This window comes from Sapajus apella, unplaced genomic scaffold, assembly GCF_009761245.1.
Source record: "Sapajus apella isolate SASKATOON/1434 unplaced genomic scaffold, GSC_monkey_1.0 scaffold7, whole genome shotgun sequence".
NCBI lineage: Eukaryota > Metazoa > Chordata > Mammalia > Primates > Cebidae > Sapajus > Sapajus apella.
In genome coordinates, this window is record NW_022436947.1 from 45,263,397 (window position 1) to 45,335,485 (window position 72,089).

The 72,089-nt window shown below is 34.7% G+C and overlaps 1 long non-coding RNA gene across 1 annotated transcript; it reads left to right on the forward strand.

Moving 5' to 3' along the window:
* The first annotated feature begins 3,504 nt into the window (after nucleotides 1-3,504).
* Nucleotides 3,505-50,818, forward strand: LOC116550030. Its single transcript, XR_004268210.1, has 4 exons — nucleotides 3,505-3,636; nucleotides 18,571-18,677; nucleotides 37,556-37,683; nucleotides 50,655-50,818. It is a non-coding gene; the product is annotated as an uncharacterized LOC116550030 (long non-coding RNA).
* The last annotated feature ends 21,271 nt before the right edge of the window (nucleotides 50,819-72,089 follow it).

Consider the following 72,089-nt stretch of genomic DNA (forward strand, 5'->3'; position numbering starts at 1 on the left):
GGGCAAGCATCTTATTCTTAAATATAAAGTATGAATTAAAGAAATGAGCAAAAGATATATGTGAGCCAGATAGATACAACTTTCATTTTATTTTATCCTTGTACCTGTATAAAATATTGTTCTAGTTCAAGGCACTGGTGTGACTATTCAAGTCCTACTCAAGCCACCCCAGAATGTTAAGATTAATAATGCATGTCAAATAAGAAAAGCAAACATTATGGATCCAGGTGTAAGTGTTGTTTGTCATATTTCTAGCTTTGCTGAATATTTTTTTTTCCTCTGTCAATTTTTTTTACAGGAAGTAATCTTTTATTCCATTGGTGAGATGTGTTTCTAATCTTTTACTCCATGCAGAATAGCACCATTAAGGAAACTTAATTGTATTTATTTTCTGTCTTCTCTTTTTTTGAGATATAGATTTTTTTTTTACAGACACAGGTTTAATGGGCTGCTCTTGACCTGAGATGAAAATCTTGGATTTGTCTTCAGAGGAGGGATTTTGTTCTGCCCCATAGTGTTTATGACCAAAGCATATATTTGCTTCCTTCGTCACTGCTGTGGGGTTATCATGTGCAACTGGGTTAAACAAATGGAAAATACATTCCTATCACACACCCACCTCTGAGTCCAGATAAAAACAAAAGAATGAGACCATAAATGTCATCATTAGCTTGATTTCGTATGTATGCACTCATAATAAATGTGTGTTTGGCACGTACATATTTGACAATGAGTCAAAAATATTCTACTATCATCTTTAATAACTCTTATTTAAGCAAAATATGGCATGAAGTGATGTGATCCAGAACTCTGAGTAATCCCAGCCACAGTTTACTGAGATTTTCAGTAGTTATTGAATCCTATGAATGTGTGTAGCTTTTCTTTAAGTCCTTCTGAAAACAGGTCCGTCCTTGAGGTGTCAGATTAACACTCCACTCAGAAGACAAATTGTTCATGGGCACACTGGACATATGAGAGCCATTAGAGAGTGTGCTCTGCATTCTTGGAAAATGAAAAATTCTAGGCAACATTACATTTTATAAATGCAAGATGTTTATTATTACAGTACCAGCAATAAATGTTTAGAAACTAGAGAGGGTTCACAATGGTTCTGACTAGGAACATATGCCTATCGAGTTCATTGGAAGCGGAGCCATTGATTTTTGGCATTAAGCAAAGGGTCTGGAAGCTATTATGCATTTAAGCTTCTATGAGTATTTAATTGTATCAATAGGAGAACACAATTTCTGTTGTGTGTATAGTGCTGAATGTCTCCATTTATTCATGTTACTGTGCCTGATAGATGAGTTTAAACCAGATGCTGTAACTTTCTTACTATTTGGCCAAATTATTTAAATAATATTCTTTGAAAATGTAGAAAATACTCTATTGAACATCATTAAGTAAGCTTCACCCATGGAATCTGTTTACAGACTTTTCTAAGGACGACATAGAAATTCACACACACACACACACACACACACACACACACGAACTGTGTATAAACATTTCCACGCTTTGATGTAAACTAATAAATACTATTCTATTGCACTTAGAGGTCTGTCATATGTCTACCTTTCAATGATGCTTGCTTGAATATGTGATTACTACTGTTTACTTTATATTTGCCACTGCACACTCAGATGTTATCCAATAATGCAATCCAAAGCTTTTTGTCTGGCAGCTTTCTTTTCATGTGACTGCAGTTAAGATTTGGGCTCTGGCCCTCTTCCACTGTTTTTGACAAAGGTGATTTTACATTTAGAGCAAAACATCTTTTGAAGAAACCCATTCCTATTTTGAATAAAGCAAATACATTTTATATGTAAACTAACAGCCCAGCACCTAGAACAATCAATAACTTACACAAAGTAAGGACACAAAAAATATGTATCAAATGAACAATTGAATGAATGAGCTTATGAAAGGCTCCAAACAAAAGAAAAAACAATAAACATACAACTATTTCCTAAGTAGTCTTTTTCTACCATAAACTACTTCTTTTATTTTTTTAACTGACAGATACAGTTTTATGCATTTACCATATGCAACATGATGTTTTCATGTATAAATCCATAGGAGGTAATGCATTTGTTAATTAGCTATATTGAATCATTTGTTAATTAGCTATATTGAACCATTTCTTTGTAGTTCTGATTTAAGTAAGATATTTGTTCTTGAATTGTTCTGTTGGCCTGTTGGCTTGGCAGGAACCATTGTTGGGATTTGGAATTCATAATTCCATTTAAGTTTATACTTTATTCAAACTTCTGGATCATTACTACCCAATAGGTAATGCTGGTCATTATTCTTTAGGTATTGTGCTATGACCACATATTTCTTATTTATTTACTTTTTTTTTTTTTGTGGCTTCATATACATGATCTATTTGTTCCATTGCGGCTCCTTATTACTCCACGACAGACTCCATGACAGGGAGTACCTTGGGAGATTGAAAGCAACAGGCTCTAAAGTCAGATTTAGCAATGGCAACAAGTTGCCTCATTTCTAAAATAAGAATAATTGTATTACTTAGAAAATTACTTTGAAAAATAAATAATGAATATAAAGCAGCTAGCAATATGAGTGTTATAAATTAGACCCCCTCATTAGGTAAGCTACCAGTAAAATATCTCCTAGAAAACAATCATCACATCTTTGGGGTCTGAATGGGTATAATTTTGTCATGGTGCACACAATATTATTTATCACTGGTAACCTGGTTAAAAAAACAAAGTGAGTCCAAATAATTTTAAATAGCAAAATAGTTACTAAAACTGAAATGCAATAATAAGTAAATGCAAAAAGGTATATCAATATAAAAAAATCATATTTGGTGTTTTCATTCTTGTTTTTTCCTCTTCCAATGTCTTAGGTTAAAGTTAAAATTCTGTATCTAGTATAACAGCATCAATGACTAACTTAAATGTGCAAGCCAGAGGCAGTTGAGGGAGCCAAACAAGTTAAATAAGACCAACAAAAAAGGAAATCTTAAAAAAATTAAATGGTAAGACATTGCACTTACTGTCAAGACATGGCAAATATCAGTTTTCAAATTCAGGAAAATTTTCCACATGGGTGGCATGAAACCCAAGAGAAGGTAATTTGCCAGTGTTATAAGCATAAGCCCATGTGCAGAAAAAAATGAATAAAACAGAAGAATGAGGGAAAGTAACAAAGTTACAATACATTACTATTGGGTTGAGAACCAGATGAAGAATAATCCAAATGCAACATAATTGTGCATTTAAACTATGAAATGGTTAAATTCCTTTATGATTTTTATATCTATTTTTTTTTCCTCTTTCTACATGTTTCCTGCCCTGAATGGGAGTGCTAGGAACTAGATGGAAGAGGAGGGGCAGTTGGGAGGGGTGGGGAATCAAAATCTAAAAAAAAAAAATCCTTTTGTTATTTACTAATCCCTCCTCCTGTGGTATTCTAGGAATTCAGATAACTCATTAACAGTTATCTTTTACTTACAGTGACTCAAGCAAGAGGAGTACTTTCTTTTTAAATGTTTATGGTAAAAGAACATCATGTATAGTTGCCAACAGGCTTGTTAATATTACTGGATGTGCCTGTGCCTCCAAAGCACGGATTTGATAGCTCCATTATTGTAATCTAAATGTCCTGGTAAGAATTTTGTTATTTTACTACTTGTTTATGGTAAAATGAAGTCTTGGTACTTTTTAATAGCTCTGACACCTTATTTCTGATAAGACAAATATGCTTTAATTTCTTGGCTTGTCTTAATTTGGAGTTTGCAACTAATTCCATGATTTAAACATGCGTGATTAATACTAAACACCATGAGAACATCAGATAATATTTGTGATAGTAGTATGAGTGGGGGCAGGAGTAGTAACAGCATTCACGACTAACATTACTTGTTTTCAAAGTCCAGATTTTGTTCTATCTACTCCATTACGCATCATCTAATCCTGAGTAAATCCTCATTTTAAAGATGAACTAACAGATGTTTCACTATGTAACTTGCCCAATGTCATCTAGCAAATAAGTGGTAAAGTCAGATTGGATATTAATAATTTTAAACATTAAGATGTATAAACTTTTTTCCTCTTATTAAGCTTATAATTTAGTTAAGATAATTATTTGCTCTATTGAAAAAAAAAACAGTCTCTTGAAAACTATTTTTGAATATTTACTTGTTATTCCTATAAATATATGATTCATAGGTCCTGGCCCTTATTAGATCATGATTATGAAACAAAATCATCCTTTATTTTTTTGCCTATGATAATTTTGTAGTACTACACAAGAGGGGAGTTTAACTCTGCCTTCCTGTCATCCAAAATATCGACTTTTACTCCTTTTGCCACTTCCTAATGGAGCTGGAACTCAGCCGGGCTCCCTTGATAATGGAGAATTCTACAATGAATGCATCACCTGCTGCCTGTCCCCAGAGTGGGCTGCCTTGCATAGTGCTATGCTAACATGCTGCTTCTACTGCAGAATATTGTGCTGTTGGTGACTACTTTGTCAGGTCCATGGAGAAAGATCACACCATCATGCATGGGAGTAAGATTTTTCTTGGGAAGTCATTAATTATAGCCAGGAATATGTTAAGTATCTGACTTGAGGTGAGGAAGAATACCCTATCTGAATTCACCAGGACGCTAAGCCCACACTCTGAGGTATGGAGCATTCTGGATCTCTTCCAGTAATGGAATGAGCCAGCATAACTCGCAAGAAACAAATAGACCAGCAGCAGCAATAGGAGTAGTAATACCAAGATTCAATATTTAATTGGAGGTGGCAATACAATAAATCAATTCTGCTGGAGACTACTTTCCAAAGAGGTTACTGAGTGTCCTTTCCATGAAGTGTGGTGTGTTGCTTAATTGGCCAATATTTGGGCTATTGAAAAATAGCCCAAACTCTCAACTTCAATATATAACACTCTCCACCTTTAGCCAGGTAGTTTCAGGTAATAGATGATAATGGGATAGACAGAAGTAAAGTTTCAAAAAATTCTGGATCAAAGGTTTATGTTCACAACAGAACATAGAAATATGGATTCATTTTTGAATGCAGAGTAAGAAGTTGTGGTTGAAGTTTATCAACTAGAGGGTCCATAAAAACATAAATGTTATAAAAGTAGACTTTCATCCAAGAAAGAGAAATATATACATCACATCATTTCCTGAACATTAGGAATTCATTTTTGAAAATTCAGAGGTTCTGCATGAAAATACTAACTGGGGGCTTATATTAGTTTCATGTGTCTGCTATAAAAAATTACCTCAAACTGGGTGGCTGAAAACAACAGAAATTTATTCTCCCACAGTTCTGCAGGCCAGAAATCACTGTGCCTAAAACAAGGTGTTAGCATGGTTGCACTTTCTCCAGAGGCTCTACAAGATAATCCATTTCTGGTCTTTTCCAGTTTCTGGTTGCTATCAGCATTCCTTGGCTTATGACCATATAATCCATCCTCTATCTCCCAATACATAGCCTTCTCCTATCTATGCATGTCTGATTAACCTCTTCACTTTTATAAAGATACACGTAATTGCCTTTGGGGTCCACTCAGATAATTCAGAATAATCTCCTCATCTCCAGACCATTAACTTCATCATATCTACCAAGACCTTTTTTTTCCCCAAACATTTACAATTTACAGAAATTAGGATTTATTACAATATCTAGAGAATGTTATTCAGCCTACTACAGAATGTATTTGCTATTATTTTAAACTGGAAAAATGATAATAGGCTACATGTTAAACTAAGACTATTAGGCAATATCTTATAACTAAAACATGGTAAAACACCATGTAAATATACACAATACATACCTAAAATGCTACTTCCTCACCATACAGCTGGGCTAAGGCATTTCTTAAGAATACAACTTAGGCACAAGGCCACACTGCAAGTAGATATATGGTTTCTTTAGGATATCAAATTCTAAGGAGGGTCAATATTGAGTCTGCTGAAATTGTTTCAGGGACTCACTGGTACATCCAAATATGGGTTTCAGGATCCAGTGCGGTGACTCACGCCTATAATCACAGCACTTTGGGAGGCCAAGGCAGACAGATCGGAGGTCAGGAGATCGAGATCATCCTGGTCAACCTGATGAAACCCTGTCTCTACTAAAAATACAAAAATTAGCTGGGTGTGGTGGTGCATACCTGTAATCCCAGCTATTCGGGAGGCTGAGGCAGGAGAATTGCTTAAACTCAGGAGGCGGAGATTGCAGTGAGCCGAGATCGTGCCACTGCACTCCAGCTTGGCAACAGAGTGAGACTCGGTCTCAAAAATAAATAAAAAAAATAAAATAAATAGTTTTCAGGATGCCCAAATATTCATCTTTTAGTTTTGGAGTCTGTATGTGAGACCTAGGATGTATCAGGAGGGTGTTATGACAATCCTTTTGTGTTTACTTAAGTATGCAATGTAAACAACAAACAAATCATTTTCTGGGTTGCCATGACATTTAATGAGTGTGGGAGAAGTACTGCACAGACACTGCTAAATCCTTGCTGTGCCCTTCATAAATACCTTTGCCTTTCCTGGTACAGAAGACATGCTCCAGTGTTCTCCCTACTCCTTGTCTGGTCCATTTGTGTTGCTGTAACAGAATATCATGGACTAGACATCTTATAAACAACAGAAATACATTTCTCACTTTTCTGAGGCTGGGAAGTCTAAGATCAAAGAGCCCCCAGGTCTGGTGTCTGGTGAGGGTTTTTTTCCTGGCTTATTGATGGTGCCTTCTTACTTAATCCTCACATAAAGTCAGCTTGCAAACAAGCTGAGGGCTTTTATCACATTTACGAGGGCTCTGTACTCATGAACCAATTACTTCCCAAAGGCCACACCTACCATTATCATCTCCTTAGTGGATAGGATTTTAACATAAAACTTTGGTGGTAACACAAACATTCAGAGCATAGCACTCCTTAAAGATCTGGACTTCGGGTAAACTAGATGGAAATTGCCGTCATGTTTAACAAAAATTGCAAAAACGGTACAGTGCCTGCTACAATTTACATAGTCTTTGAATATTGTTGTTGGCATTAATAGTGAATTTTCGTAAATAAAAATAAATGGATTTATTGGTTGGAGGTTGATGAGACCAAACAGAAGAGTCAGTAAATTCCATTTGATAAAGGAACTCATACAGGAAATTTTAAAACAAGCAAAACAAAATATTAGCAAAAAAAAACAACCCGCAGTTAAAAACAAATTATAAGTGACATTTATTTTTTTCTGTATGTCATGCCAGAAACAAACGTTAGTGACACACATTCTTTTAAGTTGTCCAGGATGTTAAAGTCACCTTGTCCTTTTTGTTCTAAGTAACAATTAGGTTCAAACTCCATTTCACATCCCAGCTCCAGTCAGCCCATCCCTTGGGTTTAGTAAGGGGCTTGAACTTTGTGCCTAATCATATGTGGTCCCTATTTATTGCTTCTCAGTAAACTCTTCATCTCCCTCAAGTCTTTCTGCATATGGCTGTTTCTGTCTTTCCTCTCTTGTCACCCAAATCAGTCCCTCTTCCACCCAGCCATTGGAGTAGGAGACTTCTACTGAAGATTGAGGAGTAACAGAAACACAGTTGGTGTACAAGGAATAGCGCTGCATCACTGAGCAGCACGTAATTTAAATTGGCACATTTTACAGGCTTCTTTAATTAAAAAGCGAGGTCAGATCCACAACTGAAAAAGTATTCTTTTCATTTCTGGGGCCATCTCTGAATTCACAATATCTCAGACACCTCTCTTTACATTTTCATTTTCAGCCAGCTTCTGTAGTCTAGGCACTTACATAAGAACTGCTTTTTTCACAAATTACGGACCCATCAAGGTAACTAGTCCTCCATCAGTTCTAAAAATTATACTTTTTCTGCCCTCTCTTTAAGATTTGTAATTATTTAATATATTTGATAGTGGATCTTGTAAGAGCTGTAATGCTACCTGTGTCTTCATAATATAAACCAAGGGTGTTTTTTCCCCCATTATCCTAAATTAGTAGGAAAAAGGATTAGGTACGAATTTAGTAACATGTTAACATCCTAATTAACATTTAAAACCTACAGGCCTTGTTTATACATGGGCAGAAAACAAGGCAGATAAACAGAGCCCAGTGTGACTACTCTGGGGGAGTTTCTTCCTTCCCATTGAGATGAGACACAGGAAAACTCTACAGTAACTGGAATCAAGAGCCAAACTGGGCAGTGAGTAAGTTGAATCGATAAATGTCCACTGCAAGCCAAGCCATTTTTAAAGAGCATACATTCCTTATGAAAATATCTGGGTGGTACAGAGAGGTGAATCCTAGCCTGGAAGACTTAAGAATACAAATATTAGATGAGTAAGGCCCTTAAAAAATATGGGAATCTATAGAGTGTCTTTCCAGGTAAAGGAAACCCTACCCTTAAATACATTTCTTTTTCTGTCCTTGAGTTTCTCAATGGTAGAGCTACTCAATCCTCCATGCCTTATATTTCACATGTTCGTCTATTGACCTCAGCCGGGAATATTAGGGAGGTTAGATACAAGTTGGGTAAAAGACATATATCAGCAAATAGACCAATTTTGTGGTTCTCTGGGTTTTAAATTTCACTTAGTACATTTCAAAAATAAATATTAATTCATTATAGCTACTAAGTTTTGTAATTTGCTAATTGAAAAGTTAAAAATAACAACAAAATGACCACTACATATAATAATTTCACAAAAGTAAGGGCATTTTAACATCAGAAAAAGTAGAAAAGCTTCTTAGACAAAGAATTAAAATGTCCTTAAATAAATTTAGCTTTGTGAAAACTTTTTAAATATTATGTTCTAGTTTTCATTTGGCCCAGACCCAAGATGAATTATTTACAGACTGACTCCAAAGTGCAGGCAAATGATTGGAATATTGGAATAGCTATTTTTTTGTCCCCATTTTTCTCACTATGATTACCTGGTAGAAACTTGTATCTTCAAGCACATAAGTTCACATAACTTCTGCGTCTCCTTATGGTTTTCATTTATTTATAACTTTAAACCACCATGGACTTTAAAGTGTTCAGCATAAAACCCAATTTGTGCTTTTATTCATTTACAACAGATGAGGTCAGAGTGAAAAGAGGGGCAGATTATAGCTTCCCTTTCTTGTAGACCCCTTTATTAAACTCACTTGCATCATTTTTATAAGGCTCACACTTTTCTCTAAGATGTAATTTTTATAAAGGGTACTTTATTTAGAACTGTTTAGTAAGTAGTAAACCTGGGGCCTCAAAGTCTCTATAAAAAAGTTACGGCCAAACTGACCTTCATCTAAATCACAATACAGAAAGCTAATAATTTTTCAAACATGCAGAAGTCTTAAGCAGAATGAAATTCCAATAACATATGCTACAACTGCTGACAATGAATGTGGCCAATCCAAAATAACCAAGAGCTGTTGTTTACCAGAAATGAGATGAAAAAAGAAAATATTACTCTTTATGACTGAAAAGATACTGCCAGTCAGTCATCCAAAGGACTAGTACTTAAAATTCTTTTAGACTTACAAATATGGGTTTATTAGTAGCTATTATTCACACTCACACACACACACACACTCACACCCTATATATATTTCTAATTCCAATTCTAATTTGAAAGGGATACTCAAGAAGCAGGCCATCAAAGTGAAGGGCAAAATAGGATAGATATAAAACAAGTTAATGAGTAACGTTAATAAAGAAAAAATTTTGAAAGAAGGAAATTGTTAGAAAGGGAAGCACATCCTCCATCTTCCAGAAAATGTCATTCCTTTCTTAGCATGTATGTCACTGGACCATGTAAAATGCCTATCAACAATCCTTATACTTTGCAATTTAGCTTACAATATAAAGGAAAGACTATGGTAACAGATCATGCAGCTCTAATAAAGTTATGTGCGAGTTAGATCACTAAGTATGTCTTCATAGTAACAAGTGTATAAAAAGTACTTTTAAAAATCACTTAGCAAGGATGAAGCTCTTTTCACCATTTACATAAAAATGAAAAATGTATTTTCTATTTTATACAGAAAAGTATAAGCAGATATCAATTTCCATGTGCATCACCAGTTATACCCCATAGAAAATATTATTTACATGACTAAAAATAAGTATTGAGTTAAGTGGCATTTGGTAGAAGATAAACTAACCTCAAGAAAATCACAGTCTTTGAACAAAGTAGTTTGAGACATTTTACATATTTAAAATTATAAAAGAATAATTAAGACAAATTTTGACTCAATTAGATTGATAATATTTCTTTTAAATGCTCTGTTTAATACAGAGGATTTATATTCTCAGATATCATGAAAGAAAGGGATAATTTTAATGATTATAATAGTATTTTACATTTATGTATAAGAGAAATATCACTGACTTTAGTGTAGAAAAAATTAAGAAAAACTGAATTTATGTTTTTTAAAAATAAACTTCTATTATTATTGTGGCAGTAAATATACATTGTAGAAAATAAATGTAGCAACAAAATTAATATTCTCCCAATTGAAAGCATTACTAGTATGTTGAATTTCAGATATTCTATGTATAAGTATTTATATTTTATACTTTTGCTGATCTTACCTTACATTCTCTTGTGATCTGTTTTCCCCCCCCCACTGGCATCTATTTTCAATTTTTCTATTTCTGTAAAATTTTAACTTTTTAAATACATAACTTACATTTATATTATCTTAATTGACTCCAAAATGTTAAAATCTATAGCTAGTTCCAGACAAAATATTATTTCTGCTTTTAATGTTTCTTAAGCTTCTTTTCCTCTTTATTAGATTTTCTTAAACCTCTTTTAATTTAGCATGTTTTTCTAATGTCTCTTCTTAAAAATGTTTTATCACTGAGAATTTCTAATATTTATGAAATAGGATAGGATGATTCCCTGTGTACTCATCAGCTAATTTCAACATATGTCAACTCAAGCCAATCCTTTATCCCCAAAGACATACTTGCTGTCCCTGCATAAAACAAAACCATATCATTCAAAGTAAACCTTAGTCTTAATATTATCATATCATTTTATCTGTAAAACTCCAGTATAAGACAGGTGCTCTTTTAGGGAATAGAATGATGGTCACTAGAGTCTGGGACAGGTAGCACAGGGGATTGAGGGATGAAGGGCTATGGTTAATGGAGACAAATACAGTTACATAGAAGGAGTAAGAAATAGTTCTTGGTATCACAGTAGGATGACTATAGTTAAAAATAACATATTGTTTATTTCAAAATAAATACAACAGTGGAATTAGAATGTTACTAACACAAAGAAACGGCAAATGCTTGAGGTGATCAATACTCCAATTATTTTGATTTGATCTACACATCGTATGCTAATATCAAAATACCACATGTATGCCATAAATCTGTACAACTATTATTTATTAAAAATAAAAATAAAAAATTTATAAAAAACAAAAAGGTGCTCTTTTAAAATATAACATAACATCAATATATATACTTCGCATATACATACATGTGGATATGGTTTTTTTAAATATCTAAAAAGACGTATATTTGTACACACAATTTTCCCATATGTGTGTTTGTATGTATGACTGCATGAGTCAGAATAAAAGTATTAATATAATGAGTAACGTACAGTAGAATAAAAATATCTATTGAAAAAAGTATATTAATATTTTTAAAATTGTTTTTGTCCTTGTGCTGTATGTATAGGGGTGTATAGTCAAATTATTACATTTTAAAGGCATTTGGAATAATTTTACTATGTGTGGTTTTATCATCAATTCAATACATAGGATAATTTGTATCATTTGCTTTCAGGTTTTAGGAATTGCTATTTTTTCCCCTTTAAATTTTTTTAGAATTATGCAAAACCTTTACATGGATATAGAAAAAATTTACAAAATAAAGTATACTCAGTGAAGTCCAATTCTTCTTCCTTTCCCTCTAATCCTTGTCTCTCCCATTCCCAATAATATCTGTATATTTCCTAAATTTAAAATTATTTTCCAGCTTTTAACATACCTATAGACATATACATATATTAAACCAGTCAACACATATTGCTTATAGCCTGACACTTTGCTATTTATACATAATATGTTACATATATTGCCTTTTTCTTAAACAATCACATATTATACCCACTTTTCCTGAACTTGTTTTATATATCCAACAATATATATTGAGAAAACTTCTTAGTAGTTTACAGAGGTATTCCTTTTGTCATTTTAGTATTACCTAGAATTCTATTGTGTTACTATACTGTGTATATTCAACCAACTCCAGTCTCATATTAATGTACATTTGTTTTTTTCCCAGTTTTTACAATTCAGATACTGCAGCATAAATAGTTTTGCAAATATTCTTCTCTTTTTCATATTTTTGTCAGTTTGGAATATAATCTTTGGGATATGTTCTTCAAAGTGGGATTGCTGGGTCACAAGACAAAGCATAGATGTTGCTAGGCCTTACTAAATTTCCCTCCAAAGTGGTTTTGAACATTTTGATTTTCATCATCAATGTATGAGACTGTTTTATTCATCCTCCCACACAGAGAACATTGTCAAATTTCTGGATTTTAGCCAATTCAATATGTGAGAAATTGGATCTCAGGGTATTCTTTTTTTTTTTTTTTTTTTTGAGACGGAGTTTCACTCTTGTTACCCAGGCTGGAGTGCAATGGCGCGATCTCGGCTCACCGCAACCTCCGCCTCCTGGGTTCAGGCAATTCTCCTGCCTCAGCCTCCTGAGTAGCTGGGATTACAGGCACGTGCCACCATGCCCAGCTAATTTTTTGTAGTTTTAGTAGAGACGGGGTTTCACCATGTTGACCAGGATGGTCTCGATTTGTCGACCTCGTGATCCACCCGCCGTGGCCTCCCAAAGTTCTGGGATTACAGGCGTGAGCCACTGCGCCCGGCCGGATCTCAGGGTATTCTTAATTTGCAGTTTTCTTATTATGGACAAAGCAGAATATTTTTTCATGTCTTTAAAGGCATTTATATTTTCATTCTTTTTGAGCTATGTATATATTTTGCCTATTTTGTACAGTGTTAAAGCTTTTATTTTTAGAAGATAATGTGTTTCATATACTACTTTTTTTGTTGTGTGCATTATATTTTTTTCCAGTTTCTCATTTGTCTTTTACACTTTGGAATTTTTTTGCATTAAAAATTTTTATATGAATAAATTTATCAGTATTGTCTATTATTTTGTCTATAAATTGTTATAGTTTGAACAATTTTCTCCATTCTAGATGTATACTGAACTTAACCTATGTTTTTACCTAGCACTGGTATATAGTTTTTTAATTTTAGATTTTTAATCCATTTAAAATTTATTCTGGCATAATAGGTAAGAACTGGAACAAAATTTATTTTTTCTTACATGGCAATTTCATCAATCTTATTAAAAAGTAGTATATTTTACTCACTGATTTGCCTTATACAAAATTTATATTCACAATTTGGGCTATTTGTGGAATATCTATTATAAGGTATCATTTTTACTTATACGAGCTTGTTGAAGTTAATAAAGCAGCTGTCCAGAAGAATGTTTTGCCTTTTGGGTGTGTCTGCTTGCTACCTTTTGATGTATTTTACTTTACTTCTCATTTACTATATCTTCAGCAAACTAGAAGTTAAATATAAAAGTTTTATTAAATCAAAGGAAGCATTTTTGACTAGAATAATAAATGATAAAATTATATCCTTCATAGTACATCACAGCAGAATTTATATAATACCAGTTTGACCCACCAGTAATGGTACTATAATTTGTCACTACACAAGTTAACACAGGTGATCTGTCTGTTGTACATTTTTCCTTGAGATTTTTAGGATAAGATTTAGAATACATCAAAATTTAATTAGTTAATTTTAATTAAAATTATTTAGAATTAATTTATAAATTAAAATAAAATTTATCAATGATTATTTAATGTAGATTGATATATTTTATAAAAATAATAAACTATAAGATTAAAAATTTAAAATATGTATGGCAGCTAGAAATATAGTTGCCTATTTTAAAAAAATTGCAGTTTTTATTTTCATCTACTTTTATTTTTAAAACTGTATTAATACTTGCATCATTATTAAGGTAAGGGTCTGAACTTGCCTTAACACTGATACAAATATTAATACTTAAATCATATCATCAGCAGACATTTTAATGACAGATGAATGATTTAAATAATTTTTCATTTTACTTGTTCTCTTATTCTAGGCAGACAAAGCAACTGGAAAAAAAGAAGAGCCACATTCAATAAAAATATGTGAACAATTTTTTAAATTGATAATTGTATACTATGAGTTTAAAAATATTTTTGTATTCAGTTTTACTAGAATTATTGAGTATATATAATACATGTTTTGATAAATAATTAAAAAAAATTTTTTTCACCTTTTAATGAGAGCACAGATGTTTCCCCTAGTTATTTTATGCATGTATGGGTTAATATGACTTGTTTCTAAAATCAAGATCCAGGCTTCATTGTATTCCCTTTCTTATTTTCAGAAATGTCAGCAGTTACTTTTTTCACATTTCAAATAAATAAATAGATCAAAATATAAAAAATTCTAATATAGCTGTATCACTCAATTATCTAAGTCCCTTCTGTATTGTATGTGAAAACTATATTGTATTCATTTACCAAAAATTACTTTTAATGATTTACCAACTGACAACCCTATTTGACCATCTTTCAATTTTGTTGAAAGCAAACACTGAAAACCACTTGAATTGTTAAAGCATTTGTTACCCAATCAGCAAAGACATACACATCCTTGATTTTGGGAAAGTCTAAAAATTGACTTTACGAAGATCTATCAAATGTCTTAGTTTTCATACAAGTGTTAGAAGTTAAAGGATGCTTCTTAGGCACCAGCAAATTTCACTGTGTTTTGTTTAGTAGTACAAAGTAAGTGAGAATGAACAGCCTGGAGGTGGTCAGAAAGTGTGGGAAACTGACGGAACACCTTTACAGCAAGTGTGTTCTCAGGCAAACAGATTTTAGCAAATAGTATGAATATGAAAGTGAGAATATGATCTGGAAAGTGACCGCCTAAAAACTGTTCATGTCAGCTTCTCCCTTGGTAAATATGTTTTCCAGGGGGCACATATCTCTCAGTTTGAAGAACACTGCCCATAGGTCCCAAAAAAGTCATGTAGGGTGACTTTCAAAGTAAAAGAAAAGTTTATAGAGGACATGCTGATAAGATTCAATAAACTAATTCTGGAGACAGCACTTCAAATGTGTTTAAATCATCATGGGTTTAAAAATATATATATTCTGGAAGCCTATTTTGTCTCTTTCCTTAGAATACTCTAAAAATAGTCAGCTGGAATCTGTTTCTTGGTATTAATCCAAATAGGCCCCAAACACAAAAAGATTCTCAAGTTTTAAGGGTTGAACACCTTCACTGAAACTTGGCTCTTAGCTTATTATAATAGTGGCAGGTAGACCTCATGGAGTTTAAAATACATGTCATGAACATTGGTAAACACTGGCTTCAGATTTGATATAGTAGGCATTAGCATCTTATCTTAGTGTGTTATATATTAGTCTTCAGGCATGGCTTAAAATACTGTTATTAAAACAGGAAAAGTTCCCTTATCCTCGTCACAGGGCGTGTGATAGGGGCGTGGCTTGCTTCTTTAGTGCCCTGCTGCTAAAAACCCTTAGAGGGTATATGTATATGGGCAGGTCATGGGGAGCCAGGGCTCTGACCCCATGGCAGTGTCTAGGGTTGAGTGTTTACAGACCCCCGAAACCCTGGTGGGCGTGTATTACAGTGTGCTCTTTCAGCTTAGCTATCTGAAGGGGGTTTGTGTTAATCAGCTCAATTAGAACCTCTGCCTCTTCTCAAGGACAGAGGACTTCTGTATCCTGGGTTCTTGCCTTAGTGCAGTGGAAAAATCAAATCACACGTGAGCTTGGAGAATGAATGAAAAGTTTAATTGAGTGGAAGTAGCTCTCAAAGTGAATTCTCTAGGTGAATGGGGAGGCCAGCAGGGGGATGGAGTGGGACGTTGGATTTGGACCACCCAGAGACCAGATTCTCCTTCCATCGAATTCTCCTTGGCTTCTGTGTCATTCCGCCAAGGATGACCTCCAGCATCTGCAGATGTGTTCTTCTGCCAGTGTGTTTCTCTGGGTGCCCAGCTGCTTGTGTCTATGCCCACTAGGGTCTTGGGGTTTTTATAGGCACAGGATGGGGGTGTGGCAGGCCAGGTTGGTCTTGGAAAATGCAACATTTGGGCATGAAAACAAGAATCGCTGTCCTTATCTAGGTCCATGGGCAGAGACTCAGGGTGGAGCCCTAGCCAGGGACCTGTCCTTCTCTATCCAGCACTTCCATGCCCACCTACAGTATCATTATGTTATACATACTTATACATAGGTACACCTTATATTTAATATACTATTAACATACATTAGTGCCTAGGGAAAGTACATTTTAAAAATCGACCTAACTTTTTTGAGGTGCAAGAGAGATTAGAGCCTTCTTCATGAACAATGACTATTATTACCAACTTAGATTAATTCAAAGGTAATCAGGAAAGCACTGGTACTAAAAATGACCTACACATGTCAAAGTACTTAAAATGTTGTGGTATAGGATGAGATACGGTAAATTGAGCAGAGATGACAAAATGAATGGAGAATGACATGAAGGCTAAGTATGATAAGAATGTGTCTTATTCAATTCTAGGATTTAATGATATTTTGATTTAAGGTTAGATACAATCCAAATCTCTGAAATTTTAGGTTTATTGGCTAATGTGAATTATTTTTTAATTTTTCCCCCCAAAACTGAATTAAGTTACTTTTAGTGTATTAAATGAGGCCATTTGTACATTCAATAGCTCTATTTAATCAGAAACACTCAAACTGTTTTCTTGAAAATATATATGGGTGTAAATATTAGTAGAAAATGCGCTTGGCAAGGTATTTTTGGAGCTTGCCAAACCCCAGGCATCTTAGAAATGCTTGAAGATGTTATAATGAACAAAACATACTACCAGTTCACTGAACCTTGGCGTTATGTGTCAGGAAAGCAGACAAAATACCGAATATATTGTCATGCTTTCACTTAACCAAAGCCATCGTTTTGCATTTGAATTTTACTAGAGACTTCTCCCATTTTTAGTTCAGCTCTGAAATGAATTAGTGTGATTAAACCAATGGCAGATTCCAATAAAATTTTTCAACAGTTGCTTATAATAATCTCTGAAAAGGAATTGGGCATGTATGCTTTGAAGACTTTCACAAAAGGACACAACAGCATTTAATGAGTTGTCTAAACTTTATATTAGGTTTTCCTACCAGTGGTACATGGAATTTTTTGCATTAGAAAAAAGTTAGTAAGAGCACACACCATATGCCAGGAACTTTCAGAGCGTTATTATGTCTCATAATAGACACAGAGCAGTACAAATTCTTATTTTTACATTGTATGCTGGTTATGCTTCATGTCAAACATGTACAAAATGAGTTCCTCTTCTGCCTGATCCAAGACTATGTTCTCCTTCATTTTATTACCCAAAGTCTACTCCTATGTTATCATTCTTTTAGATGAATTGAAATTGAACACATATTTTATGCACTACATCAAGCCCAGTATAGCTTATTTATATGTGAACTATTTTGCTTCTAATAAGAAAACAATCCACAATTCATCCTACATTATATATATTATATAAAGTGGATTAACAAAGGGGAGATTCTAGAATCTATGAAAACTTCTGGGTGAATGTTCTGTTTTTAGTTTTCTGCTTCCATTTGGATGCCTTTAAACTGAGCTAAGACAAACTTTATTTGGTTTCATTCTGAAGAATTACTAAAAGAATTCTGACATTCAGGTGAGAGGGCAGAAGGAACCAAGAGGCATGTAAAGCTAGCAGCATGCTCATTCTCATTTAGAAATATCCAAAAGGCCCAGCCACAAGTGGAAAAACCACTGGAATGCCAAGAGTGCAAATGTTTTCAGAAGACAAGAATTCTAATTAGTCTGAATGGGAAACTCAGCATGACATTTGATAGCTGGTTTGATGTTTAGAATCATTACACTGAACTGTGTTGGTAGGATTATACAATACTATTGTGATAATACAAATGTTAAATAAACCACCTACCTCAGAAATTTCTAAACAGAACTTTACAGTTTTTAGAGCAAACTAAAAAATCGTAGTATTTTTCTTTGTTAGATTTCTAAATGAATTTAGCAGTCTTTACACTTAGCAGGAAATCTGGACTGATCATTTGAGGCCTGTTTTCTTTATACATTTTGGAGTATGGGTTTGCTTTTGGACACCTAATAAATCATGATCTAACATCTAAGAGAGACTTATGGCTACATTGTTAAATCAAGGGAGGAAAAAAACAGTGTAAATACTTGGACTGTCTTGCTATATTCTTTGACCTGTAGGACAGTAATGAACCAAAAAGCAAAATCCTCTAGCAATTTCAGTGCCCCAGTCTTATTATGTGGAGTTAGTAATGGTTTTGCGTTTGAAATGTTAAGCCTTACCTTGTTTGTAGTTCACCAAGGAATACGACCATATGTGATGCTTTTTCTATTTCAGGCATTGCCCCCACTGCTGGATAGATTGCTGTTGACAGCTTTTGACCAGAGGGAGCCATTAGATTTTGCTGGCTAGCAAACAATTACAGCTTTGATATGAGCTACAAGGTAAAGATTAAAAGGGTTACCAATGCACAAAAATATGCTAGCCCTGTGTGGTCTCTAGTTCCTTCTTGTGCAAATGAAAAATTGTTTAGATGTAAAAAATAACAAAAGACAAAACCAAAAAAAGTCAAACTTTTTAGGCTGAAAGCTCCCTTTAAGAATAGTAGAGACTTTATACCATCATAAAGAATTCAAAAGTTTCATTTAAATATAACAATACCTTTCAAATAATGCTATTAGTGAGGAAGGTTTAAAATAATTTTTATATTTGGAAATGTGCTGCTTTTATTTCTAGCAGTGTAGTCTTAGGGGAGCAGTTATATCTTATATATTATGGTGCAACAGTGCAATTAAACTCACTAGGCATATGGGTCAATGAATGTTGTCAAATAATAAGATAACAAGATCATTTATATTATTTGGACATTGCCAAGAATAAGCTAAATTCATAATCTGTTAGTTTGAAAACATTGCATGGAATAGAAAAAGAGACATGAACTATGGCAAATTTAGGATTTTATGGATCTGATATTATAAGAAAAATCAATTTAAACATTTTCATAGCTCCATCTTCTTTTGGCTGAAAAGAACTTTGCATAGATTCTGAAGGGAATCTTATAGAGAAAAGATGAAAATATTAACTTCTTTTGTGTGTGTGGAGTGTTCTGTGCACTGAGATTTCCAAAAATTGGAATATAGTCAGTAACCTATGTGTCAAAGTTTTAAAAAGTAAAAGGTTTTGATGTTCTAAGACAAATGCAACCTTACAATATTTTACTGTGGTAAAGTGAGATACATTACTCTTTATAAAAAGTCTATAGATTTGACAATTTGACAAAGTAGTAATATACTATTTAATTTTTGTTTTTAACTGCATGAGTATTATAATTTTTCTTCTGTTTATTTTCATCAATATATCATAAGGATAGAGTAGAAATTGAGCTATTAAACATTACATATTTAGGTTGACTACAGTATGAAAACTGATATGGTTTGGATGTGTGTACCTTCCAAATCTCAAGTTGAAATGTGACCTTCAATGTTGGAGGTGGGCCTGGTGGGACGTGTTTGGACCAGGGAGTGGATTTTTAATAAATGACTTGGTGCCATACTGGTGGTAACAAGTGAGTTCTCACGCTATTAGCTCACACAAGAGCTAGTCGTTTAAGAGAGTCTGGCACCTCTTCTCTGTTCTCTTGCTCTCTCTCTCTCTCACCACGTGGCAGGCCTGCTCCCCCTTCACATTCCACCATGAGCAGAAGTCTCCTGAGGTCTCACCAGAAGCTGAGCAAATCCAGGTGTCATATTTGTAAAGCCTGTAAAATTTTGAGCTGTAAACATTCACCCCTAGACACTGACATAGGGTCTGAGTCCCACCGCCTGCCATCTATATGCTCCCCTAAGTGTCTCAGCAGCAGGACACTGAGGAAGCGAGCCACGCACCCTCATCTCACACTCAGCAAGGGGGACAAAGGAACCTTTCCCGTTTCAATCATTCCACTTCAAACTATCTTAGACTCGTCCACATTCTTCTGCCTACACTACCATCATTTATTTCCTGAAGAACCACCACCACCTTCAATTTGGTGTTTCCTAGACTCTTTTTGCTTCCTTTAATCTAGTCTTCCCATAATTGAATGCAATCTTAAAATGTAAACTTCTTTTCTGTATTTCCTTTCTTAAAATCATGTGATTGGTTTCTTATGGTGTGCGAATAAAATGAATACTCCTTGCTGTGGTGACCTTCTCTCAGGCCCATATCATCTTTCACTGTACTCAAGCCAAACTGGCTCTTTTCTGTTTCTGCAAATGTTCAAATTCTTTCTTTTCTCAGAGCTTTAATATCTGCTCTTTTCTTTGTCTTGAATGCTCTTTTCAGAACCATGCCTCAGAAAATAGCTATCTAAATAATTAAAGTCTGAATTTTAAAAGCTAAGGTCTAGAGAGAACTGTCCTAATCAAACAATGTAAGTTATATTCTTTCTGTTACTCTGCTTTACAGACTCATTGTTATTCTGCCTGGTAGACCCAATGTATTTATTTTTTCTTAGGACCTATTTACCGTTTTTCCTATTTGTTTTCCTGTGAAATTGATCAAACAGAAAAGTACAGGCTATAAAGTAGTACACAATAGTGTTCCTGCCAATGAGATTTCATCTTATATACACTGCCCGATTTTAAATATGTTGCAATAAAAAGTTACCAATATCAGCATTTCTGGATGGAATGTTTGTTTTCACCCTTCCGGCAGAATATGGAGCTATTACACTCTCCTAAGCCTTGTTAACACTAGCAATTCTCATGGGTAGTAAATGAAGTCTCCTAAAAGTTTCATGTTGTTTACTGATTGCTATTTTCTTAGGGAAATTTCCCTGTTTACTGCTTAAATATCTTCATTCTTTTGTGACTTGCTTTCATAATATATATCTATTTTTTTTTTGAGTCCTACCATCCTCTCACACCACCATTATCAGCTTCTTGGAGATTTTTATATGTTCTGCATCTTACCATTTGTTTGTAATATATGTTGCAAATATTTGCTCCTAGTATATATGTGTGTTTAATTCAATTTACCTTTAATTTTGTTTTGCAGTGTCTTTAGTTACACAGGGACATTTCATTTTAGTGTAATACAATTATTATTTTTTAAATTATGAAATTTAAACATTAAAAAGAAGTATTGTTTTCTGCATTTCCCTTCTTAAAATCATGTGACTGGTTTCTTATTGTGTGTGAATAAAATGAATACTCCTTGCTGTGGTGACCTTCTCTCAGGCCCATATCATCTTTCACTGTACTCAAGCCAAACTGGCTCTTTTCTGTTTCTGCAAATGTTCAAATTCTTTCTTTTCTCAGAGCTTTAATATCTGCCCTTTTCTTTGTCTTGAATGCTCTTTTCAGAATTGTGCCTCGGAAAATAGCTATCTAAATAATTAAAGTCTGAATTTTAAATGTAATTTTAGTGTAATAAAATTATTATTTTTTAAATTATGAAATTTAAACATTAAAAAGAAGGATTGGGTCACACTTAGAAGTAGAAAGGAATGAAAAATTGCTTTTAGGACATCTAAATCTGAAGTTCAAATATGAAGATGCGAGACTGTGGGTAATGTGAGGCTGCAACACAGGAAGACTCATGGGACTGAGAGGAAGGAAAAGCTCAAGGAGGAAGAAAAGAGGCACAAGCTGAGAAAATGTAGAATCCTGGGGATTTCTAAGGCTGGAACTTTACTAATATTACAGTAGTTTAGGGAAGCAGTATGATAACAGTATAAGGTAGGTATTGAGATCTAAGAGATAGTGCTAGAAGGATTAAGTGATAATTTTTCAGGGCTCACCCAAAACTAAGAACTGGAGATAGATTTGAGAAAAATGTTTTTAATATGAGCTCAAGGCCCCCAAATGAGTGAAGAGAAAAAGGAAAATGGGCAGAGAAAAGTGTGCATGTAGTATGAGTTCCAATAGATTATTCTGTGCATGTTATTTTCTCAAGACCAGATGATGAATGTCATACATCCAATCAGTGTCTGGTGAGTATGACCTAGATATGAATGAAGTCCCTGTCACACTTCAGTTATTTTGCACACCATGGATAACACATGCTTTCCCCATAATCCCTCATGGCACAGTGCCACTCAATTGCAAGAAAACTCCTCAGTTCCCAGTTTCTCCCTAGAGAGAGAAAGCTGGACTGTGTATCAAACATTCCAACTTTCCAGGTGTTTGTGGAGGAACTGGATTTTTTGTATCACCTGTCTAGGAACACTGACAGAATCCAGCATACACTAGACATTTCCTAGCTACTGTGAACAAAGGCAGTGGTTTGACCTAGTATCTGGGCACTCACCACAAATCATCATACTAAATCTGCATACAGTAAGTGGGTAAAGAAGAGCTTCACCTCATAGCTTCTCCCTGGAAAAAAATAGTTGGACCACAAATCTAAGGATTCAAACTTTTCAGGGGCTGCTCAAGAGTCTGGCTCTGTCTTGCTTGTCTCAGAGGGCTGACAGAAACAAGCATAGTCTAGAAGCCTGATGGACGCTGAAAATAAATATAATTTTTGAAAAATTTCATTTTTCTTTAATTTGAATTATACAATTTCTTTGTTACAAAATTGAATTTATATTGAAATACAGATAAAAATCAATGCATACAGTTACAAAATATAGACAGAGAACTTTCCTTCCAACCATCTCCAGCCTCTTACTCGTGGGTTCTATTTCTTAATAAGAACTATTTTTGACTGTTTTGTTTTTAGTCTTTCTTGCTCTTTCATAAATTTAAATTATATGTTTATACCTGTATTTTTGAATAATCTATGCTAAATAGTGTCTATTGGTTTATATATATTATAATATATATATATTATATATATATTATATATTAATAATATATATATAATATATATATATAATATATATATATTATACTTTTAACATTATGTCATCTCTGAAACCTCTTCATTGCTGGAAATATTTTTGTTTTTAATTTTTTATAGATTATATTTACTTTTCAACTGACACATAATTGTACATATTTATGGGGTTTAAAGAAGCACAAAAGCAATCTCTATAGACCTTCTCCCCTGACCAGTGAAGAGTGAGTGGATGAAAAAACTGTATCTTCTATCTTCTCCCTGGAGAGGTAAAGAGTTGGACAATGTACCCAACGATCAAACTCTCTGGGTTCTATATGGAAGAATGGCTTCTAGCTCTACTATATTGAAGCAATGGCACGATCTGTTGTACTCTAGATACCTGAGGGTGGCTGGGAACTAAGATGGCAGTATGAACTACCACAGAGGTTTGGGAGATCAATAGATAATATGGCCAAGCTGATTGATGGTCTTTTCCTACACAACGCAAATATGTGAAAACTGAGTGGAGTGATTTTTTTTCTAATGTGTAGATCATACCAACATAAAAAGTAAAGGAAATTAAGAAACAAGAAAACACAATCCAAATAAAGCAACAAGATGAAACTCCAGAAACCAACCCTACTAAAACAGATAAATATAAATTAACTGACAGAAAATGTGCAATCACCATTATAAAAATGTTTAATGAGGTGAACAATACAAGAACAAGAGAAATTCCACAAGCAGATAGAAAATTTTTACCAGAACAAAATTGAAATCTTGACACTGAAGAATATAATAGCTGAAATAAAAATGTAATAGAGAAGTTTCAGCAGCAGACTAGAGCAACCAGAAGAAATAATCAGCAAACTCAAAGACAGGTCACTTGAAATTATCCAGTGAGAGTTGCAAAAAGAAAAAGAAATGAAAAAGAGTGAAAGAAGCTTAAGGAACTCATGGGAAAACATTAAGCAGATCAATATATGCATTATGGAAATTTTAAAAAGACAAGAGAGTAAGGACCAGGAAGATTACTCAAAGAAATAATGGCTGGAAACTTCCAAAATCTGGGGAAGAAATTGGACATCCAAATGCAGGGAGCCCGAATGAACCCAAATAAGATGTACCAAAAAGAAAAAGAAAGAAAAACACACCAAGGCACATTAAAATCTAATTGTCAAATTCAAAGAAAATTCAAAAATCAGAAAGAGAAAGGAAACTTTCACATACAAAGAATTGCTATAAGACTAAAAACAGATTTTTACCTTTCAGGCAGTAGTTAGAAGGATGATACATTCAAAGTGCTGAAAGAAATGAAAAATCTGGCAATCAAGAATATTATACTCATTATAACTATCTTTCAAAATGGAAGGAAACAAAGATTTTCCCAGGCAAACAAAAGCTGGATAATTTTATTATCACTATATCTGCCTTACAAGAAGTACTATAGAAAAATTTTCAAGTTGAAATGAAAGGATGCTAAACCATAACAAGATAGTACATGAAAATATAAAACTAACTGCTAAGGGTAAATATATAAACATATAAAATGCTATACTAGCAGTGGATAAATCACTTTTTACCTTAGTATAAAAGCTAAAAGCAAATGTATTAAAAATGACTGTAAGTAAAAATATGTTAATAGATACACAATATAAATACATGGAAATTGTGGGAAAAATAACAAAATGGGTGGGAAAGGGAGAAATAAATATGTAGAGTTTTTGTATATAATTGAAATTAAGCTGTTAACTTTAAACAAATTAACTTTAAACCTCAAGGAATTGGAGGGAAAAAAAAAACAACAGGCTAAGCCCAAATTTAGCACAAAAAAGAAATAGTAAAAATGACAGCAAAATATATAAATAAAGAATAGAAAAACAATAGAAAAAAATGAACAAAACTGAGAGCTTTAAAAAATATATATAAAGTATTTATCTTTTTCAAAGATAACCAAAACTTTTAGCTAGACTAAGAAAAACAGAGATTTAAATAAATAATCAGAAATTAAAGTGGAGACATTACAACTGATGCCACGAGAATAAAAAGGATAATGAGAGAACATTACCACTATATGCTCTCTGAATGACCTAGAAAAAATAAATCAAGCCCTAGAAAAATGTAGCCTACCAAGATTAAGTAAAAAAGGAATAGACAATTTCGCTGATGAAATAAAGCTAGATTTAAAGAAAAATTAATGCTAGGTCTTCTCAAACTCTTCCAAAAAATTAAAGAGGAAGAAACACTCCCAAACTCACTTTACGAGGCCAGTATTACCCTGATAACAGAGCAAGACAATGACACAAGAAAAGAAAACTATAGGTCAATATCCCTGATAAATATACAATTCGAAATCCATAACAAAATGCTAGCACACTGCATTCAATAGCACACTAAAATGTTCATACACCAAGACAATGCAGGTGTTATTTCTGGGATGCAAAAATGGCTCAACATAAACATCATTATAATGTATCACATTAAAAAATGAGGAATATAAATTACATGATCATCTCAATAGATGCACAGAAAGCATTTGAAAAGCTCAACACACTTTCATGATAAAATCTCAGTGAACTATGTATAGAAGGAAATTACTTTAACATAATAAAGGACATACATGAAAAGCCCACAGCTAACATCACATTCTATGGTGAAAAATGGAAAACCTTCCCTCTAAATTCAAGAATGAGGCAAAGATGTCTATTCTTGTCACTTCTACCATAATAATGCCACGTGTGTGCCTATGCAACAATCTTGCATGTTCTTCACATGTACCCCAAAACCTAAAATGCAATAAAAAAATAGCAGTAAGACTGCATCTAAAACACAGAAGAAACGTATCTTTCAAAAAAATAATAATAATAATAATGAATGTCCTAGTAAGAGCCATTAGACAAGAGAAGGAAATAAAAGTCCTCAGAAACAGAAAGAAGTAAAATTGTCCCTGTTTGCAGATGACCTGATTTCATATATCAAAAATCCTAAAGGCTCCACCAAAAACAAAAAAAATCTTTTAAAATGAATAAACAAAACAATAAAAATGAAGGATATAAAATCAAGATACAAAAATAAGATTTCTGATAGTAAGTTTTTTGTGTGTTTATGCATTAGCAATGAAATATTTGAAAAGGAGATTACCAAAACAATCCTCTCTAAAAAAGCACTAAAAAATACTTAAGAATAACCTTAACCACGGAGGTGAACAATCCTGTATAATGAAAAGTATAAGACATCGATGAAACAAATTAAGGAAGACATAAGTTGAAATACATCCTGCACTTATCAATTGTCAAATATAATGTTTTTAAAATATCCATAATAACAAAAATAATCTGCAGATTCAATGCAATCCCCATCAATATTGCAATGGTTTTCTTTACAGAAGCAAAAAATATCCTAAAATTAATATGGAAGCCCAAAAGTCTCCAAATAGCCAAAACAATCTTATGAAAGAATAAAGCTGGAAGCATCACACTTCTTGATTCCAAAATATGGTACAAAGCTACACTAATTAAAACAGTATAATACTAGCATAAAGATAGACATATAGATCAATAGAGCAGAATACAGAACCTAGAAATACACCCATACATTTATGGTCAACTGATCTTTGCAAGGGTGACAAAATTATGAAATGGAAAATGATAGTTTCTTCAACAAATAGTTTTGGGAAAACAATATCCAAATGTAAAAACAATTGATGTGAAACCTTATCTTACACCATACATACACACACACACACACATCTCAAACTAAGGCCTTAATTTTAAGAATAAAAACTGTAATAGTAACAGAAGAAAACATAGAGAATAAGCTTCATGACATTGGTTTTGGCAGCGATTTCATAAACATAACAACCAAAGCACAGATAGGAAAAACAAAAATGAACAAGTGGGATTATATCTAGCTAAAGCTTGTGCACAGCAAAGAAAATAAGCAATGAAATGAAAAGGCAGCCTATCTAATGGGAGAAAAATTTGCAAACCAGATATCCAATGAGATTAATTTCCAAAATAAAGAAAGGACTTCCACAACTCAAAGTAAAATCATATCAACAAAAACAAACCTACTAATCCTACTTTAAAAATTGGCTAAGAATTTGAATAGGCATTTATCCAAAGAAGACATGCGAATGACCAGCAGGCCTATAAAAAGATGCTTAACATCATGAATCATCAGGGAAATGAAAATAAAAACCACAATATAAGTTATCACTTCACACCTGTTAACACAATTATTATAAAATATAACAATAATAACAAATCTTGGCAGTGAAGAAATTGAACCCCTGTGAACTGTTGGTGGAATGTAAAATTGTGAAGCTATTATGGAAAACAGTATGGAGGTTTTTCAAAAAATTTAAAAAAAAAACAAAATTACCATAAGATCTAGCAATCCTACTTCTATGTATTTATCCGAAAGAACTGAAGTTAGAATCACAACAATATAATGCGTTCTCATGTTCATGACATTATTATTCACAATAGCCAAGGTATGGAAACAACTTTTATGTCCATCAGCAGATGGGTGGATAAAGAAAATGTGATATATAAGTACAATAGAATTTTTCAGCCTTAAGAAAGAATTTTTGACATATGTGACAATATAGATGAACCGTAAGTGCATTATGCTAAATGAAATAACCCAGGCACAGACAGACACATATTTTATGATTTTACTAATATGCAGTATCTGAAATAGACAGATTCTTAGAAACAGAAAATAGCATAATTGTTGCCAGGGTCTGGGGAGATAGAAGGACATGGGAAGTTGCTAATGCATTGGCATGAAGTTTCAGGAAAGCAGAAAAATCAGTTTTAGAGATCTGGGAGAAAATACTGTACCTGTAGTTAACCATACTGTTACTATACACTTAAAAAATTCTTATGAGGGTGGTTCTCATGTTAAATGCTCTCACTACTATAAAAACTATAAAAATGTAAGTAGAATAAGAATAAATATAATTCTATTATAAATAAATAGAATAAGAAAACTATTTTCTAACTGCCTTGTAATGTGCAAGGATTCTCTCTCTAGGGCAATACTTTATTTTGTCAGTCAGGTCAGAGAGTGCCAGTTCCATTCCTTTATCAATGAGTTCAGGGTACACACTTTCAGCCTGTCTGCAGTACAAAAGTAGCTGACACTTAGAGGTTCATTGTCCACTCTCTGTGAAAAGAACAGTCACAGAATTGGAGATTACTATTAATACAGGTTAAATTGTAATCATGGCTCAAAGCCCTCACCTTCCTCAATGTGAGGGAAATGAGGAGGGGAGAGAAGGTATTTTTTATACTTTTTCCTTTGGTTACATTAGAGTCGAGCAATAATTCAAACACCTGTTATAAAACTAGAGAACTTAGAAAAGTATATGTTGTATACCTGATCGTTGATTTCTAGTTTTTACATGCATCAAATAATTATCAAAGTGCTCTACACTCCACTGCACATCAATTTCCTCACACAGTCAGTTCATTTTTTTTCAGCGAGTAATGATTGAATGTACTATGTTCCAGAAATATGCTTGAGTCTGAGGTTACACAAACATGTTAGATGTGGTGCTTGCCCACAAGGAATATTTGAATAAGGGATATAGGTATGTAATCCATAAATTATAGTGTTATAAATGCTATGATTAGAGTATGGAATGGGTGGTATTGAATTACATAGAAGGGGTATCTAAATAAGGTGAAGGATTAAAAAAAATTTGAAGAGATGAACTATTCCGGTTATACATAACAAATGAAGAGAATAAGAAAGATATAATATAAAAGTTAACAAAGTTATTAAGTAGGGGGATTAATAACCATTGAGGAAGAAAGTATTGTACATTTATGTATCACAGAGTCATAGTTATATTTTATATGAATTTTATTAATTTTGATCATTAAAAATGAGTTACTTATTTTTTGTAGCAGAGCTGCTCAGTGTCCCCAATTATACATTATCTTTTTTGTCAGTAAGGGAATCCCAATTTTGGTTAGGCACAGGTCTTAGCATAAAGCTTGCAGCTAAGATTGGCCTATGATTAATGATTAAGTTCTGGTCCATAGGATATAAACAGCAGTAACGTCCTTAAAAAAAAACAGCAACATAGGCCAGGTGAGGTGGCTCACGCCTGTAATCCCAGCACTTTGGGAGGCTGAGGTGGGCAGATCAATTGAGGTCAGGAGCTCAAGACCAGCCTGGCCAACATGGTGAACCACATCTCTACTAATACAAGAATTAGCTGGGCATGGTGGTGGGTGCCTGTAATCCAAGCCATTCGGGAGGCTGAGGCAAGAGAACGGCTTAAAACCAGGAGGCAGAAGTTGCAGTGAGCTGCGACAGAGCTCTGGGCAACAGAGCTAGACTCCGTCTCGAAAAGCAAAACAAAACAGCAACATATCCTCCTTTATCCCTTCCTCCTTGCAGGTGATGAGAATACAGACCTGTTGGCTGGAGCTGGAACTGTCTTTTTGAACAATGCTGAGATAACTGCAAGTGGAAGACTGCAGAGAAAAACATAAAGGAGCCCAAGTCCTTGCTGGCCCCATGGACCAACACCCCACCCTTACCCATGGATACGCTATCCTGGGTTTTTCTTTTTTTAACTGGAGAGAGAAACAAATATGCATATTGGAGTTTTCTATTATTCAGAGCCAAACGATCATAATGAATATAGTTGTATTCTTACAACCCTCATTTAAAAAGTATTTTGTAAATAAATGACAAAGTTAATTAGAATAACAGTTAACATTTCTAGACCACCTCTGGTGGTCTAACACTTTACCTAGGTATATGTAGCTCATCTAAGTCTCTCAGCATCCCATGAAGTAGGCTTTATTATTACCTGCTCCAATGTTCAGGGGTTAAGGCTCAAGGTCAAAGAGTTAGTAAAGGGATCAATCAAGATTTGAACCAGGCATTCGAAATCCAGTGTCTGGCTCTTCCTGTCTTGCATATTCTTCCCTCCCTAACTAGATATAAACTAAGAAAAACAAAACAATTCATTTTTTTTCAAAAATTATGAAGACAAAGTTAATAAATATATTGAGTTTTCAAAATATATTTTCTATGTTTGTCATTAGGCATGTAAGCTGCAATATATTTCAAAAAACAAAGCTATCTGAAAATAACGCATTTTACATATACATGTTCTGGGAATTACATTTATGAACTAAAGAAAGAAAAAGATGAACTCTCAACAGCATACAAAACCATAAACTTCTGAAAATATAAAATAATGACTTTTTAAATTACTTTAAAATATTTTAAAGATACCGACATCCAATTCATATTACTCTACCGTTCCTATATATTTTCAACTGATGTACGGCTTCTCCTATTATTAAGTCAGCAGTCAATAAGAGCAGGAACATTTTCCTGTAAATATAGGTGGCCAAATAATTTCCAGGCTGGATTGGACTTAGAGAAAACCTAATTCAATCTCTTTATCAATAAATAAACTATTAGAGAATTAGAAGACCTACATTTGTAGCAACTTACAGTTCAAATTGTAGGTAGGTCTAATTCTAACTGTAAATCTAGTAATAGTGTCACTACATCTCATGTATGAAGAGAATCTTTTGCCTCTGTTTGATGGAAAAGTAGGAAACCTGCTTAAGATATTTACAGGCTAGATATCCCTGTACAGATTGAGGGTTTCATGGTGTCCATTATTTGTTTCGCTTATTTATTTTTTATTTTTATTTATAGAGATGGGCTCTTGCTATGTTGCCTAGGCTGGGCTCATACTCTTCGCCTCAGTGATCCTCCCTCCTCAGCCTCCCAAAGCACTGGAATTATAGGCATGAGCCACCATGCTCGGCCAAGGTGTCTATTATTTGACAGTAGATATATTATTTGAAAGTAATAGTATTTTATTGTACTCAATGTATCAGCCATGCAAAAGTTCCTAATCTGGAGATGGTTATTTGTAGGTATATAAACCACTGAAATCGCACAACAAATTATTTACATGTAATTGTACGTTGTCCTGATGAACGAGTACATAGCTTTTTTTTAGATATTCAAAGTATTGAATAATTGAAAACATTGAGAGCAGTATCCACTTCAAATGTCCTGATTATCTGCTGAAGCATTTTTTTCTCACCACTTTATTCACAATTATTTGCTCTTATATTTTTTGTGTCTGTGCCATAATTTGGAAAGTGAGACATAATCCAGATAAAGGGAAAATGAGGATGACCATAATTGCTCTGGAACAATTGTCCCATTCAGTAAAACAAACAAACAAAAACAAAACACTAAATGTGAATGGCTTAGATGAAATAGTTGTGATGAGAAGGCAGTAGAGTGAGTATTTGTTGCCGACATGGAACATACAGGTAATCCTTAGCATGGAGCAGAAGAGAAACGTTCCTTGAATCATTTTCCTTCTTATCCTTTAGCAAAATAAAGTGAACTGTTTTTTTAAGTATCACACCCTTTATGAAAATGCATCATGAAACACATTTGACTTCACAGGTATTTCACATTAACTTGTTCTTTAGGTATGGTGACGGCTGAAAGATACAAATGAAATAATTGTTCATGAGACTGCCAAAAACACCAATCATGCAGCATATCTCACACTTTTTAACTAAAAACAATTCAGCACAGTTAGGAGTCTCCATCTAAAAAGAGTTTCAATATAAAGTAAACATGGCAAATGAATTCTCCTCCTTCCTTTGGAGAGGTCACATTTGAGGTTCACTAGCAATGCGAGATGGGAAGGTCTGGCCTGTGCTCACCTGCTAAGAGTTCAATAGAGAGCTTGTGCAATCAATGCCTGCTGTTTAATGGGCAGCACTGAATTTATCACCTAAAACTCCAACAAGCTGATATGGCATTGAGTAATTTGTGTTACTTTTGGCATCATAGAATTTCCCTAACTTGAAAACAACCATCCTCCCAAAATATGAGAAAATTCTCAGGCAAAATAATTGCATGTATTGCTTTGGAAAATCAAGTTTACCACGCAGGTTTTGTTGTGCTCTTCTCAGCATGATTCTTAGTATCTAAAGTGCCACCACATGTTGTAACAATAAAGCCATTGCTTATCAATCAGACCAAGTTGACAACCAACAAATGCTGCTATGAGTTGTTTTAGGCTGGATTACAGTCCTCTCCTTGGTAACCTATCAGTGTGTGTCTAATCAGTAGTGTTCAGTAATGTTCAGGATAGTAAACGCATGCAGAAACACTTAGAAATTAAAACAAAAACAAAAACAACAAAACAAGAAAGAAACGCTATGTGTGAAGAAACTTTTCCAGAAACAACTAATTGTGAAAGTACATATTTTCCACAAGGGGAAAAATAAACTCTTGTTTAAAAAGACATGTATAATTCTAGACAACACCATGTTTTTTATTAAAACCTAACCTTACAAGTAACACTGGACTATTCTTAAAGATGGATGGGCATTCATCACCCTTCTCTTTGATGGAAAGTGTTGATACATTTTTGGTGGTAGCTTAGCTACATCGTTCTTTAACTCCTTCAGAAGTTTTAGATGAAGACCATTTGAACATAGTGATTTATGAACACTTAATTTCTCATATTTTTTCAATCAGGTCTTTGTTTTGATTTCTCTGACAGTTCTCCACCTTCCTTCTTTGTACAAAGTAATTCCAGAGTAGATACTTCTTCATCCTGGAAAGCAAGCCAGGCACAAAGCATCCATTCAGTCTCTTTGCAGTCTCTTTGGAATGTTCCATTCCCAAGATAGTCTAAGAGGTCAACTTGGTCTTTAGTGGATTTTGCATTTCTGATATACTTGTCTGAAGGGAATTCTTTTGTTATGTACTTAGGAATGACGTTTGATTTTGTTGTTGTTGTTGTTTATAAAGATCAGTATTATAGTCTTTTATCACTTCTCTATCTTTTCCAAACTCAAACATTCAAACTTCATATTTACTTTTGTCAGTGTTCACAAATCTCTGATAATGTATTCTTAGTCAGGATATATAATATTTCTATGGATTTAAATTTCCTTTTTCCTTTTGGACCTTTCTAACTAATCTCCTTGTTGTTTTCTTAAACTATCCTTTTCAAAATTTGAGAATCCATGTGTTCCCTTTGATGTAAAGTTTTCTGTGAAAATGTCAAATGTGATTATGTCATCACTACTGTTAATTTTTAAAATTTATCATCTTTTACCTAAAAGTTTTCATTACTTTTGACTAATGAGTCAAAAGTAACAGAACCTATACCAACACTAATATCCTAAATGAGGTGCTTATTAGAAAAATGTATTTATCCCACAGTGATACAAGTTGCATGACTTAAACTAACAATGTACAAATCTAGTTAATTTTATGCCACCTTTCAAAATATGCCAGTCATGTCAAAGTGGCCAGAAGAACAAGTTTCCACATCTACCAACCCTGTCCCTAAGCCTGCCCACTGATGTCCCATGCTCTATACAACATGCCTTTGCTGTAATGCAAAGCTTATGTCTTATATTTTAATATAATAAATCAATCACAATGAAACATAGGTTTCTTATTAACATATGTCAATCACTCTTTGGTAGTTCACCAACACTTATGTATAGTAACTATAGTTTATCCTTCTTTGTATAAATAAAACAATGTGTCTCTCTCACTTTTCTAACCATTTCAATGTAATGCCTAGTGTCAGACAAACCAAACTAAGCAGTGGTTAACCTATTCTTACTCCTTCCAGATTGAATAAATCTAATCGAATGGTTTTGTATTACCACAGATTGTTTTGCAAGAAACCTGAAAGAATTGCCAAATTCCTGGTATAACTGAAAAACATACAAATCTTTCAGCAAAATCTTAAAGTGACTTAGTAAAAAATCATAAACCCAATATATACTTTGCTGTTACCAGAGACATTTTTTCTGAACTTGGATCTTAGAATATTTTATAATCATCTACTTCTCTTACATGGATTATTCAGGTTGCTAGATCACTTGCAGACCTCATTATCAATATTTCCCAAGTGCCCACAGTTTACAGAAAGCACACCTGGTTCTGTATCTATCTGGTAATATTTGCACTTAAATTAGGACTCAGGGTATCCTGTCCTTGGAGGGAACTCAGGCCTTTCACAAGATAAACAGGCTTGGGAGAAATGTTATGGATGGATTGCATCTCTCCCAAATTCACATGTTGAAGTCCTAACCCTAAAATACCTCGCAATATGGTCTTATTTGGAAATAGGGTCATTGTAGATGTAGCTAGTTAAGTTGAGGTTATACTACGGTAGGGTAGGCCCCAACCCAATATGACAGGGATAGTTATAAAAAGGAAATATTTGGGCAGAGAAACACACACACAGGGATAATTCTATGTAAATATTGGAGTCAAAATGCCACAAGCTAATGAACAGTCATAAGCTAGGAAAAAGAGCGGGAACTGCTCTACCTGTACCCTTACAAGGAATACAGCCTTGTCAAGACCTGAATCTCAGAGTTTTGGCCTCCAGAACTGTGAGACAATTCCATTTCAGTTGGTTAAGCCACCCAGTTTGTGATAGTTTGTTATGGCCTTTTTAGCAAAATAATGCAACAAAATTCAGTATAATCAATGTCAATGAATCAGGCAAATAATGGTTGATGGGCAGAGAAAAGAGAAATCTATAATAAAAATTTGAAGGAGTATTTTAAATAATCCTGAAGTGTAATTTTTTTCCATAACTGCTGGGTGATTATCGGCTTGCTCTTCAGAACCCACATAGCATTTGTTTCATATGTTTGTTAATGGTGCTTTTCATACTGCTCTGATCATTTGTCTTTAGGTCTATCTCTGACATTACCTTGAGATCGAAGAAGGCTGGGACCACATGTAGCTTCATCTAAACTCCTATAAGCGTTCATGATACATAGTACATGTTTGTTAAATGTCTTCAAAAGATGACAAAACTATCTTTGCCATCATATTTTATAATTTTAGCTAGATTTTTAAGTAAGATTTTTACTCAAAATAGTAATAAACGGGACACGTGAAATGTTCAAGACTCTACTCTCACCCTATCTTTTTTCAACATCGTAACTACAAAGGAGATATTTTGTTTTTTAAAAGGGTTTTAGAAGACCAAATTTACTGATGATAAAGTGGACTGAAAAGTAAGAGTGAAGAGACAGAAAGCAGTCCCTGGCCTCTGAACTAGATTTCTATTTGTAGATTCTTAGTTGTTGTCTGTTTCTCAGAACTTAGTATTAAGAGAAGGCATAAAAATATTGCCATGTGTTAACCTCTATTATAGACCCAGCTTGTTCTGCTAGGCCAGGGATGGAAGTATGTGAGCTGAAACACACATCTTAATGTGAACCAGACTTGGTGGGGGATTCACCACTGTATCTTGCAGGTATTCAAGCCTTCCAGATACTCTGCCTCTTTTGATGATCTGCCTATAAATTCTTTCAATCTTGGAGACTGAGCCCAATATTTCTTCTCCTCCTCCTCCCTCTGACCTCCGTCGTGTCTCATCTGCATTGTACAGTCTGACACAAGCTACCATGGTTTTGTCTCACTTTCATTTTGCTGCATCTGTTTCACCACATAACCCAGATCATGGCGTTTCCAAGCATAGCCTGGAAATCTGACTCCTGTTCCTGATAATTCAGTTTTATTTTTCTGACACCATGTCTTAACCCACTAAGAAATATCCAAGGCATAGCAGTTCACCACAAGTGTGGAAGCACAGATTTCTGATCTCTGTCCCCAGATGTATATGAAGAGGCCCTGCATTTGATCTTGAAAGACGTGTTCCCCAGATAACTGTGCTATGAACAAGAGCTACTATTGACGGGTGCCTGTATTTCAATCAAAAGGGAAAAAATAAAGCATTTACAAACACTATTTCTCAATCTCATTAGTTTAAAACATATAGGGTATATTTATACAGTATTGCTGAAAAAGTTTGCCTCATACTGAAACTATTTATTGTAGATTCTTATTGATTTTCAACAATTTTTCATGAGATTTATGTTATTTAGAACAATTTTTAAGTTTTCTCACTGTCATTATTTTTCCACAATCTCAAAAACATTTGATATAAATACAATGGACATTTAAAAATATTTGATACTACTACAGTAGATATCGAAAGTTGAAAGACCCTAGATTAAATGAAGCTTAAAGTCGTCTGTAGGGCTGATAAAATGTTTTTAAAGTATATTTGTCAACAAGATTTAAAGTCTGTATATTTTTACTCACCTCCCTTTTTATCTAAAACAAAAACAAAACTAAATTCTGAATCTCCAACTGATGTTGAAAAAAAAATGAAAAATCTGGCAACATAATATTTTCATTTCCACATGGCTAAAATTGACTCTGATATAGTATCTTTAGTTTGCCAGAATCCCCACCTCTCCCTCTTATCCCTTCCAAACTTATTTCATTCATGAGAGATAGCTGCTGGCTCCTGTATTAATTTAAATAACCTGTAAATTGCCTGATATGTTATGCAAATGATTTCAGTAGGATGAATCCTACATCTTACTGAAAAAAAATGTTTTTCAATCAAATAATTGTGTTTATTATTGGGTGTAACTTCCACATAAACTGACCCACTCAGTACAGATACATATGTCCCACATTTTAGCCTTTCTTAAAGAGCAGAACTTTGACCCTGTGGATATAGGCTTTTTGTTCAATAAAGAAAACCATCAATTACATTATGTTGTTTGGTACCAAAAATGCTTTGATCTTTTTTTAAGGGTATTTATTACAAAGGAAAGCAGGGTGAGAACCCTCTGACAGACATGAGGCCATGAGGCTTTATAGGAAAACCTTCAGCATCTGTGACTAACTGACATAAAACCATTGGTATAAGATGTTTCAGATCTGATCCACCTCACCTTCCTGGATTTGATTTCTAGCTCTTCTATTTACTAGTTATGTATTTGTGGAAAAATCCCAATCTTTGTGGGTCTGAATTTTTAAATTTGTCACATTATTTCTTTTTTTCATATTTCTTTTAAAAATTTTTACTTAGCTTTGAGGGTACATGCGAAGGTTACATACATAAGCACATGTCATGGGGTTGTTGTACATATTATTACATCACCCAGGTATTGAGCTCAGTAATCAATAGTTATCTTTTCTGCTCCTCTTCCTCCTCTCATCCTCCCCAGTCAAGTAGGCCCGAGTGTCTATTGTTCCCTTATTTGTGTTCATAAGTTTGTATCATTATTTCTAAAGTTCCAAATATTATCTCTAAAGACTCACTGAATTTTTTAGAAACCTTCAGTAAGACTCCATAGCATTTAAAAATTCTCATTCTAATTAGTGCATTAGAAATTCATGGCCACAACTCAAATATTTTACAGTAAAACAATTTTCCAATTTAACTTAAAATTGCTGAACCCATTGTTGTTCTATGGGTAGTATATTGGTTTTTTTTTTTAAAAAAAGAAAAACTTCATATTTTCATCACAATGTTAAATTTCAGATGGATTTTTACCCTAGAATCTATTCCAACTGCTAAAGGGTTTGAATGTATTAAATTGCAGTTCAACTCTCTAACCCCTCCCCACTTTCTGTTTCATCTTGAAAATAGGCTCTACTTCTCCCCTGGGTATTAGAAGTCTGACAAAAGAGCTGTCTCCATGAAGATGGACCAAATGTCCTCTTTTCTGCGGCTGATTGTGCTACATCACCCCAACATGATAAACCAGAAATTGTGAAGTAACTTCCTATCCCTCCCTGACCCTGCAGTACTTCACTAGTCATGTAATTTGTACATTACTTATACCCACCCCTGCCCAACCTGCTGAGGTTTTGTAACAATTTGCCCAAGGACTAACCCCTTAAAAATCTGTGACAGTGCTGCAATAGCAAAGACTTGGAACCAACACATATGCCCATCAATAATAGACTGGATAAAGAAAATGTCACACATATATATCATGGAATACTATGCAGCCATAAAAAGGATGAGTTCATGTCCTTTGCAGGGACATTGATGAAGCTGGAAACCATCATTCTCAGCAAACTAACACAAGAACAGAAAATCAAACACCACATGTCCTCACTCATAAGTGAGGGTTGAACAATGAGAACACGTGGACACAGGGAGGAGAACATCACACACTGGGGCCTGTGAGGGAGTGGAAGGCTAGGGGAGGGATAGCATTATGAGAAATACCTAATGTAGATGACGAGTTGATGGATGCAGTCAACCACCATGGTACATGTATACCTGCATAGCAAACCTGCACATTCTGCACATGTATCTCAGAATTTACAGTATAATAGTTAAAAAATAATAATTTTTAAAAATCCATGACAGTATTTTCAAACCTGTATTTTTGCAACATGTGCTTAACTATTTCTTTTTCATAAAACTGTTGTCCTTTTTATCACAGCATTATGAAATCAGCATATAATGATTATAAGAACACAGGACTTGGGGAAGGTGACAAGTCAGGGTTTATATGCACTCCATTGTTAGCTATGTAGTCACAGTAAGTAGCTAACTATGTTTGAAGGGCAGGCACTAAAAACATTACTTTAGGGAAAAGATTATATAGGTTTTACATGTCACCACAGAAGGCAAAAATAAGACTTCCTGATAGTTATGATAGGAATATATGTTATTTTCAGTGTAATATGCTGAAGAATCTTCACTAAAGCAACTTCAAAATGAAAATTAATGGTTTATGAAACACAATTTTTCCATCCTTAAATGTATTTTAGTAGAGAAAATATGATCACGAGTTAAAGAAAGAAATGCAAGTATCAGATGGGAAAGAAGGAAGGTTGCATGAGGAAGCAGCAAAAGATGTTTCCAATATGAGATTTTCAAATTCTCTGGTTTCCGTTTAATTGAATTGGCTTAAATTTCATTCTCATTCAAGTGTATTTTATACTTAAATTTCAGGACCATATTCATTTATAGAAACAAAGTTTACTTTATTAAATGTAAAACTTTTTTTATCAAATGATATACACTATAAAATGACTCTTTCAAACTTAATTTGTATAGAATTTGTACTTGGATTTAGGAATGTATGAGCCAACATTATGTTTAATTCTTTGGTGGGTAACTTGAGAAAATTTTAATAAATTTCCTGGGTGGGAAATCTATACACATGTACACACACAACAGATTTTGTGATAATTCTGCACCACTATCTATTGCTTTACTTTTCTCATTGTTCCCAAATACTGACAAATTCAAAACATATTTTCCGTGACATGAATAGTTTACCAAAGGAATTACACTATCAATCTTAGAGTTTCTATAGAAATATAGTTTCTTATAGTTTCTATATTCAAGTAAACGTTGAAATAAATGACGTTTGAATCACTATAAAATTTATTTCATTTACATTTATTTACATTTACATATATTTCAAAAGCTACCTTTTAAATACATTCTTTTTCAGAATTTAAACAAGTTTTGTCCTTTTTTTAAATAATGTTTTTGTTTCATTTAGGCCTAGATGTAAGGAGATAAATTGTTACAAACTCTGGTTTTTTTTTTATTATGTGAATACCTGTCCATGGGATTGAGACCACCAACCAATTTCCTATAAGCCATCAAGCAACATCATGTGTTAACAATTTTCAGTCACTTTTAATCTGGTTTGGATTCAAAATGGTAAAATAGAGGTGAAAGGTCAAATTTAAAAAAAGGGAGAAGAAATTCTCCTGGGTTAACCAACCTTTTGAATTTCTGAATTCAAGTTAATTATATTATTTGAATTTAATGAAATTATCAACATGTTCACCTTCATTTCATAGTAACACTTCCCTGTTCATATTAGAATAAATCTTTTAATGTTTATCTAGGTCTTTATAAAGAGAACTACAGAGGACCTAGTGTTTTTTCAATGTACTTCATTATTAGATTTTGGAGTAAGACCATATTTTCGGATTTAATGAGGGTAGTGCTTCTTTTAATGGTAAATAAACAGTATTTTTGTTATGTTCTCTTGGAATTTATACATAAAATTTACTCACTGGTTAAATATTTATCTCAATGCTGCAGCATTAATTTTTGATCTGAATATTTTTATCACAGTAACTTATTTGTAAAATGAAGAAAATATTTAATATTAAGTAGTTTAATATAAAGACTATTTCTTCTAACCAATATAAATATAAAATAAAAAATTATTTTTTCTAAACTTTCATATATGATATCTTTTCAACTTAGTTTCTAAAAAGTGAGGATCAGTTTATGACTATATTACAGGTTTTACACTTCATATATTAGATTTTTAGTGTTTTTCGATTATCTTACCAAAATGGTTGATTCTGTGAAGGCCTTAATGGTTCCAGTTTAATTTTATGAACTTAGTTACTGTTTAAAAAAAATTTAAAAATTTATAGTCACATTTTTATTAGTGTAGGTTGCTTTCTCTTGTCGTTTTAAAATTTATTAAATAACACAAAAATTTAGATAAATATTAATGGAATGTGATATAAAAGTGATAAAAATGAAAGATTAACATAGAGTGTTTGTAACAATTGTTTCTTTTTCAGATACCAAATGAAGTTATTAATAAAGAAGATATACATTTTAAAAAGAAATAATAAATAGGCTCTTGGATTTTTGAAAATCTATTTAATAAACAGGAATAAAATATGAACATATGTTTTAAAATTTTGAAATGGTGGTTCATTAAAAATGTATTGGTAAAAAGACTATGAAACTCATAACACCTCAAAATAAGGACACACCATAAGTATCTCATGATACAATAAAATATTATAAATTGAAATAAATACTATTTTAAAATAAACAAGTTATAATAAACCATGATTGATTGTGATCATTCTCTTCTACCAAGATGATGAAGGTGATCTTTATATGCTTATAGATGTTAAAAATTTATATATTTGTTACACTCTTTTCTCTCTTCAAAAAATCCATTAACACTCAACGTTATATTTGTAATTTTGCCATTTTTTAATCTAAAGTGGATAAAAACATTGTTTAAGCTTTGTGCTCCACAAAACTTGGATCACCTTCTTTGTTCAAAGTAATATAGTTTAAGAAATATTTAAAATTCATTCAGATGAAGAATGGTTTTAGATTTCTAAACAAGAAGTGGAAATTACAATCATTCTGGCTTTCTTTTACATTCTGCCTGCCCTTCCATTTTCATCTCTGCCCTATGCTAAGGTGTCTATTGCAAAGCCTTCTCTAACTATGCAATCAGTGTGCATATGTTGAATGAAAAAGTTCATAATGCATACACCAGCAAAATTTATTTTGAGGCAAGAGATTCTTATTGTAGTCATTATTTCCTATTTATTTTATTCCTTCAATAACACATTGTTTATCAATATAACTAACTTGAAACACAATTTCAACTCTGCCAACTGACTTCTGCTTTGGAAGGTAAATTAATCTATAATTAATAGAAAATCCTAAATAAGTGTGGTTTAAGCAATATAAAAGTTTATATCATTTCTACTTAATTGTAAGCAGTGTAACACTGGTCTGAGGTCCTGTATTATCTGGTTTGCCAGCTCCTTCTCCTTTGCTGATCTATTGATCACACTATACAGTTTCTACATCATTTTCCAAGGCAGTACCTCAAGTAAATGCCTGAAATAAGAAAAAAAAAAAAAACATGGTGGAAACAGATTCCTTCTTTAAGACAATTCCTAGATATTCCACAAGACACTTCTGCTTACATTTCATTGGTCAGAATCTTGTTACAAGGAAAAAGAATTCTTTATTCTGAGTGTCCTACACATAGCTAACCTCCAGCCGTTATATAAGATGTCCATGCTGTGTAAACTATGGAATATTTGTAACTACCATTTTCCAGTTGATTATCTTTATTGTGGCTAATAACTTGAAAGTACTCTGCTCAATTCCAGTCACTGCACAGTTTCTGTTTGTATAAAAATGAATAAATTATTGGTGTCATTCGCAGCCACCATTTTTAGTTGTCATTCTTAGAGAGTGCAATTTTAAGATAGGAAGTTAGTAGTTCTTTTTGACTTTTTTCCCTTAAGGCTAATCTTAGGAGATGAGCCTAGGAGTGCACAATTCTCTTAATGCAAATGTAATATTGTATTAGAATATTATGTATCATAATATTATTTTACCTAAGAAATATTATTTCACATTATCTGAAATCCTAAGAAATAAAAAAAGAAAATAAATAATAGGACATACCAAAATTAGATATATCAAAAATAAGATAAATAAGTAAAGGAAAAATACTTAATTAATGAACTAGGGTAGAAGGAAACCACCAAAGGTACTTGAAGTTTCAGATAATATCAAAGAAAACAAAATGGAAGGGGAAAGTCAAAATGATTATGTTCGTATTATATTTATACTAAATGGGAAAAGAATAAAGCTAATAATATAGTTAAAATTGGGGAAGGAGGTGAATAGCTTTAATGGCTAAACAGTACATATTCAAGAACAACATAGAAAGGAGCAGGAAAGTAATGTAATTTTATGCACCAGTTCTTAATTTTTAAAATAGATATGGTAGGCCTATTATATTCCAAGTAGTGTTTTAGGCTCTGGCAATAAAAGAGTGTATAAGACAAAGCCTGTGACTTTAAGACTTTTTATTTTAGGAGTAATAAAGGCAATAAAAATATATAATTAATTGAAGTCAGTTAATTATTAGTATGCTGAGGAAAATAAAATAGCATAAGGAGACACAGAATGATTTACAGAAGGTAAAATGGCAGGCATTTACAGAATGTGGAAGGGCAGGGCACACAGTGATTTACAGAAAGTGGCAACTATTTTGCAATTACAGTGTGAGAAAGCCTTTCTGAAGATGCCATATTGTAGCAGAGCAAAGTGGTGACAAGATTCTTGGAGAAAAATGTTCCCATCAAAGGAAATGTCTCAACTTGTACCCAGGCTCTGAAATTTGAAGATAGAGAAGGCTCAAAAAGAATTGTGGTTAGGTTGAACAATGAGAACACATGGACCCAGGGAGGGGAGCACTACACACTGGGGTCTGTTGGGGGAAAATGGAGGAGGGACGGGGGTTGGGGAGTTGGGGAGAGATAGCATGGGGAGAAATGCCAGATATAGGTGAAGGGGAGGAAGGCAGCAAATCACACTGCCATGTGTGTATCTATGCAACAATCTTGCATGTTCTTCACATGTACCCCAAAACCTAAAGCAATAAAAAAAATTGTGGTTAGGTTTATTACGGATCTCATCATCCAGAGAAGTAAACATTACTTTGAACATGTTACAAAGACACAGATTAAGAGAAATAACATGATATTGCCATCATTTATAAGATATTGAAGATCATGAAGCAAATTATTAACCCTAGAAACAATGCTGAAATGCACAAAAAATCAACTGGTAACTCAGATAAATTTCCTAGATTTTCCTTTTTTAGATAATAGGCAGTGATACTTTTAAATACAGAAAAAAAAAATGAAACAGGATTAATGTTCTTTGTCATATTTGGAAGGGACTCAATATTCTCCACCTCTTCCATGTTGAATAATAATAATAAACTGAATTGCTCCTATTCTTAAAATTACACTAATATGTACTGGATGCAATGATACGAATTATTACGTGTTATTAGAAAACCACAGAACAGGGGTTTTTAATTCACCCCAGAGAATGTTCAGTGAAGCCATCAGCCAGCGATTAAGTGACATTTGATCAATGATGTGTTGCTGCAGTTTTCAGGGAAAATATGAACAGCTTAACAGAATTAAGGATGCACAAAAGAAATGACTGGAAAAATATTCAGGTGGGGAATTTTTTGATTAGCTAGCAGTACTTAAAGAAATGGACGAATCAATCATGACTCCCCAAATTTGAATGTAGGGCTACAAATTTAGATGGTTCCTACCAGACTAGGACAACATAGAGGATATGGGAAATGAGTTAAGCATACCACCCAAGGCCTATTCTATTAATGCTGAATTTAATTACCTGGCATAACTAAATCAGTAAAGGACCAAGGGGAGAAGAGTTAATTTATATGCCCCGTCTCCTCTGAGTTCCTATTTAGGTTATTAGAAAAGCACATAGTAGGGGTTCCTAACCCCTAGTGTACATCATTTTATATACTAATATGTTTTAAAACTGCTACTTCCTTCTATTTCCTCTCTCAGTATTTACCCAATGACAATAATTATGATTTCACATGAGACTAAGAAATAATGGGATAATATTATGCTTTTATTCTAAGAAAAGATATCCAACGAGAGTTGAATACAAAAATCTGAAAATCAGGGTAAATTTTGGAAATCATCAGCATGCAAGTTAGGGGTGAAATCATAAATGTAGATGAAATAACATAGAGAGAATATAAAGAATAAAAAAGATATATAACTTGGAGAAAGGGACTCACAAATAAAACTAAGAAGCAACACTAATAGAAAGATAAGGCAAATCACATGTATTCAACAATTCAATTAATTATATAATCCCACAGTTCCTGGACAATAAGTCAACAATGTCAGATTTTATTTAAGTCATGTACTTTTAGTTATTTTTTGACACGAATTGTTATTTGGTCATTTCAAGTAAAATTCAAATGCTCTAACTTCTAATATTTTGTTTGTGGTAGTACCTGAGTACCCTGAAAAGCATATTGACACATTTTAATTATCAATCAGTAAAAGTAATTATGTAAATATTTACTTAAATATTCTATCATTAGTTCTATTTATAAGAGCAGCTTTTGGTTACAAGTCACAAAAAATAAATACTAGAATATGTTGGCTCAGAAACATAAAAATCCAGGGTCATTTAGGTGTAGCTGGATCCAGGAACTCAATAAAATACTCAATTATCAGATAATCTGCATCTTTTTATGCTCTCTCTCTGATCAATTTTACTTTCTAATGGTTTCATGCTCAAGAAGTTTGTCTCCTGGCCATCATCAGATATAGTTTGGTTTGTACTTACAACTAGTAATGCCAGAGAAAAGTGTACAGCATCTCCTTCCCAAGGTTTATATCAGTCTTTGGAAGATAAGTCGCTGAAGCTTTTTCTTTCATATGCACCATAAAATTGAGGAAGTGAAGCCAGGTGATTATAGACTCTACCAAGTGACAGAAAGTGCTGTCCTCCTTAAAGGAAAAAGATGCAAAGGAAAGGATGCCAGGAAGATAAAAACAACTACTATCAACTGTATTACCTAGGCATGTGATAGGTAAAAGGATGAAGAGTCAGTATTTGAAAGATATTGTGACCTATCAAAGTATGTGTTTTTTTTTTTCATGTCAGTAAACATAATGTTCTTTCACTGCTTACTTTGACATAGAATAGTTCACAGTCCAAATTAAAATAACTATTATTATAATGTTTCTTCACCAGACGTACATAAAAGTGAAGACTGCTAATGAAGGATTTGAATTGCTCTGTTTTGAATTTGTCAACTCTTTGTTTAACCTGTGCTGTCAGAAGTACTACAAATCTATTTTGGATAATTGTATGTGTCTTTTTCTTTTGCTTGATACCCTTAAATGCCACTAGAGACTATCTTTTCTCCACAAATGGTTAATTTTTCTCAAATTATACATTTACATTGAAAGATGTGGAAATAGCATGAAATATCAGGAAATCCAGTCAGGAAGGAAAGCCAAAAATAACACACCTGAAAAAGTAAAGAGTATAGCAGTTATGCCAATGGAATATCAATTTAAAACATAAATAATTATAATGTTGATGGACTATTTCTAAAGCATTTTTTCATAACCATATGAAAGCAATGCTGAATTGCATTTTTTCTGAAAGCTTCTCATCTATGGTTTAAGAAAAGATTTACATATTTTAAATAAAAATAAATTTTGCTGCTGCATTTATTAATAATTCAACAGCTTTTGATAGCACCTGTGGCATGCCAATCACTGTTCTTGATTTTGAAGACAGAGAAAAGTACCTACCTTTAGACTTTGCAAAATTAAGAGTTTAAACAATTATGAGTTGGGAATAAAATATAAGGAGAAAAAAGAATTGGGAATGACTTCTAGACTGCTGGCCCTAACATATTGTGCAAATAATGATTTTACTCAGTGAGATAGGAGGGAAACACAGATTGAGATGATATGTGGGGGAAGAGCGGTTATGTTTTGGACATAGTTTGACATGCCTATCATAGGGTCAGATGAAAGCATAATTTAGACAATTGGATACAGAGGTTTCTGTTCAAGAAAAAAATCAAGTCTGGAGACAAACATTTGGAAGTAAAAAATGGATAGATGGTAACCAAGGAGATCAGACCAAATGAGATTCTGTAGGGAGAGAAGAAGTTAGAGAAGAAAGGGCCAATGATATCCTTCAGGCACTTGATAATTTAGAGCTATGGAAAAAAGCAGATGTCAGCCACAAAGAGAAAGCGATGTAAGAATATAAGAGCAAAATAAAGACAGAATTTCAAGACAGATGCAATTGAGTTAACAGTTGCTAAGAAATCAAGTACGAAGACAATTAAGAACTTGGCAAGATGGTAATTATTAATAACTTCAACAGGACAAATTTTAATGCTGTTAATGAAATAAAGAAATAATTAAGGAAATAGGTAATATATGCTTCAAACAGTGTTTCTAAAAAGAGAAGCAGAATAATAGGGTGGCAACAAGAGAATGAGAGAAAGCTTTTAAAACACGGTCATATCATGATGGAAATGATATAGCAGAGTATGAAAATTGATTATGTAGGGGAAACAAGATGGATAATTTAGGGAACAAGCCTTGAGGAGTTTAATGATTTGGATCTGGCAAAGCTGTGGAGGAATTAGTCTTCACTACAAGAAGTGACATTTCATCCATAAGTTCAGAAAGGAAGATCTGATGTACAAATATAGACACAAGTGGGTTTGTAGATTTTCTTCCTTCCCATCAGGGATACAATAAGCAAGAACATTAGTGAAACCCAGGGTTGGAGAAAGTTGTTGACAATTTGAAGAGAGAGGAAAAGGTAGGAAGTAGTCCAGGAGACTGGAAGAGCAATGCTGGGGCCCATGAAGGATTACACTATCAAAGAAGGGGCTGGGAGGATGAGTGTGATGGTGCATGATATGCTTAAACAGCAGCCATAGGGCATGATCCTGATCTTATCAAGTAAGCAATTGAGATAGGGGTGCAGGGCATAGTCTAGGTCTTAGATTGGGAAACATATTTTTGGTTTGATAGTGAGTTTGTTGATAAAAAGTTTTGCAATTTGTAATATGCTGGAAAAAACAGTTATAGCTATATAGCTATAACACCATTTAATCTTACTGGTAAATAAGAAAATGCAAATTACAAAAATCATAAAATTCCATTTTATATTTTGAAATTTGTTAAAAATTAAAATACCATAATTGAAAGTCTCACAAGGACTACATTCCCTGCTAGTAGAAACATAGTAATATGCAATCACTTTTGGATCACTTTGTCAATATCAAGTATAATTGAAGTTGCCCCAATTTTATAATACTGAAATCTCACATGTAAGAATGTACCTTAGAGAGACTCTTGTCAGCCTCACCAGATGTACACAGGTAATTACAATAAAAATGAAATGTATATTTGTAGGAAAATAGGTCAGTAAATTGTGTTGCTACAAGTTAGAGCATTCTGGAGAGATTTAAATGAATGAATGAGCTATATGAACCAATATAAAGTGAAACAAGAGGGAAGATAAATATTTCAGTGCTGGAGAAAGTTGTCTTATAGATTTGATGGTGAGAAGATGATATTTCCATCCTTTTGTTGTCTTAATGAATTGAAAGATGAGATTAGAAGCTAAAATAGGATGGAGGAAGGAAAATAAATTTGGAGACTTCAGAAAAAGGAAAACTGTATAGTAATCTGTAGAAAAAGAAATGAAAAAAAATTCACTAGAAAAATCTAGTATTCATAAGCAGAGTTATTACAGCTTTCATCATTTCAACAGCAATAATCATTTCAGTAATATAACTGAAATTTATTTGTATCTACAAGGCTATGCTGCTAGACCAGAATGTTTCAAACTTTTCACGGACAATTAGCTAAATTTTTTAAAAAGGGTGGAGCTGAGGAGGCTAAATTTATCTGAGCCTTGAAGATGCTTACACAATTGCAGATCTCTTAAAGCATGATATAGTGTCTTGCAGAAGCATTTTACCAGAGAGCACCTAATTGGACTTGACTTGGGAGACCATTTTATGTATAGCCTAATAAACTTAGTAAAATATTGTTTTTTGTAATAAATATTCAGTTAAAAAGAATTCTTGATTCAGTAAAATTCTGCCACGTTAAAAATAACCATTATAATTACAAGGATCTAGTAAAACACTTAACAGTGTTCAGCCATTGAATCACAGAGGTCTGAAATACTATTTAATATGTCTCTTACAAATTCAAGTTATTGTACAGTTTTTGCAATTATGAGAGGCACTTCAATGTAAAAATCTCTGGAATAAGATGGAATATTTTCTAAAGCAACTTTAAATTTTAGAGAAATATAAATAATTGTATATCACATAGTGGTTTTTTCAAGTATGTGCTCTTAAATTTAGTTATTTCCTGTTATTTTATTTCCTAGAAGTATTTTTTAAAGTAGAATTGGCTAAGATTTTAAACTTCATTATTTCCTAATACATATCTATATGGAAAAAGTATTCAAGGTGTTCTTATTTATAGAATGCATTATTTTGCACTGTATTAACAAGAAAGAAGTCTATCCAGCTGAATATTAGCATCTTTTTTCAGTTTCTAGGAGTGGTTTGAATTCCTGGTCTCAGATATAATCTGAAAGAAATTCCTGAAGTGGAAACTCTCTGTTCTGACTATTCTATATTTGGCATCAATTTTATTTACAAGCTATTAATACTGAGTGCTTCAGACCCTCCTCTCCACTTTCCTTAGTTTAAGTCAAGTGAACTAAAAATATATAAATTTATTTTTACAATGCTTTTGGAATGATAATTTGGGAGATAAAAATGTCAACTGAAAGCATTCAACCACAATAATCTTGTTTAATAATATATTTCAGGCAAGGTAATATGCATCAATGGCACAGATGACTTTTAGATTAATTTGACCATTTTCAAATAACTATCCTCTTTATGAACAACTTACTTTGAAGAAGTACCAGGGAGCAAACATTTTAGGCTTTACAGATCAAATGATCTGTGCAGCAAGTTCTCAGCTATTCAGCTCTGTTGTTGCAGTGTGAAAGCAGACACAGATAACTTGTAAATGAATGGCTGTGGCTGTGTTTCAATAAAACTTTATTTAAAAGAATGAGTTGCAAGTCAGATATGGCCCCTATTTGTGGCTTGCTTACTCCTAGATTGGATCACTTCTATATAAATAAAATCCATTTATTCAAAGGTATGTATTATTAGGAAATACCTGGCCTATGCAGCTAATGAAGTAGAAGAATTTTTCCAAGAAGATTAATAAAATACTGATGTAATAAGATAAATTGTATTGACATTAGAAAAATTGTTTTTGTCTATAACCTTAAGATAAGATATAAACACAATAGTTTGATGCTTTATTTCTGTTTTCTTCTATTAAACTTTCTCTTTAAACACTCCAATGTTGCTTTTAAACAAACACATTCTGTATTGGTCAAATACATTATTTTAAAGTTTCCAGTAAGCAACAGAGTACATGTTTAGATCCACATCTTTGTATTTCAATTTTGGTTTATTATTGTCAAATTTAAACAAAGAGGGATCTGTCTAACTCTGAAGACAGAAGTTTACAAATATTAACGTAACTGCAAGTGGAGGGCTATTTAGCCACTACTCCAATGGAATGGCCATTCTGCCAGAATGACTCGCTGGCATCTATTAAAACTCCACTTGGGCCGGGAGCGGTGGCTCAAGCCTGTAATCCCAGCACTTTGGGAGGCCGAGGCGGGTGGATCACGAGGTCAAGAGATCGAGACCATCCTGGTCAACATGGTGAAATCCCGTCTCTACTAAAAATACAAAAAAAATTAGCTGGGCATGGTGGTGCGTGCCTGTAATCCCAGCTACGCAGGAGGCTGAGGCAGGAGAATTGCCTGAACCCAGGAGGCGGAGGTTGTGGTGAGCCGAGATCGCGCCATTGCACTCCAGCCTGGGTAACAAGAGCGAAACTCCGTCTCAAAAAAAAAAAAAAAAAAAAAAAAAAAAAAAAAAAAAACTCCACTACACATAACACTGAGCCCCCACAAAGCTACAATTTTCAGTGCTTTGCAGTGTTTTAATGATATATCTCTATAAACTCTGATTTTGTCCTGAGTTTCAATTGTTTTATCTCATCTTTCTAAAAATAGGTGCAACTGCTGAATTTAACATTTTTAAAAGTTTAATTTACCTGAATGTTTAAGACTCTAAATGATGACATAATTCTGTAGTTTCATATTTTTCATCTTATGTATTTTCTCTTGCTTATTCTATTTCATTCTCATTTACATATATACAATATATATAGTATTTTTGTTCATTATTACGTGTAATTTTTAAACAGATAATTATAAATGAAATCAATATTAATTTTTATGAACTTTACTACTACCTATAAGTTAAAATCTAATATATAAACTCCTATAATCTTTCATAATTTGTTATATTATTAATTGGGTGCCAATTTCAGTTAAATAATTTTTTCTCGGCTAAATGTATAGTTTAATGGCTAAAGTAGAAAGAGTATAGAAAAATATATAATCTATATAAATGGTCATTAGAGAAAAATTTCTGAAACATAATTTTCTTTTTCAGGTGCCACATCCTCATTCTTATGTAAATCCGTATACTATTGAGACTCTTCGCAGTAAGCATACAAATATATATAATTGGCTCTTACTGAAGAAATCTGAAAGCATAATTTTTGTAACAAGAATAATAACTATGTAAGAAATAAAAGCACTAATTTTTAAAGTGTTCACCTTTAATTTATTTTCACTCTTTAAACAAAGATGGCCTAAGGGGATAGCATAGTATTAAGATATTAGAAGACTTGAGGTTAATACAATTGTTTTACAAGATTTAAATATTCTTTTGATGGCAGAACACAACACAACATGATTCAGGCAGATTAAAGGCAGAGTTCTTTGTTATTTATAGCTCCAAACAAGAGAAGCTGAAACACAGGGCCAGACAGGGAGTTGTATCTAGGGCCAGGGTAGCAGCAAGCTGAAGTTTAGAGGGCAACTTGGGTGGGGGAAGTGGGGTGTCACTAGCTAGATGTCAGGAGCTCTCTGCTCTGCAAATTAACTAAATTAAATTAGTTAATTTGACTAATTTCATGGGCTCTGAGTATAGGTGCTATCCCAGCTAGCTGGTACCTGTGCCTTGGGCAATTAAGATAGGTTCCTATGGTCACAGAGTCTGAGAATTTGAAAAAAGAATTGTTGTAAGTGTGGACTCAGCAGCTCAAGAAACGAAACTGACAGCCTCTAGTTAAGGCCTGAAAACTGGGTGAAGACAGCATTTAAAACAAAAACGAAACTATGTTATAATTGACCCCTTTGTGTCTTGAAATCAGTTTTGACATCAATTATTTGGGGAATCCGAATGGTCTAAACAGTAGAATTTGCCAGAGAGTACTCTATATATTGTCCCAAGTTCTAGAAAATATTTCGTTATGACAGTAAAAAGGAAGAAAACAAGTAGAGTACAATAAATCCTTATAGGCTTCCCTTAAAGGAAGTTTCTGATGAACAGGGTATTGCCTGATAAAACAAACCTAAAATTTCTGGGGTGTCTAACAGTATCTCTGTGGTATTATAAAGTATGTTAAAAGTAGGAATTAATTTTTATGCCAATAATATCTTGGTGTATTCCTGAGTCAAGGCGACAGCACCAGTAGTTACGTTGTAAAGAGCATGAACTAATATTCAGTATGGTACGTGCAAAGTGGGGAGTAACCAAAGTGAAAGGGACAGTTGTGGTGCTTATGGTCTGAGATGTAGCATGGGGGGGTCACGGTGAAAAGCTGGAGTGGGGTTTAAGAGAAGGAGCTATGGAGTGAGAGATTCTTAATGGGGCTGAGGAGTGGACTGACATGAGGCAGCTAGCTCCTGGAGAAACTGCTAACCTTTATCAACTTTTAGAATGACACAGATAATAGTAATGGCTATAAGATTTCTCTTTAGGCTTGAGTGTGTAGGAATGCACGTTTTGGAGGAGTACAGAGGTTACGGACTAAGGAAACAGTGAGCGCAGAGAATATAATAGAATCTGAAGTTTCAGAGAAAGAAAAGCAACAATAAATGCCTGATCTCCAATTTGTCTGCATCTTAGAAGAGACAGACCATGTGCATTGCTGAGGCAGTGTTCTCAGTGTCCAGGATAGGGTGTTCTCTGGCAGCAAGCTTCTGGGCAGAGAAAATGTTATCTAAGCTGTGGAACTTGAGTATTTTTCTCAAGTAGATAACCATTCAGGCCTGTGGATCACATTTCTGCGGTTCTACGGTATAATGAGTCTGAACCATTTATGAAATTTGAAGGAAAATTTTGGCCTGGAAGCTTGACTTGAAAATGTCTTTTAAGTCAAGGGGCCTTTGGGTACACAGCAACAGTAATGTCAGCATCTGAGACATGGTAGTAATAGAACCACAGAGCCAAAACCTGACTGGCACAATTAAAGTATCAATTATTGGTGACTGAATCTAAAGGCCCCAGTACTCCATGTTTTTCCCAGTTGGATGAGGAGAGGTTTTTGATTCAAATATGTTTTAAGTCATATGGCCTGATTTTGGTTCATGTGGTTAATACGGTGTTAAGTTGCTTGCCAATTAAAATATCTGTGGCTATGAGTAGAGCTGCAACATTAGCCTATAGGCAGGCCCTCCAATTTCACCAATTACTATGGATCCTTTGCATCAGAAAGGGTTTGGAAAATGCTACTGTAAAATATGGCACCTTGGCATTTGAGGAAACAGCAGAAGCAGGCCCTAGAAACTAGAAAGAATCCCCCTAGCTATTCTGAAGCAGGCCATAAAACCCAGCTCATCTTTCCCTTAAAGTAGATTATAATACTCTCATTCCACAGGGGTTTTCCTTCTACCTAGAGAGGGAACAAAAACCTCCTTAACTCTGAAGACACAAAGACACAGAGAAGAATCTGAACACCAGGACTCGATTAATTTTCTTCCCAATTTATTATCATTACTTCATATCCCTTTTTGTCCAATTATGTTTTACCACAATTATCTACTGCTTCTTCATACTTAGCATAATATGTACAGAGTTTTCTCTATTTTTCTGAGCCTTCACTTCTGAGGACTTTCACGTAACATAAAGCATATTACATAAATGTTTATGCTTTTCTTTTTTTATTTTCATTTTTTGAAGACATTACTTTTTCTTCCTTCCACATCAGTTGTTGGTTTGTTTGGTAAAGGACAAGCTGGTGAGGCCTCTGGGCTTTATTAGCCAAATTCAATATTTGCTATGTTTGGCTAAAAAAAATTACTTGGAAAGTTTAAGTCTGTTTATCACAAACCAGTGAAAATACCCAAACTTAGAGTAGCAAGGCTAATAGCCTGCAGAATGGTGTGCAGTTAGACTTGACTGGTTTTTGCTGTTTGATGTCACTTTTTCTCTGGCATATTCCTCTGGCAACCCCCTGAGGAGGGGTTGTTTGGTTTTATCATCATGAAATATGGTGTCAATTCCATTATTATCTCTGAAGATAATTTTAATTTACTAAGTTGAGTTTTCTGTCTTCCTTCTGTGTAGTCTACACTGTCTGTGGGATTGGCCCTGGAGCATTAATTTTAATTTTATGGAGGGATGAGAAAGAGAACCCAGATTAATTAACCACCATTAGAACCCAAATATTAAGGAAAGTATTTAGGGTGGTGAAAATTCAAGTTCAATTGGGTCCCATACTACATAGGCAGGTGTCTGGCCTGTGAGACAAACTATAGTTAATGGTTCTCAGGATAGTATGTGCCATCCATATGGCTTCCAGACCTTATGAGACATAGTTTCAACTGAAATTTTATAAAGGAAAGAGCAGACATTATTGAGGTAACTCATAAATAAAGAGTCTTCATATATAAGGAGGTGAAACATATCCTCCATAATATATCAGAATGGGTAAAAAGTAGGATTTTAAAAGTTGTATAAGATGTAAGGTAGGCCAATAGGCCTTGAATTAAGATAGATGAAAGTCTGGGACATGATATGGACCCATTTATAAGTCTATTTGTCATTTCATAATTTAAACAGTAGTTCTTTGAGGAACCCATTACACCTCCCAATTAAACCCTCTGTCTGGAACCTATAGTGGAGATGAAAGTTCCATTGAATGCCTTTTCTAAGAGCTATTATTGGGTATTCTGAGCTGTGACATGTATGTATTAGTAATGTCTGGACCTTTTTTTTTTTGTGACGGAGTGTTGCTCTGTTACCAGGCTGGAGTGCAGTGGCGTAATCTTGGCTCGCTGCAACCTCCACCTCCTGGGTTCAAGTGATTCTTCCGCCTCAGCCTCCCGAGTAGCTGGGACTACAGGCGCGTACCACCATGCCCAGCTATTTTATTTGTATTATTAGTAGAGACGGGGTTTCACCATGTTGGTCAGGATGGTTTCGATCTCTTCACCTCTTGATACCCCCGACTCAGCCTCCCAAAGTGCTGGGATTACAGGCATGAGCCACTGCACCCGGCCTGTCTGGAACTTTTAAGGGAATAAAAATCATCCTGATGAGGCCTTATGTTGTTGTCTTAGTATATGTGAAGATACGTGAGGCCTTGATTTATAGTTTGGATTTCTGTGTGTCAAAATATCTCAGAACTCTTTATCCTGAAGGGAACAACTCAGTAAATGGCCCAATAGTTTGTAAAAATGTACAGATGGGGTCATTTGTTGGCTACAGCATTCAGTACTAAAATGACTTTCTAAAGTTTGGCCAATGGTCCTGCCTATTATTAAGGAATTCTTGGTTAACTGTGGAAGGCAGCAACATGCTACTGAGCTTCACCCCTTATAATGGTTGCAATGCCATATGTTCAGTCTGTGTGATCCCACGGCTATTCACTTAGTTAATATCACTGCATTTATAGGTAGCCAAGGACCGGGCATCCAGCACCATGACATCCAGCTAGGAACTGAAGACAGACAAGGCCATTCTTTCCTGCAAGAAGAGTATGTTAGACAGCTCAGGTTCAGGTATGTCCTGTACAAAGGATTACTCACTAGCCATGCTGAACTTGTAGTATTACTTCCATGATCCAGGCCATAACGGTCAGGATGATATGCAGGGCCACAGGCTTAGGGTCTGAAAGAGCTTCAATGTCCAACAGCTTCCAATATGTGGTCAGAAATTGCCACTCTAATGGTGAGGGTCTGAGAAGAATAGTTTCTTGCATTGGAAGCCCATGGCCAATTTATGCCCATCATAGCTGATTCAGAGACACCATGAGTCATGAAAGGACACTGTTAAAGCCTCCATAATGAAGAAGCCTTTGAGGATACTAACAGGAATGCCTGTTGATCTTAATTCAGACAGAAAGATATACTCATATTTCCACAAAATATGTGTCAAACAAATCTACTCAGGAGAAAGTCTCATACCTGTGCTCCTGGAGAAAGTTGGATGCAATTAAGATGTTACCTGCAAAGATGGCATGCAAAGGCAATTTTGTTACAATATCCCATCAGTAGGCTAGGGGATACTGCAATCCCTTCAAAGGTGAAGGTAGACTGCGGCTGAGAGACTGTTGAAATAAGCACCAAACAGAACATATTCATCAAATATACAATAGCAAAATATTTACCAGATGCTAACCTGATAAAGTTAATAATTTTAATAATACTGAGTTTTTGCTAGGAAGGCCTTAATGGATAGGACTTGAACATTAAGATTGAAATAAGTCATTGTAATATAGCATTCATTTTTGGTTTAAGAATAGGGAAACTGGAACCTCACTATTTCTGGACATAAATCATGATGCAGTGAGACCCTCTCTACTCCATACCCAGGCAGATCTCCAGGTATGAAGAGCATCAGCTCACCTAGATCAGCAGCCTGAGCTGTCCCACCCTTCCTGTGAAGAGATCTTTGTGCAGGGTGGGGTGCCTCTCTGCTACATGCTTAGGCAGATCTCCATGCATTCAAGAGTACCTGCTTGCCTGGTTCAACAACCTAAGTCACCTCCACTCCTGTGCAGACATCTTGGTGCAGGGGAATCCTCTTCACTCCACACCCTAGATCTTCAAGCATTTGGAGCACCCACTCACCTGATTCAGCAGTCTAAGCCACTCAACCCTTCCTGAACACAGACTGTGGTACATACAGCAAAGTCTTATCTGCTCCACACCCAGGCAGATCTCCAGGTATTCAGAAAACCTGCTTGCCTGATTGAACAGCCTGAGTTGCCCCACCACTCCTGTGTAGACATCTTGGTGCAGGAGGTCTCTCTCTGCTCCATGCCCAGGGAAATCTCCAGGCATCTGGAATGCCCACTCTCCAGGATTAGGAATTTAGTATATCCTCATCCTCTTGGAGAGAACTTGAGCCTAAAGAGGTTTCCCAACTCCATGCATAGACATACTTCTGGGTGCTTGGTGGCCGCCCATTGGATTCTCCTTCTGAACAAGTATTTGTGCATGCATGAGAATACATGGACACAGGGAGAGAAACATCATACACCAGGGCCTGTTGTGGGGTGGGGGACAAAGGGAGAGAGCATTAGGAGAAATATCTAATGTAGATGGCAAGTTGATGGGTGCAGCAGGCCACCATGGCCCATGTATACCTGTGTAACAAGCCTGCATATTCTGGACATGTGTCCCATAACTTAAAGTATAATAAAAAAGGGACTATTTTTTTAAAAGTACTGCTAGATCTATGAAAATACTTTGACAGACAATAATGATGAAGAACTTTGAAACCCCAATGTCAGCCTTAGACAGATAATGTAGGCAGAAAACTTAAAAAGAAATTCTGGACTTAAATGCAACACTTGACCAATTAGACCTAATAGATATCTATCAAAAAACTGCAATGGTCAATGACAGAATATATATTTTTCTTCTCTGAAATTGAAACATACTCCATAATTGATTCAACCATATGCTTACTATAAAGCAAGTTTCAATACATTCAAAAAAATCAAAATTATACCAACCATACCCTTGGGCCACAGAAGAACAAATATAGATATAAATAACCAAATCACAGAGTTACATGGCATTAATCAACTTGCTTCTGAATGACTTTTGAGTAAACATGAAATAATAACGCAGAAAAAATGGAGACACAAGATACCAAAATACCTTGGTTCCAGCAAAAGCAATGTTAGGTTTACAGCATTTAATACATACCCTAAAAAGTTAGAAAGACCTAAGATTAACAATCTAACATCACTCCTAGAGGAATTAGAAAAAAAGAAAAAGAAAAAAAAATACCAGAACAAAAGAAATAACTGAAATGAACACAGAACTGAGGAAATTCAGAACCAAAAGTTGATTTTTTGAAGGGATAAACAAGATTGATACACTGCTATATACCTTAACAAACAGAAAATGAGAAACTATTTAGATAAGCACAATCAGAAATGACAAAGGGCACATTACCACTGACCACACAAAAATACAAATAGTCTTTGAGGAAAGACTATTATGAATACATACAAACTAAAAAATACAGAGGAAATGGATATATTCCTGGAAAAACAGATTTCCCAAGTTTGACTCAGGGTAAAATAGAAACTCTGAACAGATCAATGTCACATTCTAAAATTGAATAAGTATAAACACCCTTCCAACTGAAAAAAAAAAAGTTCTTGGCCAGATGTATTCATAGCTGAGTTCTGCCAGCATACAAAGAAGACATGGTACTAATTCTACAGAAACAACTCCAAAAATTGAGGAGGAGGAACTCCTTCCTCATTCATTTTGTGAAGTCAACATCATCCTGATACCAAACCTGGCAAAGACACAATGAAGAAAGAAAACTACAGGCCCAATGAATATAAATGTAAAAATCCTCAACAAAATACTAGCAAACTGAATCCAACAGCATATTAAAAATTTAATTCATCATAATTGAGTACACTTCATTCCTGGAAATATTGTTTCAACATATGCAAATCAATAAATGTGATTCACCACACTAACAATTAAAAGCCATATGATCATCTTAATGGATGCAGAAAGAGCTTTTAATGAAATCCAACATTCTTTTTATGTGATTTGGATTTGTGTCCCTGTCTAAATCTCATGTCAAATTGCAATCTTCAGTGTTGAAAGTGGGGGTCTGGTGAGAGGTGATTGGATTGCGGGGGTGGTTTCTAATGGGTTAGCACCATCCCCCTGGTGCAGTCTCATGACAGAGTTCTTATGAAATCTGGCTGTTTAAAAGTGTGTGGCACCCACCCTGCTCTATCTCTCTTCCTCCTGCTTCTACCTTGTGAAGCATCAGCTTCCCCTTCACCTTCTGCCAGGATTGAAGCCAAACAGATGCTGGTATGTTTCCTGTACAGCCTGCAGAACCATGAACCAATTAAACATGTCTTCTTTATAAATTATTCAATCTCAGGTATTTCTTCATAGCAATGTGAGAACAGACTAATGCACCTTGATGATAAAAACCCTCAAAAATTAGGCATCAAATGAACATATCTCAAAATAGTAAGAGCCATCTATGACAATCCCAAAGCTAACATCACACTGAGTGGGCAAAAACTGGAAGTATTCCTCTTTTGAGAACTGGAAAAACACAAGAAATCCCACTCTCACTACTCCTATTCAACATAGTAGTGAAAATTCTAACCAGATAAATAACACAACATTTCTTTTAAAAAGGCATCTAAATAGAAAAAGAATATGTCAAATTATTTCTCTTCACTGATGATATGATTCAACACCTAAAAAACCCTAAAGAGTCTGCCTAAAGGCCCTTAGAACAGATAAAGCACTTCAGGAAAGTTTCAGGGTACAAAATAAATGTACAAATATAAGTAGCCTTTTTGCATGCCAATAACATTCAAGCTGAGACCCGCTGAACAATAGACAAGAATGCTATCCCATTAACAATAGACACACAAAAAAGCAAATACCTAGGAATATATATAACCAAGGTGGCAAAGAATCTTTACAAGGAAAATTACAAAATGCTACTGGAATATATCATAGAAAACACAGATAAATGGAAAAAACTTTCCATGTTCATGGATTGGAAGAATCAGTATCATTAAAATGGCCATATGGTGCAGAGGGATTACAGATTCAATGCTATTCCTGTCAAACTACAAATGTCATTTTTCACAGAACTAGAAAAAAAAAAACTATTCTAAAATTGTATGGAACCAAATCATAGCCCAAATAGCCAAAACAATTCTAAGAAAAAATAAAAAAGCTGGAGGCATCACATTGTCTAACTTCAAAGTGTAGTATAAGGCTACAGCAGTCAAAACAGAATGGTACTGGTATAAAAACAGAGACATAGACCAATGGAACAGAATAGAGAATCCAAAAATAAGGCAATATTTCCAAAGCCATCTGATCTTCAACACATTTGACAAAAACAAGCAATGCAGAAAGGACTCCCTATTCAACAAATGGTGCTGAGATAGCTGGCTAATCATATGAGAAAAAAAAATGAAACTGTACCCTAACCTTTCATTATATACAAAATTAACTCAAGATGGATTAAAGAGTTGTATGTAAAAATTCAAACCATAAGAATCCCGGACAAAAACCCAGGTAACACTATTGTGGACATTAGTCTTAAGAAAGAATTTATGATTAAGTCTTCAAAACCAATTGCAATGAAAATAAAAAGTGACAAGTGGAAACTAATTAAACTAAAGAGCTTTTGCACAGTGAAAGAAACTATCAACAGAGTAAAGATAAAATGTACAAATAGGGAGAAAATATTCACAAACTAAATATCTGACAAATGTCAAATATTTAGACTCTATAAAGAAATTAAACAATTGAATAAGCAAAAACCAAATAACACACTAAAAAGCTGGCCAAAGACATAAACAGACACTTCCGAAATGAAGACATGCAAGCAACTAACAGACATGAATAAATGCTAAACATCACTATTCATCAGAGAAATGAAAATCAAATTCACAACGATCCCATTATTGGATTTATAACCCAAAGAAAACAACTCATTCTACCAAAAGACATATGTATTCACATATTCAGTGTAGCACTATTCATAATAGCAAAAGCATGGAATCAACCTACGTGCCCATTATCAGTGGACTGAGCAAAGAAAATGCGCTAAATGTACACTATGAATGTTATATAACCATAAAGAAGAATGAAAGTGTGTCCTGTGCACCAATGTGGATACAGCTGGAGGCCATTGTCCAAAGTGAATAATGCAGCAACAGAAAACCAAATACTGCATGTTATCTCTTACAAGTGGGAGGTAAACATTTGGTACTCAAGAACATAAAGACAACAACAGTAGAAACTCGGGACTACTGAAGAGTTGAGGTAGGGAGGGAAGAAGGTGAGTATTGAAAACTTTTGGGTACTATGCTCAATATCTGGGTGACAGGATACTTTCTACCCCAAATCTCAGCATCACACAATATATCCATGCAACAAACCTGCATGGGTACCCCGTGAATCTAAAACAAAAGTTAAAAATATAAAAAATAAATAAAGAATAAAGGATACGAAAACTGTCAAATAGAGAAGCTAATTAAGACTTAACGTAAGTTTTGAATCTTTAGATTCCTGTTTTACTTACAGTAGGTCATATTAACTATTTTAAATGGAATCCATAAGTAATATTTTGTCATACCAATTTGTAAAAGTTCCAAAGATTTAATTCAATTTTAATTTATTAGTCACTGTATCAGTGATTCTATGCCCACTATAAGATATTTTAGGGCATTGGATACTATTATCTTGGGAAATTTAGGCAAGGCTACGACTAAAGTGAAGTATACCTACATTTCCTTCATTTTATATTTAGTTATTTTCCTAAGATAGAAGTTAACATGATTAAATTCAGTGGGATCCCAGATATAACTGCAATTTGAGGCCCAGCATTAAATCCAATCTTTGGCAATTTGTGCATTGTAGGAAAAGTTAATTAAGGACTGATGTTACAGAAAAATAAAAGCCAGTCAGCACCCTTTTAAATATTTCTCTTATACAAATTAATTTTGTAAACTTCATATTTCCAATTAGGTCAAATTGTTGACCATTGTTTCACTTTGATAATAAATTCTCTCTCTCTCTCTCTCGCTTCTCTCTCTCTCTCTCTCTCTAACACACACACACACACACACACACACACACACACACACACCCGCATATCCTTTCCCTTCTTGTCAGGGTTAGGAATGTCCTCCATGGTAAGAGCTGTATGTTTTAAATACACTGAGCCTGGCTTAAATTTCGACTGAACTAACCCTTCTGTTGTACCACATGAGTGTTTTTCCTTGCAACCCTGATAATTAGGTTGCTATTTCAACAGAGCCATAAGTAGGATAGGTGGATAACAGAAAAGCACTGGGTCTCACAACTCAGAGATGGTTGGATGGAAACCACCCAGTAATGTGGCTTTGCATTTTTTCTTTGATATGGTGTATTAGTCAGGGTTCCCCAGAGGGACAGAACCAATAGGATAGATACCTATATACAAAGGGAAGTTTATAAAGCATTAACTTACATGAGCACAGGTCCCACAATAGCTGTCTGCAAGCTTGAGGAGCATGGAGAGCCAGTCTGAGTTTCAAAACTGAAGAACTTGGAGTCCCATGTTTAAGGGCAGGAAGCATCCAGCACAGGATAATGACGTAGGCTGGTAGGCTAAGCCAGTTTCACCCTTTTCACTTTTTCTCTGCTGGTTTATATTAACTGGCAGCTGACTAAATTGTGCCCACAAGATTAAGGGTGGGTCTGCCTTCCCCAGTCCACTGACTCAAATGTTAATCTCCTTTGGCAACACCCTCACAGACACACCTAGGATCAATACTTTGCATCCTCCAATTCAATCAGTTTGACACTCAGTATTAACCGTCACATATGGTTCTGCTTTTTCCCTTCACACTATCCATTCTATTCCTAATCCCCTCACCCCTTATTTATCCTCTTTTGGGTTTCTAGCTGTGTAAAGCTGTCATTCTGTTTTTGTCATCTTTTGATGATTTACAATGTGAGCCTTTGGGTATTTATAGAAGAAGAGGACAGGAGTCTTGGTAACTTGCCTTATAGGTGGATGACATGGTCTGGATACTTGTCCCCTCCAAATCTCATGTAGAAATGTAATTCCCAGTGTTGGAGGTGGAGCCTGGTTGGAGGTGAGTGCATCATGAGTGCAGATCACACATGAATGGTTTAACACCATCCTCTTAGTGATAAGTTAGTTCTCACTCAGTGAGATCATGCGAAATCTAGTTGTTTAAAAGTGTGTGGTACCTCCCACTTTCTCTCTTGCTCCTGCTCTCGCCATGTGACATTCCTGGTCCCACTTTGCCTTTCACCCTGAGTGAAAGCTTCCTGAAGCCTCACCAGTAACTGAGTAGAAATTGATGCCATGCTTCCTGTGTAGCCCGCAGAACTGTTAGCCAATTTAACCTCTTTTCTTAATAAATTATCCAGCCTTGGATATTTCTTTATAGCAATGCAACAATGGCTTAATACAGCAGCCATCTCTCCTTCCAAGGTTTCTCAGTAAATCCATCTTGGAGGTATCTGGGTTTGTATTTCAGAAAGCTATGGCAGCCTATCCTTGGGACAGTTAACTCCATGGTCCAAATTTAGTCCCTTCTCATGTTGACATGAAGCAGCATTTAGTAAGACTCAAGTACACTAGCTGAGTGTTCCACACTTAGTAATCGAGTCACTTTGGCTGGTATTTGGGGGCATCCCAGGAATAAAGTATATATTCCCTTACCCATTTGAATTAACCACTAGCTGCCATGGTTGAATCTGCATATCCCTGGGAGTCTGGGAAGCATGAAGTTTTCTGGTTTTAGCAGCAGTGTATGAAGCAGCAATGAAGGCCAGCAAGTCAGCTGGCCACTTGAACAACACCGACATCAAGATTAGGATGACATTTAAATTATTACTTGTATTATTATAATTATTCTAATATATTATAAGATATACTATGTATAATGGTAAATATTGTAATACACTATTGCAATATTTTTGATAACTAATTATGATTACAGTAATTATTTGCATCCCAGTAACTATATGAAATACCATTATATTGTACAATTTTTAAAAAGCAAAACTGCCTATATTAATACTAAATGAAATAGATTTAAGGATAAGGAAATCTATCAGGGAGTAAAAGAGAGATTACGTAATGATAAATGAGACAACCCATAAAGAAGTCATAGTAATCCTAAGTGTGTACATGACATAACAAAGCTGAAAATTATGTGAAGCAAAAACTGACAGAAATGAGAGGAGAAACTGACAAATCCACAAATGTAGTTGGAGAAGTCAATACTCTCCTCTCAACAATGACAGAACAACTAAAAAGAAGTCAACAAAGTTATAGAAGAATTCAACAATGTCATTATTCAAGAGTATCAAATAGACCTTAATGGGACAATTCACCCATTAATCTTAGAATATTCATTCTTTTCATGCATCCACAGAAAATATGACAATATAGACCATATTCTGGGACATAAGACAAATCTCAACAATTTAAATAACTAAAATCATACAAATTTTCTTTTCTAACCACAACAGAATCAAACAAGAAATGAATAACCATTTATTTCATTGATATGACAATATCCACAGAGTAGTTAACAACCATTTAAATAAATGGATTTTTTTGATATTTTTACTATCCAAATCCATCATTATTTTTAGGTGTTCATCTTTAAAATGAGTGGGATGTTCCTCTAGATAAGACAAATGTATAGTAAAAATCCACAGACTTGTATCCAAATCTCAATTGGAGCTCTTAGAGGCTGTGTTATATTGAACAAGCTATTTATTCTTTCTCACACATAGTACAAAAATGAAGATATCTACATTCCAAAGTTATGCAACATTAATGAAGTAATCTCTATAAATGCAAAGTATAATACTTTGATCCTACCAAGCAATACAATAACAATTGTTTCTTCCTCATTCTACAAACTATGGCTTCTTAGAGACTGCAGACACAATACTGAGAATTGATGTTTTCACCTAAAACACAACCTTGGAAAAATATTTTTTGATTTTAGCATTGCTTTCTACCAAATATATGATATACAATATAAGAACTGCGGAAATATGTCCAAAGTTATGAAACTACTTAGTTTTACAAGAAAATTAATAAAGGTTTTTTAGGCATTAGTTTTATTTAAAATAAACTATGTTAATATTGTGTAAAGTAGAATTTTAAATGTGTTGAAACTACTGTGTGATTATCTCTTATCAGTTTAATTCTAAACTTCCTTTCTTTCATTCACCTGTGTAGGGATAATAAAGGGAAAAACTGTAAGCCAAGTGAGACATATGCTGTTAATGAAATTATTTCTTTTCAAGATTGTGTGCATGTAATTCTGAAATAAAGTTCAAGAAGCATTATGCAAAGTAAAAATAAATTGTGAAGATGATTTTGGGAAATATGCTTTTGAAATTTAGGAAGAGAAAAACAAGTTTACATCTATGTGGGTGAAGTTAAAAAAAAAAAAAAAAAAAGAGCTCCATAATGTAAGTTCTATTTCTGATAGTTTTATAGTAACAAATAGGATTTCAGAAGACAAAGATGAAGAGAGCATTCTAGTGATGTCAATATTATAAAGAAAGCCAAAATTCAGAGTGTGAGCATGTCCCGTCATGATAAATACGCCAGTTTGACAGAACAGAGGTTATTGGCATTGGAATAGTGAATGACATTCTGAAGAGAGTCTGGTATTATTCAGATTAAGCAGGTTATTGTGTACAAATACATCCTCTATTTTTTAAAATTTGCTTACAGTGGGCTAGTATTGTGTTTAATAATATAAACTTAAAAATATAAAAGATGGTTGACTAGATGCAGTTAGTATGTGCTTCTACCACAGAGACGAACCTGAATAGTAAGTATATACTCACATTTCAGATAGTTTAGGAGAAAATGCTAGGCTTAACCAGAAAAGAAACAGGAAGCACCAGAAGTAAGTAGAGGGTTCAAGGCAGCCTGCCAAGCTGCCAAGAGAGGCTCCTGAACATGGGAAAACAATAAGCGAGAAACCCTCTAGGCTCAGATTTTGTAATCATGGCTATGAGAGGAAATTTTGGTCCACTAGGGACTTCAGCCTGACATACACAGCTGCCTAAATATTGCACAGAGACTTTACTCCAAAAGGGGAAACCAGAGTAGAATCTTACAGGCATTTGAACCTAATCTATCCTCACCCGGCTGCCATTTTGAGAATGAGATACAGGGCATCTACAAACATGGCTGCTGCCACTGAACTGCTCCAAAAGGGAGAGGGGAAACCAGGTGCTCCCATGCACTCCACTAGGGTCCCTACCACACTACCGTGGGCTGATATTGAGACTATGATGTGAGTGAAATGCACTCCCCAGAGCTTCTTGTCTATGCTGCTTGCCTTGAAGTTACCCTGCTCTCTCTCTGATTTGAGGCCATTTTGAGAGTTTAAAGCTTCATTGCACTCCACTGCCTTCTAGCCAAGTTAAGGCTGATGTAGCTGTAACAGCCACCTGGGCAAGGAGGGGCAGGGAACTGAGCAGAAATTCTGGAGCTAAAAAATTCACTGAAGGAAATACAAGTCACATTCAATTACTTCAATAATTGACTACACCAAACACATACAAACACATACCCCACCTACCGGTCACAAAAGGGAAAAAAAAGGGGAAAATGAGAAAAAAAAATGTAAAACTTGAAGACAAGTATTTTGAAATAAGCCAGTAATCCAGTCAGACAAAAATAAGAAAAAAAAAAAAAAAAAGAATAAAAAAGACCTTCCAAATGTCTGGGAGTACATAAAGCAACTTACTTTATGAATTATTGGTACTCCCAAGGAGGATGAGAGATCAAGAGGTTTAGAAATTTATTAAAGAAAATAATCAATGAAAACAGTCTAACAAGAGAGTCAGACATTCAGACATGGAATGCCCAGAAAACCCTGGGAAAAGACATTGCCAAAAAGACTCCACTATAGCATATGATGATCAAAATGTTGAAAGTCAAAGCAGAAGAAAGAATTTTAAAATTAGCAAAGAAAGGCAACTAGAAACCTATAAAGGAAACACCATCAGGCTAAGAGAAGACTTTTCAGGAGAAACGTTACAGGTCAGAAGAGAATGGGATGACAGTTTTAAAACGCTGAAAGCAAGCAAGTAAGGAAGAAAAAGCACACAAAAAACTTGTCAGCCAAAATTCTATATCCAACCAAAGAAGCTTAGTAAATGAAGGAGAAAAATGGTTTTTCCCAGAGAAGCTAATGAGGGACTCTTTCACCACCAGACTAGTCCTAAAGGGAGTGCTTAAAAGGATCTTAAACATGGAAATGAAAGGTAGACATTCGCCATCATGAAAACACATGGTAATATAAAACTCACAGCTCTTATAAACCCATCATACAAAAGCAATAGAGAAAGGAGCCAAATTGATAACACAACAGAATCTCATCAAACCACAAAAACAAAAAGGCAGACCAAAAGAATGAAAGAAATAATTTATTTTAAAAGCAGTTACCAATATTCCAGAAACAAAACCTTGCATATCAATAGTAACTTTAAGTATAGATAGATTAAATGTTCTATTTAAAAGATACAGATTGGTAGAATGAATAAAGACATTATCAAACTATCTGCTGCCTGCAAGAAACTCACCCATAAAGACACATATAAACTTTTTTTTGCAGTATCATATAAAATAGAGTAAATCAGCTAGCTGACCTTCAACAAAACATACAAAAACATAAATTGGGGAAAGGATACCCTTTTCAATAAATGGTGCTGGCAAAACAGACAAGCCACATGTAAAAGAAAGAAACTGGATGCTCATCTCTCAACTTATAGAAAAATCAATGTGAGATAGATCAAAAACACAAATCTAAGACCTGAAATCATAAAATTTTTAGACAATAATATCAGAAAAACTCTTCTAGATGTTGGCTTGGGCAAAGAATTCATGACTAAGATCCCCAAAGCAAATGCAACAAAAATAATAAATGGGACCTACTTAAACTCAAAAGCTTCTGCACAGCAAAATAACTAATCAATAAACAACCCATAGAGTGGGAGAAGAGATAGTGGGGGACTGTAAATGATATTGGATTTGACATGTCTTTCAAATGCCCTAAACTATGAATGGAAATGCTATTTTTTTAACCGAACAGTGATTCTAGAATGTATACCACTTTATGGTAAGTCATTTTAATCTGTTTGTCCAGAAATGTTCAACCAAGATGTGTAACAAGAAAATAAACTTGGAGTACAAAGTGCTTGGCATCAATAAACTGGCATTGGTAAGATACCTTTTGATGAGAAGATGTGTTAGGGATAGGATGTCAAGTATGCACCAATTCCAGAAAGTCCTCTATGTCATCTCTGGGAGATTTAGTTGTCACATAGAGAGACCAAAGGACAAACAGCCAGTGTTACAACCACTAGAAGTCAAAAGCAACTCATTTGGCAAACTTGCCTATAATAATGCTTATCTATAAACAGTTTTAGTGTCATGTCAAATAATGTATTTAAAATTTAAATTTTAACTAAAATTTGTTAAACAAATATTAACTGGCCCTTAGGCTTTCACATTGTTTTTAATGTAAAGCATAGGAAATTTCCGGGAGTCCTTTTGGAAGAGAAAACTGTGGAAGAATATTTGTTCATTTTATACTCATTACTTAAGAGTAGATGTCTAAGTTGTGAGAAACAATAGTGTTCCCGAAAACCTAGAAATGTTTAGAAGAGCATTTATGTGAATATATGATTAGCCAGGTGCAGTAGCTCACATCTATAATGCCAGTACTTTGGGAGGCTGAGGCAGAAGAATTGCTAGAGGCCAGAAATTTATGATCAGCCTGGTCAACATACTAAGACCTTATATTTATAAAATGTAAAATAAAAATAAATAAATGAAAATATATGAATAGACAAATATTTATAAATATATACCAATTCCTACATATATCTTTAATCCAGCAATATATAACTACATTTATAATATATAAAATGAATAAAGAATAAAAATTGCTTTTAATTGAAGAAAAAATGTCCTATGTATAATAAATGTATGCACACATATTCATGGACTTAAAAACTAATATTCTGACAACTTTTCTGAAAATCTATAAACATTTTGCATGCAGAATAATTCCAGGATTATTAATTATAGAGGTTTCATTATCAAGTCTTCCTTTAAGAATAGTCTATGGAACAAGAAATATATAATGGAGCTTAGTTTTTTCAACACACTAAGAATCTTTTTAATTAAGCTATTTGTTTGTAAAATCAAAATGGAATGACATTCATTTCCTGTAGTGAAGGTTTAGTTACACTAGAAGCTGCCAATCACTTTTCTCACATTCAATGTTGTTGGTCTAATTTTTTTCTTTACCAATGCATTCAAATTATTAATATCTGCCTTGACTTCTGGTTGGTAACAAGCATGACTGAGAATGAAGATTAAAAATTATGTATACCTATACTTAAATAATTTATTCTTACTGTTTCTTCTGGTTATTTTTCTATTTACTGTTCCAGGAAATTATAAAATTAAATACTTTGAGTTGCAACAAAATGTGTTTCAGTATGCAATCTTTACAAACAGATTTTCCCAAATTTATACTGATTGCATTGCATAGATTGCTTCAAAATTAAATCAAATTTGTAAAATCTAGGAAAGATAAAAATCACTAAAAATCTTTTAAAAAATCAATAAATGAAACACTCTCTTCAAAAAGGGCTAATATCCAGAATCTACAAAGAACAAAAACAAATGTGCAAGAAAAAAACAAACAACCCTATCAAAAAGTGGGCGAAGGATATAATCAGACACTTTGCAAAAGGAGACATTTATGTAGTCAACAAATACATGAAAAATGCTCATCATCACTGGTCATTAGAGAAATGCAAATCAAAACCACATTGAGATACCATCTCACACCAGTTAGAATGGTGATCATTAAAAAATCTGGAGACAGATGCTGGAGAGGATGTGGAGAGAAAGGAACACTTTTTTTTTTTTTTTTTTTTTTTTTTTGAGACGGAGTTTCGCTCTTGTTACCCAGGCTGGAGTGCAATGGCGCGATCTCGGCTCACTGCAACCTCCGCCTCCTGGGTTCAGGCAATTCTCCTGCCTCAGCCTCCTGAGTAGCTAGGATTACAGGCACGTGCCACCATGCCCAGCTAATTTTTTGTATTTTTAGTAGAGACGGGGTTTCACCATGTTGACCAGGATGGTCTCGATCTCTTGACCTCGTGATCCACCCGCCTCGGCCTCCCAAAGTGCTGGGATTACAGGCTTGAGCCACCGCGCCCGGCCTGAAAGGAACACTTTTACACTGTTGGTGGAAGTGTAAATTCGTTCAACCATTGTGGAAGACAGTGTGGCGATTTATCAAGGATTTAGAAATAGAAATTCCATTTGACCCAGCAATCCCATTATTGGGTATATACCCGAAGAACTATAAATCGTTCTACTATAAACACACATGCACACGTATGTTCATTGCAGCCCTGTATGCAATAGCAAAGACCTGGAACCAACCCAAATGCCCATCAATGATAGACTGGACAAAGAAAATGTGGTACATACAGTATACACCATGGAATACTACGCAGCCATAAAAAACGAAAAGTTTGTGTCCTTTGTAGGGACTTGGATAAATCTGGAAACCATCATTCTCAGAAAACTGACACAAGAACAGAGAGCCAAACAGCAAATGTTCTCACTCATAGGTGGCTGTTGAACAATGAGAATATGTGGACTCAGGGAGAGAAGCATCACACACTGGAGGCAGTTGGTAGGGTAGGAGAGAGACAGCAGGGGGTGAGGAGGCCAGTATTATCTTGCTACCAAAGCCAACCAGAGACACTACAAGAAAACTAAAAACTAATGTCCCTGATGTCTATTGATGCAAACATTCTCAACAAAATACTAGCAAACTGAATTCAGCAACATATTAAAAGGATTATACACCAAAACTCAGTGGAATTTATTCTTGGAATGCACAAATGATTCAACAGAAGAAAAATTAATCTTGTAACACAGACACACAAAAGAAAAATTGTCATCTTAAGAGGAATAAAAAGCATTTGACAAAATCTAACATGCTTTCATGATAAAAACATTCAACAAGCTAGGAATAGAAGGAAATAACCTCAACATAGAGGTCATATACGAAAACACAGTGATGAAAGACTAAAAGCTTTTCTCCTAATATCAGGAATAAGGCTAAAATACCTGTTTGCACTACTGATGGTAGCTGTGGCCCATTTGGAGCAGCTGCTGCAAGGATGCCAGTTGCAGTGCGGGAGGCACAGCGGGGTTATGGGCTCGGTGGTGCTGGCCGGAGTCAGGAACAGGATGGAAGCCCCAGCCGGTTCCAATTTGGTGGGCAGCAGTCTCGCACTCCTGGTGTAGCCACACCTGCGGACCCAGGCATCCCGCACTCTGAGGTCCCAAGAAAGCCCCTCCCCCTGCTGGCTCGGAAGTGCTTGTTTCCACTGCCTGGCGTCTCTTGGCTCCCCGTGCCTGTTCCTAATTCAGAGCAAAGTTGAAGCCGAGCTCAGCAACTGTCCAACTGTCACGACCTGCCCAAGTGTGCACGCAAGTGGGAAAATGCTGACCTGCCAGCCTCCTGCCGCCTCGGCGCCCTCTGGTCTTTGAGTGCTGACGAGTATGGGAGGGGTGCCAATGGGAGGCTGAGGGTGGCTTGGCGTGGGCCTGCAGGCACCCCTTGGCACAAACAGCCCAAGCACTGTGGAAAGCCTGACTGGTGGTAACAGGAAGCAGATAGTCCCTTGGGCGGAGAGACCGGTCCCAGGGAAGCCGTCAAGCCAGGAGGGATGGCCTGAAGCCCAGGGCCCAGACTGTCAGATCCTGCTGGCGTCCTCCCGCGCAGAGCGAGAACTTGTGCTTTTTCCTGGCTGCCCGTGGCCGCCCTTGGGCCAATCAGCACGCACTTCCTCCTTTCTGAGCTCATAAAAGCGCCGAAGCTCAGCCAGACTCAGACGCCAGAACTCCCAGCTTCGGTTAGGAGCTGTCCGCTTTCGGTTTCCCAGACTCGTTGAGACAACCTGCCTGCGGAAAGGAACTACCCACTTCGGGTCTCCTAAGAGCTGTTCTGTGCTCAATGAATCTTCTCTCCACCTTGCTCACCCTCCAATTGTCCGCATACCTCATTCTTCCTGGACATGGGATTGAAGGAGCTGTAACACAAACAGGGCAGAAACGTCTCCTCCAACGCCAGCTCGCCATGTTGCGGACGATGAGGGCAGAAGTGCTGTAGCCCCTCAGGGAGCCCAGACCTAGGGATACCCTTTTGGGGGCTCTGCAGCACCTCCTGCCATCTCCAAGTTTACGGGTGCCACCACATTCCTGTAGTCCAGACACAGGTGCCCACGGCAGAATCCGTATGTGGTGCATCAGGTCCAGCCACAGCTTCACACGGAACTGGCACCCGTTGCTGCCCACCTTGCTGCTGCAGCTGTTGTGCCTGGCTGTGGTGTACTGGGCCCCACACTCATTTGCCCCCAGACCCCTCGCTGCTCCCTGCCTGGCTCGCCCTTGGCAGGTGTGGGATCTGGCCAGTAGTGTGAGCCCAACGCAGCCTGCCAGGTCGACTGGGAGGAACGAGCCCATCAGGTATGAGCAAAACTCAGGCAAAGGCGCCACGGGCCGCAGAGGTTTCTGGTTGGCGAAGTGACACCCCAATTATCCCGTGAAACTATTTCTATTTGACATAGTATTAGAAGTTGTAGTAAGATCAATTGGGCTTGAAGAAAGAAATAAAATCCAAATTGAAAAGGAAGAAGTTAAAATCATCTGTTTGCAGCTGATATATGTAGAAAATGCTAAAAATTTCACACAAATTATTGGAACTAATAAATGAATTCATTAATGTAGCAGGATACAAAGACAACACATTAAAATTAGTTGTATTTCTATATATAGTAACAGTGACTACTCTGAAGAGATGAAGAAAGCAATTTCATGTACAATAGCATCAAAAACAAAAAATTAGAATCTTAGGAATTAATTTAACAAAGAGGTGAAAGAATTATAAAAGAAAAACTACAA